The sequence below is a fragment of the Miscanthus floridulus genome, chromosome 17 (assembly GCF_019320115.1).
Source record: "Miscanthus floridulus cultivar M001 chromosome 17, ASM1932011v1, whole genome shotgun sequence".
Classification (NCBI taxonomy): Eukaryota; Viridiplantae; Streptophyta; class Magnoliopsida; order Poales; family Poaceae; genus Miscanthus; species Miscanthus floridulus.
Window position 1 is genome coordinate 96,998,260 of NC_089596.1, and position 72,089 is coordinate 97,070,348.

A 72,089-nucleotide genomic window follows, 5' to 3' on the forward strand; every position below is an offset into this window, starting at 1 on the left:
CATTTGTCAATCGAACTGTCAAAGTGGTCAACTGGTCATCGAGCTGCAGAAACCTGACGAAAATGCATGCAGGTATTATTCTGTCTATTTGATGACATGGGGCTTGCAATGCGAACCAGTATGCAGTCAGGACTTGAGCAATAATGCAGGTGCACACCCTGACACCAGCTCCAAATCCGCGGACATCCCGACACGACCAGGTTAGAGGCTTGCGGCGTCGCCCTCCAAACCAAACGCTAGCCTAACCACCATGCACGCACGTCGCCGTTGCCGTGAAGCTACTCATCGTGCGCGCCGGGCGAGCGAGCGCTCTCGCCCTCGCAAGCAAGCAACTGCCTTTTTTACACCGGACCGGGATCGGACGTGTGTCTGCCGATCTCCTCCTCACGTCACCCGGCGCCGATCCACCTCGCCGGCCCTACGTGCCCCCCGCATCCTGGAAAATACACGCCCCCTTTCCGCTCGCTTTTCTCTTTACGGAGGCGAGGAACACGCAACGAACGAGAGCGCCGGCCCGGCCGTCCCCCAGGCCCCAGGCGGCTTACTGTGACCCTGAAGAAAACGCTGGCCTGTTGCACGGCCAACGTCGCCTTTAATTCCCTAGATAGAGTCGCTGGGATCCACTTCGAAATTTGGCTGTAGTTCCAGTATTTTTTGCGCCCGAAACTAGAAAAATCTTTAGTTCTAGTTGGTAGCTCCAACCAGGACTAAAGATCCCTACCCAATGGCTACTGTACCAGGCTTTTGCTGGTTAGTCCCGGTTGGATCTATCAACCGGGACTAAAGGTTCACTTTTACTTTCGGTTTGTCCCTCCAACCGGAAGTAAAAGTCTATTTTTGGCTGTAGGATCCGTCTGAAACTAGAAAGGGACCTTTAGTCCCGGTTTCTGTCTACAACCGGGACTAAAGGTCCCCTCTTATATACCCCTTGTTTCTCTCCGAGCCCGAGTCACTTCGAGTTCAGTGTTCTTGCTTCATCGTCGGCCTCTCTTCTTTCTCATCACCGGTGATCACAAGATTTCTTCAATTCCTCCATCGATTCTTCGGTTCTAAAGGTTACCAACTTTATACTCTCATGTTTCATCAGTAGCTTATTTCATTTTGTGGACTAGATATATGTGGGTTTTTTATGGTAGATTTTTTTTATTTGTAAGCCATTTAAGCTCAAAATCACTTTAAAGTTTGCATATTTGGATGAAGGTTAAAGTAGTTATTCAAAACTAGTATTGAGCTTTCATTTCTAACATGTATAGCACACTTCATGCTTTAGAGATATAGAGAATTTTAGAGTTTTTTTAATTTTATTTGTTTATAAAATGAGAAATTTATATTATATTAAAAATGAGTGTAGAGAGTAGATGGCAACTGCTTCCGGGTCCTCGGTCTCTCATCGGGTTACAAAGCGACTGAGGCCGGACCTCCCTCTCATTGCATACAGCAAGTGTGAGGAGAAGATTGTGATGGAGTACCGGTTGAGGAAGGAGTGTCCCAACAAGGGCCGTATCTTCTATAAGTGTCCGGATCGCAATGTGAGTTATTTTGTCGCATTTGATGATTATGGTTAATTTATACTTATTTTCATGATGATTGTGATTAAAGTTCTAATTTTTTGTTTTAATTTCAGTGGGATGGCACTGGATGTTCAGGCTGGTACTGGGAGGAAGAGTATGTTGAACACGTGCAAAACTCTCTTACAAAGGCGGTTACGGCGGCTGATGAGACAGTGATCCTGCGGAAGAAGTATATAGATGTTGAACAAACGTATGATCTGTCTGTTTTAGTTGAAATTGGTCGCGAAATCCTTATGCTGTTGAAGTGCATTTTAGCTTTAGTTTTTTAGGACGCGTTTGGAGGAGCTCCGGGCGGCTCCGGCTCCTCACCTCGGGTACTGTAGCAACACTGTAGCAGGAGCCGTTTCAGAAATCGAGGCGTAAAATGAACTGAAAAGAAGCCGAAAAGAGGAGGAGCCGGCGAAGCCACGATTTTGAGCTCCGCCGGCTCCGTGCTACAGTGCATGAACAGTAGCGGAGCCGGAGCCCGCCGGAGCTCCTCCAAACGCGTCCTTAGTGGTAGTTGGGATTGTCTACATTGTAGCGAGACTTTCATAAATTAATACCTTGTGTGGTGGCATGCATGTCGTATAATTAACTAATTATATTCTAGATTTTAATATGGTATGTATGTCATGTAATGCAGATGAGACAGCATTGGATGTACAATGCTGATCGTCGCTCCTAAGAGTTCATTGAGGGCGTGCATTCTTTCTTACGTGTGGCCGAGATAAACAAACGCGATGGTTTCATGTGCTGCCCATGTGCCATATGTAAGAATTTGAAGGAATATGCTAGCTCAAGAAGTCTTCATTCACACTTGTTGAAGTCAGGTTTTATGCCAAACTATACTTGTTGGATGAAGCACGGAGGAACCGGGGTTGTAATGGAAGAAGGTGAAGAAGAACAATGAGGCGATGATGACATTATTGCTGAATATGGGACCTTCAATGATACTGCAATGGAGGAAGCTGAAGAACAGGTAGGGACAGAAGATGAGCCCGCTGATGATCTTGGCTAGGCCATTCGTGACGCACAAAGAGAATATGAAAGTGAAAAGAAGAAGATCAAGTTCGAGCGCATGCTAAAGGATCACAAGAAATTGCTATACCCAACTTGTGATGCGGGGCAGAAAAAATTGGGTACCACACTGGAATTGCTACAATGGAAGGCAAAGAATGGTGTATCTGACAAGGAATTTGGAGAGTTACTAAAAATCCAAAAGAAGATGCTTTCGAAGGATAACGAATTGCCCGCCACTACGTACGAAACAAAACAGGTAGTCTGCCCTTTGGAATTAAAAATCCAGAAGATACATGCATGTCCTAATGACTGCATCCTCTACCATGGCGAGGAGTACGAGAAGTTAGATGCATGCCCGGTATATCATGCATCGCGGTATAAGATCAGGCGAGATGACCCTAGTGATGTTGAGGGCAAACGTCCCACGAAGAAAATCCCCGCCAAGATTATGTGGTATGCTCCTATAATACCACGCTTGAAACATCTGTTCAGAAATAAAGACCATACAAAGTTATTGCGATGGCACAAAGAAGACTGTAAGGTAGACAATATGTTGAGACACCCTGCTGATGGGTCTCAGTAGAGAGTAATCGATAGAGAATTCTCAGAGTTTGTAAATGACGCAAGAAACTTAAGGTTTGCTTTAAGTACGGATGGTATGAATCCTTTCGAGGAGCAGAGCAGTAGTCATAGCACTTGGCCTGTTACTCTATGTATCTATAACCTTCCTCCCTGGTTATGCATGAAGCGTAAGTTTATTATGATGCCAGTGCTCATCCAAGGCCTAAGACAACCTGGCAACGACATCGATGTGTACCTGAGGCCACTAGTTGAAGAACTTCTACTTTTGTGAAATAGACCAGGTGTACGTGTATGGGATGAGCATAAACAGGAACACTTTGATCTGTGAGTATTGTTGTTTGTAACAATCAATGATTGGCCTGTTCTAAGTAATCTTTCAGGACAATCAAACAAGGGATATAATGCATGCACGCACTGTTTCGATGACATTAAAGGTATATTCTTGAAAAATGTCGAAAGGTAGTGTACCTTGGCCATCGTCGATTTCTTTCTGCGAATCACCCCCTAAGAAAGAAAGGCAAGCATTTTAAAGGTAAGGCAGACCACCAGACCAAGCCGGGCAACCGAACTGGTGATGATGTACTCAATATGGTCAAGGATGTGAAAGTAGTATTTGGAAAGGCATATGACAACGAACCTGTTTCGAACGACGCCGACGATCACGCACCCATGTGGAAGAAGAAGTCCATATTTTGGGAGCTACCCTATTGGTAAGTCCTAGAGGTCCGTAGCGCGATCGACGTGATGCACCTGACGAAGAATCTTTATGTGAACCTGCTAGTCTTCATGGGTGTGTATGGGAAGCCTAAGGACACACTTGAAGCACGACAGGACCTGCGGTGTTTGAAAGAACAAGACAACCTGCATCCAGAGAAGAAGATAATGGACGCCATTACTTAAGTCCTGCCAGCTACACTCTTAGCAAAGAAGAGAAGGAAAGCATGTTTGAATGCCTAGCAAGCATCAAGGTACCATCTGGATTCTCCTCAAATATAAAGGGTATAATAAATGTGCTAGAGAAGAAATTCCTAAACTTAAAGTCCTATGACTGTCACGTGCTTATGACACAATTGCTTTCTATTGCATTAAGAGGAATTCTACCTCCAAATATACGTCTGGCCACCGTGAAGCTATATGCATTCCTCAATGCAATTTCTCAGAAGGCAATCGATCCAATAGATCTAGCTAAACTACAGAATGATGTGGTTCAATGTCTTATCAGCTTTGAGTTGGTGTTCCCTCCTTCCTTCTTTAATATCATGACACACCTCCTAGTTCACCTGGTCAAGGAGATTAGCATTCTCGGTCCTATGTTCCTGCACAACATGTTCCCCTTTGAGAGGTTTATGGAAGTCCTAAAGAAATATGTTCATAACCGTGCTCGACCAGAAGGAAGCATCGCCAAGGGCTACGGAACAGAGGAGGTCATTGAGTTTTGTGTTGACTTTATTCCCGACCTTGACCCGATTGGTGTTTCTGAATCGCGACACGAGGGGAGACTAAGTGGAAAGGGGACACTAGGGAAGAAACCATATATTGGTATACAGGATAATTATTTTAATAAAGCACACTACATAGTTCTGCAAAACTCCTCTTTGGTGGACCCGTATATCGAGACACATAAAGAGTTGCTCTAATCCGAGTTTTAAGGAAAGTCTGAAGCTTGGATTATGTGTCAGCATATGGAAACTTTCAGCGACTGGTTGCGAAAAAAATGTCAGGGTGATGAGAGTATTGATGAGCAACTTTATTTGTTGGCTAGGCAGCCATCGTGGCATATCCTCACATACAAAGGGTACGAGATAAATGAGAATACATTTTACACACTAGCCCAAGATAAAAGGAGCACCAATCAAAATAGTGATGTCCACATAGATGCCACCGACCCTAATAAAAATAAGCAAACATATTATGGCTGCATAGAGGAGATATGAGAACTAAACTATGCACCTACTTTTAAGGTACCTTTGTTCAAGTGCCAATGGGTAAAGGCGACTGGAGGTGGGGTAGCAGTCGACAACCAGTATGGAATGACAACTGTGGACCTCAACAATATTGGGTACAAAGATGAACCGTTCGTCCTTGCTAAGGATGTGAATCAGGTGTTCTATGTCAAGGACATGTCTACAAAACCAAAGAGAGAGAAAAACAATAACGATCCAATCAATGAGCCAAAGCGCCACATAGTTCTTTTAGGGAGAAGAAACATAGTCGGAATTGAAGACAAATCAGACATATCAGAAGATTATGAAAAGGATGACCGAATTCCACCATTCACAGTGAACAAAGACCTAAGCATCTAGCTAAATGATGAGGACACTTCATGGTTATGGCGTGATCATAACCAAGGGATATATGTTAAGAAGAAGTTCACTACTGTGCCCGCTTGATATATATAGTGATGTATTGGACCTATTATGTAATAATTGTGACTTCAGATTTTTTTATCATGTTTTCATATTTTCTACGGTTTAAATGAATTTTCTGCTAGACGGTGGATTTCCCGTAGAGAATGTGTGATGAAAAACTAAATGATGAACGTTAATAAGATGTGAAAACTAATTTCCTATCGAAAAACAATAGTTTTAATGATTTTAATTAAGTAGTATATTTTTGCATGGTGTAAATTATAATTATTATTTATACTATGTCAAATATTTATACAGTAAAACAAATGAGTTTAGTTTACATATTTTGTTGTCTATAATAATGCAAAACCAAGTCCAAGAATTTTTTTTATAATTTTTTTGGATAATATTTTATTTATTAGGCAATTAATAACTCTCTGCATATTTATATAAAAGAAATATATAAAAAGGAAAAAACTTATGGTAATTGGAGAAAGCCAACTGTAGCTCCCCCTTTACTCCCGGGTGGATCAACCACCCGGGACTAAAGGTGGAGCTTTAGTTCCGGGTATAGCCACGACCCGGGAGTAAAGGGCATTTTGGCAGGCCGCAAAAACTGCAGCTCCCCCTTTACTCCTAGGTGGATCAACCACCCGAGACTAAAGGTGGAGCTGCAGTTTTCGCGGTCCGCCCCAAATACCCTTTACTCCCGGGTCGTGGGTACACCCGGGACTAAAGCTCAGACCTTTAGTCCCGGTTCTAACCATAGCCCAGGACTAAAGGTCTTCCTTTATAAACCACACCCTAGTTCTCTTCCTCTCTGTCTCCGCCACGCCGTCGCCTCATCTTCTCCACCAGATCGATCCAGCAGCGCCGCCACTCCTAGGCGACCACCCTAGCCTCGCCTCATCACGCGCGCACGCTGTCACTGACCCCACACGCATGCGCGCTTCTTCTTCGGCCGACCAGCGTGCCTCGCTCGTCCTCGCTAGAGGGCGCGCCGTCCTCATCCCCGGCCCCCCACCTCGCTCGTGTTCACCGGAGCACGCCGAGCCTTTCCTGCGCTACCTCACCGGAGCACGGCCAAGCCTTCCCCGTGCACGTGCCTCACCGGAGCGCGACCGAGCCTTCCCCGCGCTGTCTCACCGAAGCACGGCCTGAGCCTTCCCCGCACGCGCTGCCTCACCGGAGCGTGGCCGAGCCTTTTCTTGTATGTGCTTCCTTCATTCGGACGTGTTGTATACCGAACCAAGGAAAGATTTTATGTTGTAATTAGTTTCTCTTGTATGTGCCTGTCAGTAGCATTTTATGTTTGAGTTTCTGTAACACTTGAAAACGCGACACGTGGGACGGTGGAGAACTCGTCCTACCGACTCCACGCGGCTGCGGTGCGGTGCGGCTTGTTTCCATCAGGAGCACCAGGCAGGCGTCAGTCGTTGTTCAGCTCGACTCTGTGCACGTCCATTTGGAATTCTACTCTGTCTGTCATGGTTTTGCGGTTGCGTTGCTCTCTCTGTGCACTTTGCTCGTAGAATCGGAGCCCGAACAGCCAGCCTGATAGATTTCGTTGCGTTGCTGCGGTTTCGTTCTCTTTTGACGATACGTCTGAACAGCCGGCCTGATAGATTTGGTGGTTGAACGGGTCGACCATCGCCGTGCGACTATACGACAAAGAACGGCATCGATCGACCATAGTATTTTATTGTCCGAAGTCCGGTCCGGGGTGCAATGCAACGCAATGACAATTGATAATGCATTGCTAGGTTAAAATATGGTCGTTTCTATGGACTCCGCGACTAAACATTTTATTTTAGCTTTTTATGAAATAAAAAACTTAGAAAATAGTTAGAAAATTAAAGAAAATCCATACTAGTTGAACTTACGGATCGTGTTCAGCTCGGCGAGCATATTCTTTGCCGAGCGGTAATGGACGTCAAGGAGGAGCTTTGATTCTACGAGGGAGAGTGGCAACGGTCGTGGAAGACTGTGTTCCCTTCCTCGTAGAATCGGAGCTCTTCCTTGGCCAAGTACGGTGCCATCCGGTGGAGAAATGCTCGTCGAGATGATCACATAAGCAAGGTCAACAGTACGGATGGTTATTTATTAAAATATGTTTTTGAGCTATAATTTGATGGATATTTGATAACTTCAGACCTATAAATATCATCTACAAATGTTACTATCATCGGCAACCTAATCGCCCATGAGCTCACCAATATCGAGTAGGTCACTTAGAATTATTTTTTCCATGAAATGAAATACTTAGAAATCATGTCTTTTATTTTTTAGAATTAATTTTTCCATGAAATGAAAAACTTAGAAAATAGTTAGAAAATTATAGTAAATACGTACTAGTTGAACTTGCGGACCGTGTTCATCTCGACGAGCATGTTCTCTGCCGAGCGGTAACGGACGTCAAGGAGGAGCTTTGATTCTACGAGGGAGAGCGGCAACGGTCGTGGAAGACCATGTTCCCTTCCTCGTAGAATCGGAGCTCTTCCTTGATCAAGTACGGTGTCGTCTGGTGGAGAAATGCTCGCCGAGATGATCACGTAAGCAAGGTCAACTAGTACGGATGGTTATTTATTGAAACATGTTTTTGAGCTATAATTTGATGGATATTTAATAACTTTAGACCTATAAATGTCATCTACAAATGTTACTATCCTCGGCAACCTAAACGCCCGCGAGCTCGCCGATATCGAGCAGGTCACTTAGAATTATTTTTTCCATGAAATGAAATACTTAGAAATCATGCCTTTTATTTTTTAGAATTAATTTTTCCATGAAATGAAAAACTTAGAAAATAATTAGAAAATTGTAGAAAATTCGTATTAGTTGAATTTGCAGATCGTGTTCATCTCGACGAGCATGTTCTCTGCTGAGTGGTAACGGACGTCAAGGAGGAGCTTTGATTCTACGAGGGAGAGCGGCAACGGTTATGGAAGACCATGTTTCCTTCCTCGTAGAATCGGAGCTCTTCCTTGGCCAAGTACGGTGTCGTTCGGTGGAGAAATGCTCGTCGAGATGATCACATAAGCAAGGTCAACTAGTACGGATGGTTATTTATTAAAATATATTTTATTTTTTATAGATATATCTAGTGGAGTAAAAGCTAGATGGCTGTCCCGAAAGACAATATGGATAAAGAAATGATGAATATTATCAACACCGGCACTCAATTTGCCGATGGTGACCAGTAGGATGTAGATGACAGGAGTCAATACCTGGCTCTTGAAGATAACCAAGAAAATATTGTGCAAGAAAATACTGGTGAGGTATATATATTTATATATATATTTGAATATTGTAAATATATATATATTTGAATATCTATCATCTATATGTGTACACATGATATTTATTTATTCTTTTTTTATATGTAGCCCTCCGGATCGATGACCACAACGGCGAAAAGCAAAAATATTCGAGGCCCAAAAAAGCCATTGGAGGGACGCTACATACTATCGGAATTCAATATCAAGACAGGCGAACCACTTGGTCCACATGTAAAGAAATTCGTGCAACGCTGTGGGTACCTTGTAAGGGATAGACTTCCGATCAGTGCCCGTAAATGGAAGCAAAAGATCAACGAGCCTCATATTAGTTTTGTCTCTGATCTTGATAAGAATTTAATTTGGGATGATATCCTTCAACATTTTACGTTGCAAGCGGATGATTATGATGATATCAACGATGATGAATTGAAGGAGCTAATTCGAAAGTGGGCTATGAAGAAGATGGCCACACAATTCTAGACTTGGAAGAAATCCCTATACATGAAATACGTCAAGAAAAACCTAACACCCAATTTAAATACTAGGGGCCCGCTAGCAAAGTTGAGGCCCTACTGAAATGATTTTATACAGTACATGACATCAGAAGAGGGTGAGGGACGGGTGAGAAGGAACCAAGACAATGCCCGACATAAGGTATACCACCATGGCATGGGATCTGGTGGCTACGCGACTGCCATTCCCAAGTAGGAAAAAATGGAAGCGAACATTCTTGCCAAGGGTACCACACCAGAATCACTCAATTGACCCAAACGCACGAAGAATTGGTTTTTCGCTCATAGGGGAAGACTGGACCTAGAGACTAGGAAGCTGGTTCATGGCCTAAAACTCGAAAGAGCAACATAAAGATTATTTTATGCTCTACAAGCTAAAGCTATTGGTGCGTTCAGACCCAATAGAGAGAAGGATGAACTGACGTATGCCATCGAGACTGTTGAACACAGTGGCCGAACGAGAGGTTTAGGACGGAACATTTCTTGGGAGCATGGTTTCTCTAACGACAGAGATACCTACAGAAGCCGACAGAGAAGGAAGGATAAGGAAGCAGCGTGGATCAGCAGGTTGGAGGAATATATTCGTGAGTCACAGGAGGCGTTGCTTCAAGCACAAAAGCACGAAAAAAACATGCAAGCTAGAATGCAGGACAAAATCATAAAGCAAGTGTAAATAGCAATGAGTGTCTAAAGGCAGGCATCAGATCTAGGAATCAATATTAATATTAGCCCCCCTAATTAGTTAAAAAGCAGCTGCGTTTCCACGGAGTTGCCAAATTAAGATGACACAATGCTACGTTTCCCTGTGGATGACATCACTGCACCGTTTACATCATGTGAGCTACATATTCCAAAAGAGAATGCCACAATCATAGTGGCTCTCGGTGTTTTTTCTTCTTCAGATCCTACCAAGACACCAAGAATATATGAGGCAATAATACCACCTAGATATGTTAGCGTCTCAGTAGATAGAGTTAACAAAGACTTTAGTGATCTGGCTCTTGACATTCCAGGAGGTGATGGGAAGAAGACTCTAGGAGAAGCAGAGAAGACATTCATACTATGCCACAAGCGCTACATCATTATTCCCGAGGTCTCTAGTCCACTGCCGCTTCCTCAATTGCCAGACAATAGGTGCAGATAAAAGTGAACGAAATTTTTTTCACTAATTTTCTATTGGCATGCATGATTAAAAATTACAATTTCTTATACCTAATTATTCTTTTTGTACTCACACAGCAGGGTCTTCGCCAACCTAAATCCAATTATCCAATCTTCAGATCATCATAGTGCTCCGGGAAATTAGGTGGCAACGCCGCCACCGCCACCACCTCCAAGGAGGTCTCCAACGCCTCCAAGAAGGTCTCCAACGGCTTTCCCACCTCCCTTGATGACTAAGAAAAAGCCAGCTCCTAAGAGGTCCGCCCCACAAACGAAGTCGTTGGCCCACCAGCCGGCAAAGAAGAAAGCCTCATCTAATCCAGTTATTCTCTAAAAACTGTCTTACGAGAAAAGTAAAAAAAAATTAAATGCTGCAGTACAAAAAGATATGGACAGTTTCTTCGAAAAAGTGAAAAAGCAATGGGAAGCGAGGGAGAACCCGGAGAAACCATACTTCTACCTACCTCCAGATCTTCTAAGAAAGAAGGTGGACCAGAAAAAGCGGGAATCTCAAAAGACCCTGCCAAAATCGGACTACGACCGCTCTCTTACCAAGTCATTTGAGGCGGCGCAGAAAAAGACTAGACCAGGGAAAGGTGTTATACAACTCAGACAATAATCGTAACAATCAGTCCCCCATCTTGTCGTTCGTAATGAATATGGTTCAAACTTAGACTTAGACATCAATTTTGAGGAGCTGGCTCGGTTTTACGAGGAAAACTGGTTTGGACCTTGCCCAAGTGTTCGCTGAAGGACCATCTGCTCTGAAAGTGGATCCTTGGAAGAAATTTGAACATGAAAAGAGTCTATACAACCCTGAGGCCTTAGGTGAACTGGGTATGCAAATGTACCTACTAAACAAGTGGTACATGGCGGCGTGTGAATAGGGAGAGGCCTTTGTTCCTGTCAGAGTTAGAAACCAACATTACTTCCATGGCGATGACGTTATATATGTCGAGTTTGTAGAATTACACCAACTATGCCAGCTGGACTCTCTCGACAAAAGTCTCAATAGCTGTTATTGTCTGTAAGTGTGATTATTTTCTACTATTAAAGTGCATATATATAAAGCTACATGTATATATATAAATTATATATCCTCATACTATATTTTTATATATGCAGATATGAGATGATAGAACTCAGAAAGAGAAAGGATAATGATGTTGGTTTCGTTGATCCAAATGTCGTATTTAAACACCCTAACCCCTCGCCTCAATGGAAAGTTGAACTCGAGAAAAATCTCATGAGGTTCTTAGTGAACCAACAAAACAAGAACATACTTTTCCCCTACAACTTCAAGTGAGTGTTAAATAATTAATGTTGATCATATGGACATTTATTCAATTATTTACTTACTAGCTAAGCTATCTCCCATATATATATATGCTGATTCTAGTTAATGTCGATAATATTTGTGTATAAAAACATATGCAGCAATCACTGGATATTGATGGTCATCGATATGGCCAATAGTCTGTTGAACATATTAGACTCGTTAAGAAAAGAGCAAACAGAGTACCAAGACATGATAGATATTATCCAAGGGTAATTTGGTCTCTCTAGCAACTATATATACCCCAATCTCTTAACTGCAATAATTATTAAAGGCTAAATTAATTTTTTATTTTATTAGGCATAGTATTTGGAAAAGTTTCATTGAGGAACACCACATGAAACATTGCAAAGCACCACATGATGTAATCGCACACAAAGTAAGTACTAGCTATATATATATATAATTCAATTAACACCATACATGCTTTCAATTCACCGGATCTTTTTTCTCATAAAAATGGGTTCTGAGGCAAGAACAGAGAAACAACTACTGCGGATACTATGTTTGCGAGTTTATCATGGCGTACGCAAAAAGAACTCCTGAAGAGATCCTCAAAGTACGTTATATAAATATATTCATATATTCATAATTTCTTTTGTTGATCATATATATAAGTAATCACGTGACCAACACACACATATATATATATATATATTAATAATTTTCCATCAACTTTTATTGAAGACTCTATGGTTGAAGGAAAAAGTCATACGACGTGACCAACTAAAAGCAATTCAAGAGACCATAGCATGATTTTTTAATGACGAGGTCCTCAACCCCGCCGATGAGTTCTATAATGACGTTAACGAAACATGAAAGCCAAACCAAATGAAATAAATTTGTTATCCCAAGGACATGATAGAATATACAATGCAAGCTTTATTTGTAATGTGTGTATATATATATACATATTATATGTACATAAAATAACATACAATATATGTATATGCATGTAATATATACGTTAGTTTCATACTTTAGTTTGTACAAAATGTTTGAACATTATAAATGTGTAGAATACGTATATTACTAGCAGCGTAGAGTGCGTATTTGAAAACCTATTCGAAAACCAAAATGAATCATCAATTGAAAATAAAAACAAAAAAAGAAACCTTTACCGGGACTAAAGGGCCGCCCCACGTGGCCAGATCGGGAGACCTCTTTAGTCCCGGTTGGTCTTATCAACCGGAACTAAAGATGCACATTTAGTCCCGGACGAGAAACCGGGATTAAAGAAGGGACCCTTTAGTCCTGGATACGTGCTCCCGGTTAGAAAACCGGGACTGAAGAGGTTCCCAACCAGAAGTAAAAGCTCGTTTCTGTACCAGTGAGTGACAGGAACCTCACGGCGGCGCGCATGGCCCAGGCGCGGCAGCGGCTGGGCATCAACGCCTTCCTCCCTCCCGCGCGTCGCCGTGGGCGCCGTGCGTCCGGGGAGCACAGGTGTGCGCCCGTAGAAATCGCGAAAAGGAGGTGACGGCCATGGCCCGTCGCTTTCCTGGAACGCGCAAGCTACAAGCTACAACGATGCCATTGACGTCGAGGGGACGGGTACGGGAAGTGGAAGGCGCCAAGGCGGGGGCGTCTTTTTCGCGCTGCAGGGACGAGCAAAGGGACATTGGAGACTGGACATCCCCCGCCTGGTGGTGCCTGCATCCAGCATCCTTCTTTACCCTTACCTGGCCCACGCACTGTGTCGAATGAGCACGAGAAAACATGGGTGGTGGTGGACACAGTGATGACACCGCAGACAGTTGTGACGAAGAAGCAAGAGAGACAACGTGTGGTATTATCTCTCAATGTTGCACGCTCACATTGCATTGCCTCGTTCCATTTTTTTCTCAAGTGAACTCTAGTGCCTCAAGACGGATCGACCATGCACTCGGCTCGGCAGTGGCAGTAGTTTCTCACCAATCAGTTACCATGCTCTTTTGAGAGAGGGAGATGATTGATGGATGCTCCAGCTGAGTGAGATTCCTGAACCTCCCCATCTCCTCGTAACCTCATCAGTTGACGCACGTAGGCGGCAGGCCGTACCGTGACGAAGATTCAGCACTAACGCACACTCTTAGCCTGTTCGTTTGGCTGTAGCTCGTCGTAAATGATCGTAAATTTCCAGCCAGAATAATATTTTTCTCTCACACAAACCAACCAGCAGTACTTCTTCACGAACCATGATACGAATCAGCCAACTGAACAGACCGACAGACGACAGAAAAAGATCGGCTGCTTTCAGTTGGTTTGGTTGCGACGTGATCGATCGATGGATCCCGTACGATGTCCTGGTCCTGCCGTTGGCGTTCAATTATCCTCGGCTAATCACGCTTAGCTTGCCAATTAAGCCAGCGCGACGCACGGCGGCCCTGACCACGATTTGCAAACCGATGCGTCATCTCATGATCATCCGTTTTCCTGGCCGTGGTGGTCCATCGACCTAGACAAAACCGGAGGGGCGCGAGCATCATCATTCCGGAGGGAGAAATCAAAGGGATCGCTGATTCGCTGCCTGTGCCTGGCCTGCACCTGCATTGCGTCGCCCGTCGTGCTGCCAGACGGTCCAAACGGGTCGGTCAGTTTGCTGTTCTCCGATTCCCCCAGCACAGGCCCTTGGCCGTGGGCGTTGGCCCCAGGGCGTGTGCGGTGTGCGGTGTGCCATCGGCAGATGGATAGATGCGCCCATGAACATCCCGTGCCTGTTGCTGATGGATTGCCGCCGAGTTCCTTCTCAATTTCTCGTCTCATCATCATCACCCAATCGAAACGCGACAATCTGTCGACGGAGCTGGTGACAAACAATCCATCGGCGGCGAGCGCGAGGATTACAGCTGACGAGCACACAAATAAAGGCACAAAGGCGTGGCACAATTTCCACGCTTTCGATTCCCCCGGGCCCGTCACCTTTCGTGCGCCCATGCAAAGTTTCAACCCCCTTTTCCCCCTTCCTAGCTACCAGGGTCCTGCCGGGGACAACCATATCGGCATCCTGTCAATCACAGTACGTTTGACGAATTGCCCAGCAGGTGCAGGCCCGAGTGACGTGCACGGGTTCCCTGCGGTGTCGCGCACGGCCGGCGACGTCTGCCTGCGCGGTACGATGAACCGGGCACGGGCAGGCTCCATGGCGCGTCGGAGGCACGAGATCGACGCGGTCCATTCCGGGAGACGTACTCATTTCAGTTTCAGCAGAGGCAGAGGAGGAGGTGAAGATGGCCAAGACTGAAGAGCTCAGCTCACTGCAGCACAAGTGCAGCTCGGAGTAGCTAGCTGCCGACACTTCACCTGGTCAATCCTCCCGAATGCGCCACTTGGGCCCCGCCACCGCGCCGGGCATCGTCAAAAAAAGCAGGGCGGGACGCAGAAGCTTCCGGCCTGGGCCTGCCTGGCGTATCTATCGGACGAGCCATGGATGGACCCGATCGTCCTCGTCCCCCATGTAGGAAAGCAACGTGTGATCATTTCTCGCCCCTCCCTGGCTGTAGCTGCTCATGATCACTTGGTCAGGAATTCAGGACGCGTGTGTGCGTAGTAGAACAGAACGGAGCTGCCCGTGGCTGGCGCAGTCAGTGGCAGTGGCAGTGCCCTGACATCGCGCGGCCGGCACGATCGACAGCGCACGCCCGAGGCGCCATGTCCATACACGCAGACAGGGCGGGCATCTGGGGCATGACTGCATGACCAGCAGCAGCAGGACGGACAAACGGATGTCTGTGCGCGTGCGTGCGTGCCAAGGCCCCTGCACTGCAGCAGAGTCTATCCACTCTGCAGGGTCTGCAGGGAGGACAACTGCACACTGCAGCGGCACGATGCCCTGTTCATTTAACTGATAAGCCCTGACTAAAAATACTGTCGGTCGACTAATTTATGGTCTATAAGTCAAGCGATCACCGGCAAATTGGCAGCTGCATGGCCTCCCTCGAGTCGACGCCCAACTCCTGTGCCTGACGCAACGGCCGACAACTGCTACTGATGACTGACGCACTGGCGCTCCGTTTCTGCGTTGCTGAGTCACCAGGCCTCGGTACTTAGGCCCTGTTTAGATTCCATCCAAAATCCAAAATTTTTCAAGATTCCGTGTCACATCAAATTTTGCGGTACATGTATGGAGCATTAAATGTAGGTAAAAAGAATAACTAATTGCACAGTTTGCCCGTAATTGACGAGACGAATCTTTTAAGCCTAAATAGTCCATAATTGAACAATTTTTGCCAAATACAAACGAAAGCGCTACAGTAACCAAAAGGCCAAAAATTTTCACATCTAAACGGGGCCTTAATTGCGTTTAATTTGCAGCTCTGGAAAAAAAAAACCCTACAGCGACAGCAACGGCTGCGATCAGATCAGACAGGTTCTCTCCTCCTCCCCCCATGAACTGATGACGAACGAAGCGGCGGTCCCCATCAGGGAAAGATTTCATGGGAAGCAACCGGCATGCATGCAACGCAACTACGCAAGGCTCCCTCGCCGTGCACCTCACAGCGTTCCCTTAGAAAATTGGTTGCGCGCGCAAAGTGTGTGGCTGATGGGATAACATGATCTGGGCGAGATTGTTTGAGGTGGTTGCGCCTTTTTCATTGGGGAGTAATAATGCCACCGATGGAGCCTGACGTGACGGCGTCCGGCCGACGACTCGGACTTGATCGAGGTGGCATCCTTTGATCGATCGCCACAGCGAAAATATCGTCGATCGCTTGGGGAAGGAAGAACACTGTGCAAGGAAACGTAGCTCCATCCACGCTCGATCGACAACGGGCCGGCCGGCCGGGCTCCGAAGAAAAGAACCGTGTTGTGCTGCTCATCTTCTTTTCCACTTTTTTTTCCCGATAATAATGATACAATTAAGACCGTCCGGACAGATGGACGTCTCGCACCTCTCACTTCCATACGCCGCTCGTCTTGCAACCCTATCCACTCGTTTCGTCCGCGCACCCCAATGCTCACTGGGTCGTTTCCTCCCTACGTCATTGTGCCCTTCCGCCCCGCGCCAGTCCCCACGCTACAAAAAATACATTTATACATGATGATTTACTTTTGTCACATACAAGCGAAAATGCGTCATTGTTAACTCACAATGACGATCACGAAAAACGTCATGTATCCTGCATCATACATTTGTTGGACCGAATTGAGCCGTCACAAATTAGCATTTGTGTCCGTCATGAATTAGTTGTCCATCTCCTATAACCAGCCCAGATCCAAACCATAGTGACGAAAAAGAACATCACAAATTAGTGCCAAATCATCACAGCATTAACGATACAATCAACATTAACCTTGTCACACGTTAAGACACTCATGAAACACATAAAGTGGATCAAAGCTCATAATTGACAAAACATTGCTCATCATTTTCATTGAAACCATCAATATCTGTACTTGTATAATTTTTCACAGAAAATACTAAGGCAATAACCAAGCTACACTCAAATACCTAAGAACTAAGATGTTGGCTTGTACAGCACACAACTCGTATGATTTGCTCGCACAACAAAATCTTTCGTCACTAACGAAAATAGCCACCATATGAGCACCTAGATCCTCTTGCCGGAATTCAGAGATAGCATCATCAAACGCCTGCAAAGAAAACACAGTTAGTCTTTTAGGTACAGGACAAACATAATGCATAGTGTTGCATCAGAAAACATAGCTGAACTTAGCGGATCAGTTCGTTAACAGAATAGAAGTACAATCAGCAGTATTGTACATTGCAAATTCAAGTGATGATGTTCAAATTGGAGAGCACAAGTAAATGCTCAAGTGAAAGTGATACAGTTAGACCGTGAAGATACAGGAAGTCCAATGACAAAGGTTATGCAATTGCATTTTCCAAAAAGGGAATATACATAAGAAAACAAAATCAACACAGACTAATATTTCTTAAAAGCAAATGAGAGATTCATCTAACAAAATATGCAGCATCATGAGCTTTGGTGCCTGAGTAGTGAGTACCGGTATCTACGGTGTATTTGACTTCAGTCACAATCAGGCAAGCAGCTACTATGTGTGTGTGTATATATATATATATATATATATATATATATAGGGAGAGTATACTCTGTAGCCAGCTGTACAATAGCTTATTCTGTAGCCAGGCCAAACCGACCGCACCAACCTAGCCAAATCCAGCCACGGTGCTTATGCGCTGGATGCAGCGGCAACAGCGCTAATCAATTACTACAATTTATGAGCCGGTCATCGGGGCATTATTTCACGGCATTAGAGTCAGATCACCGGAAGATGCTTACATGCTTCCGGACTGCAGACGTCAGCGTTACGTTCTACAAGGCTTGCATGTCGTAACTATTAGGCCTACATGCATTGCATGTCGTACTCACATGCAAGCATGGTAACATGAGAATCGAAGTTGTACGTACATGCATGCAACTATAGTAATCATGCATTATTTACCACAATGATAATATTGGTGAGTTACCATAATTTGGTGGCACACTATTTCAACGAAACGTTTACTAAAACTGTATCAGATTAGTTTTACCATGATTGAGTAGTTACGATAATCCGTATGATTCACAATACCATAATCCTGTTATTTTAAAATGATTTACTAGAATATGCCTCGGATTAGAAGTGACCATAATGTGGCTAGTGATTTACCAAAAAGCGAGCAATATTAACGAGCAAATGAAGTAACAAAAAACGTAACGGGACAATAATGATTTACGATAATCCACATTATCATTTACCATAGTAATGGCACATTCGGTTTACTACATGGAGAATGATTAACGGTAATCCATATCGACGACACCTTCTACTCCGGTGCCGGCGCAACGCCAGGGAGAAGAATGGTGGGTGATCGGCGGCCCGGAACGTCGACCGCGGTCAGCAAAGATGGGGCCACCGGCGGCGGCGACTCCCTCGGCTCCTCTGGGAGGTTCGCGCGCGCAGGGGAGCATGAACCTGTCGGCGACGTATGACAGCAGGACGAACGACGTGGAGAGCTCGGTGGTGGCCAGAGACGACCTGTGGCGCGCGGAGGCGTCGCACGGCAGCAACAACAAGGAGCGTCACATAGCAGCTCGATGGCAGCAAGGGCATGGAGCGTCGCACAACAGCATGGAGACAGCAGCAACAGCATGGAGCGTTGCACAGCAGTTCGGTGGCGACAACACCATGGATCATGGCCAGGGACGACGCGCTCCGTGTAGGCCGGGCCATGGTGCCACCGAGGTGCGCCATCCACCGAGGAAGTGAGCGCCGCCGCCGTTGGAGGAGACATATATACGCGCGCGGGCTGGGTCGTCGCCGCCGAGGTGTGCCATCCGCGTAGACCAGGCCGCACCGCCGCCGAGCCTTGCCTAACGGATCCCCGTGGCAAATCGGCGTCGGGAGCAAGGTGACACTGCCGAAGGGCATCATCTGCCCGCCGCGGGCTGCGCAACCGCCGGGGCTGCGATCCACGCGGGGCGGGCCACGTCACCGCCGAGGGTCGCCGTGGGCGCGGACGCGAGCCGCATCGCCGCCAGGGGCATCCGCGCGATGGGCTGCGCTGTCGCCCATCCATGAGCAGAAAGGCGCGCCGTCACCGCCGTGCCAACTGCAGACATGGTTGGTCTGGAGTCACTGTGGCCATCGCCATCCAGCTGCAACAGGTGAGGCTGCTGCCGCGAAGAGGAAGGTGTCGCTGACAGGACGCAGCCGCCGCGCCTCCGATATGTTTCTTTTTGCGAGTTTTTCTGTGCCATATGGTTTATGCGGGTGCAAAAGGAAACCAGCGACTAATTAGCAGAATTAATTGCTGGCTTAATTGGATGGGACCAGAGACGCTAGCGCCAAGGGGAATTAGCCGGATCCTGTTGGGTGGAGCGCTGGACGCACGGTGATGGTGCGGACGGATATACGACCTGGCTACAGAGTAAAATTATTTTGTAGCTAGCCATGGTATAGTAGCCTTTCATAGTACTTGCTAAACAGTACACTTTATGTGGGCGCAATAAGATGAGTGTTTGCTGACAGATCACTATTAATTATATCTTGCGAACGTTATGTGTGGCCTATTCTTCTGAGATAGTTGAAGAATTTCATATTTCATATGTATTTGAAAAATACAGCAGAGAAAATAGCATGAAACAAATAATGCCAGACAACCAGAATGTGAGCAAATTGAAATACAGGAAATCAGTGTGATGAATACAATACCTCAATTGCTTGATCAGATGATTCGAAGGAGTCATTGCTCACAAAACCAAAGCTTCTAGAATTGATCTCACATTATCTTTGACAAAAGAAAAATAAGATCAATAAATTACTGCAGGTGACAACTATGCTAAAATCACAAAATAACAGACATTGCATATAGATGAGGTGTTACCCCTAAAACCATCAATTTTATAATAGATACATGACATCTTACAAGACGACTGATTAGATGAGTTTATCTTAGGGATATACACACATGTAGTTGTGCCCAGAACACCCAAAAAGATCGATGAGCAATATAAAACAGGATAATGGTTACCATGATTTTAGTTCATCTAATCAAAGCCAAATCCCTAGATTTGCTCGTCCTTCCCTTCTCTGAAGCAAGCACCTGGAGCCATCTTGAAATCCCTGGCACCAAATCATCCCTAGATCTGCTCCTCCCCTTCTCCACTGGATCTATAGCATGGAGATCGAAATCAAAGCCAAATCCACTGCATCTGCAGCATTGGAGATCGAAATCAAAGCCAAATCGATGGATTTGGGAGGGAGGGAGGGAAACCTACTCATAGGCCTATAGCTTCGAGGCCGGATGCGCAGCCGCTAGGGGCCGGGGGTCGTGCCGCTGCTCGGGGTGCACGCTGCCACACGGGATGGTGCGCGCCGCCGCCTTGGTCCGTGCCATCGCCTCGGGGCCGCGCTGCCGCCCAGGCTGCGCGTCGTCGCCTCGAAATCAAGAAGGGAAGTAAATGGACGGGGTGAATCCATCTGCGTGAGGGATGTGTTGGGGGCGCCAGCAACAATGGAGGCCGGAGGGCTGGTGGGGACGCCGCGCCGCGCTGGTCAAGGGAGGGTGCGGCGCGAGGGAGGCGAGCGCGATTGCGCGAGTGCGAGAGGACGATGCTGACACGGAGGGCTCGAGTCGTGCAGCTCTAGGGTTGTGCATCAGGGGATTTAGGGATAATAAGGTTGAGGAATTTTTTTTTCTTTTTTCAGTCGGGCTTCTTGTGCTCCGCCGAGGGGTCTGCAGTCTGCACGCGGGCTTTTTTGGACTTCTATCTCGCTCAGGTGGGAGATATCCGCGGGCTGATTTTATTCCCATAATTTCTCTATGTGTAATAAAATCTAACAAAAAAATTATCTTACCGATAGAATAAACGAATTTCCTTGTCGGTATCTATATGTTTATATAAAGTAACTCCTCTAAATTGAATTGTCCATAGCTCCAGTTAAATTAAAAAATATATAAAATTATATTTTGGCTCACATATTTCACTCTAGCCCATATCTTGGAGTTAGACAGAAAAATCATTTATTATCTAGGGAACACTCTGGATCTTGCTTTGTTTATGAGGGAATAAGATCTGTCACGTCCAACCGTGATGACAACTAAACCATTAGTCATAGATGTATCACCTCAAGAATCAACCGTCACAGACAATAGAATTCTACGATGCTTTCTTAGAACGTCACCAGTAAACCGTTATGTAAAGCCTTATTTCTTGTATTTCCAGCAGCGTCGCGCCCCATCCCCTGCAGCCTCCTTCGCGCCACATTCCCCACCAGGCCCATTCTGCCTCGCCCGCCTCCACCGTGTTGCCTCCTCGCCGTGGCCGGCACGCTCGCCGCGACAGCCTCCACCGAGCTGGCAAGCCGCGGCTGCCTCCACCGAGCCAGCGAGCCTCCACGATGGATGCTCCACCAAGCAGGCGAGGGGGACGAGATTCGTGTGACGCCGCGCCCGCCGGCGAGTTGCCCGTGCCGCCGCTGCACAGTGAGGTCGACCCCCGCGCCGGAGTGCCTCTATTCGTCCAAACAAAGCCCATGTTGCAAGAGTATGTTTCAAATGTCTTATCTAGATGTTGCAAGGGCTTCATCTTGATGTTGCAAAAGGAGATCAGAATGTTGCACATGTTGTAGTGGCTATACACGTATGTTTAAGTGTTTGTTCCAAATGTTTTATCTCATTTTCCAGACGTATGTTTGCAAGTATTTCATTTGGATGTTGCATATGTTTTCACACACATGAAGTGTTTTCAAAGTGTTTTTTGCAAGTGTTTCGTACGCATGTTTCGGGTGTTTCACCTGTTTCGTACGTATGTTCTAAGTGTTTCATCTGGATATTTCAAAATAAATCTAGTGTTGCAGCCAGTGTTTCAGATGCATGTTTCATGTGTTTCATCTGCCTTCAAATGTATGTTGCAAGTGTTGCATCCAGATGTTTTAAAAGTAGATCGGATGTTGCATCTCTGTCTCCACTTTTCTGCTGCCTCACCTTCACCTCGGTGTCTCCTCCTCCTCCTCCCAATGCTGGCAGGGCATCCGCCGCCCTCTCCCCTCTTCTAGATGCTGGTGTAGCCACATGCTGTAGTCACCTGCAGTTTGCGTGCATGCGCGTGAGATGCGGAGGGGGCACAAGTCGGGATTTCCCACGTGCAGTTGGGCGGGTCAGGTGACGCTAGCCCCACATAAGGCGGCGGACATCCGGACGCGGGGATGTCCTGGCGCCGGCACTCACTACCGGACTCTTTGAGTTTGCCGAGTGCCCGAAACACTCGGCAAAAGACATAAAACACTCGGCAAATGGTTCGCCGAGTGTAACACTCGGCGAACAGCACTCGCCAAAAAAAGTGACGGCAAAGCCAACTTTGCCGAGTGTTTTTTATCGGGCACTCGGCAAAGCCTTTGCCGAGTGCCCGACACTCGGCAAAGTTGAAACTGAAAAAAACCCGAAAAAATGAGAATTTTTACCAAAAAAAATGGAATTTTTTTTTTATCGATGGAGGCCCCCACCGGCTAGCGCCCACCCATCTACGATATTTTTCGCGTGAATTTCATGGCTACATGGCCGACGCGATTCGAACCCGAGACCTCTCACTGTGCACGTACCTCCTCTACCACTACACCACAATCTCACTTGTGTCTGGATTCCGTTTTAGTTCCCAATATATTATACTAAATCTAGTGTAAATTGCATGTTTGAGGCCCTAAACGAATTTAAATAAAAAAGTTGTAAACTACAAAGTTTCATAACTTTTCGAGATCTACACTTTTAGTTTAGGAAGTTTTTCCATCCGAGGTCGTTTACAAAATTTGAATTTTAAAATTTTGAAATTCAAACATAGTTTTGCATGACAAGATGTTTTCAAATCAAAAAGTTGTAAACTACAAAGTTTCATAACTTTTCAAGATCTACACTTTTAGTTTAGGAAGTTTTTCCATCCGAGGTCGTTTACAAAATTTGAATTTTAAAATTTTAAAATTCAAACACAGTTTTGCATGACAAGATGTTTTCAAATCAAAAAGTTGTCAACTACAATGTTTCATAACTTTTCGAGATCTACACTTTTAGTTTAGGAAGTTTTTCCATCCGAGGTCGTTTACAAAATTTGAATTTTAAAATTTTGAAATTCAAACACAGTTTTGCATGACAAGATGTTTTCAAATCAAAAAGTTGTCAACTACAATGTTTCATAACTTTTCGAGATCTACAGAGTTTATTTTGGTTGTTTTTTTTCATCTGAGGTCGTTTGAAAAGTTCGAATTTTAAAATTTTGAAATTCAAACGCAGTTTTGCATGACAAGATGTTTTCAAATCAAAAAGTTGCCAATTACAAAGTTTCATAACTTTTCGAGATCTACAAAGTTTATTTTGGTTGTTTGATCATCTATTCATCCGACATAATCGTTCTAACATTGTTCACAAATTTTATATATCTCTCTTGTAGTTTCATAAACTACAAGAGAGATATGTTAGATTTGTGAACAAATTTATTTTCACTTTGTCGTATGAAGAAAAGACTAAAACAAACATTGTACATCTTGATGAGTTATACAACTTTGTAGTTGAAAACTTTTTTATTTGAATTAATTTACTGCTTCAAAATGTGCTTTGAAATTTTCTTTGCCGAGTGTCAAAAAAAAAATAACACTCGGCAAAGAAGGTCTTTGCCGAGTGTAAAAAAAAAAACTCGGCAAAGAGACTCTTTGCCGAGTGTTAAAAAAAACACTCGGCAAATAGCCTCTTTGCCGAGTGTAAAAAAAAAAACACTCGGCAAAGACGTCTTTGCCGAATGCCCGAAAAAGAACACTCGGCAAAGCACCTGACACTCGGCAACTTAGGCGTTTCCGGTAGTGGCTGCCGTATTTTTTTTCCCAAACACACTGCGATTCTTCCTTCTCCGTTAGTTGTTGGAGAGGAAAAAAAAAAGAATCTCCGCCATGCATATATCGTGATTGCTTGCAGTTTACACTAGGTCATTAGCTATGCCTATAGGGTCATCTGTACTAATTAAGTTATGCCCAGCTGTACTGTCAGCGAACTAGTGGCGCAGTATGAAAATCTGCTCTGGTGCTGTTGTACAGATATTCCCATACAATCGTCAAGATTCTGAGAACAGGAGCTTCAATAGTTGGGCAAATCAATCGACTGAATGATTTGTCGGTAAGGTCGATTCGATCATATATCGCCTGAATTGATTCCCCTTCTAGATTGACTGCCTATATGGAATAAAATAGAGACTTTTCTCTGTGTGCCCTTATAAAAGATCGTAATCCTCTGTGTGCCCCTGAAAAAATTCAGCGGTCTTCAGCGCCACTACTCCAACTTTTTCGTGTCATCCATGCCACTTCCGTCAGTTTGGGCTCTAACGCCGTTAAACTGCAGGTGTGAAAAGACGAAAATGCCCTTAAGTTCAAATATGTTATTAATTTTTTTGAGCATCTTAACGACTTCAAATGAAAAAACTCAAAACTAGAAAGTTGTAGATCTCGTCGAGATCTATAATTTTCATATAAATATTTTTTCATTTAATTTCGCAAAAAAAAAATGATTTTTCTAAGATATATTAATCATATCAAATCATATTTTTTTTGCGAAATTAAATGAAAAAAAATTTATATGAAAATTATAGATCTCGACGAGATCTACAACTTTCTAGTTTTGAGTTTTTTCATTTGAAGTCGTTAAGATGCTCAAAAAAAATTAATAACATATTTGAACTTAAGGGCATTTTCGTCTTTTCACACCTGCAGTTTAACGGCGTTAGAGCCCAAACTGACGGAAGTGGCATGGATGACACGAAAAAGTTGGAGTAGTGGCGCTGAAGACCGCTGAATTTTTTCAGAGGCACACAGGGGATTACGATCTTTTATAAGGGCACACAGGGAAAAGTCTCAATAAAATACGGTCTATCTGACAAGCCAAAAGTAGCTGCTGCTACCCCCATCGCTGAAAAGGATTGTGCAGGCCAAATAGTAATTCTGAACCCAAAAAAAAAAAAAACAATCAGAGTGTATAGTATATATACACATCATTTCTTTTTTTTTGAAATATATACACATCATTTCTTAGGTTAGTACGTTCCACAGTAACTAATTGTAATTGTGTATTTTAGAAATAAAAAATAAAAAAAACGGACATTGTCGTTTGCCGTACCTTGGCTGAAACAAGAATATTGAAGCGTGATTTTTATCTTCAAAGAAAAAAAAATCTAGGCATAGTTCTAGCCCTTGTAGGAAAAGGGCAGGCTAATTAAATTAGGTGGGCTAGAGGTTCATTAGTGCACGGTTTGGTTTTGCATGGCTTGAACGAACGCTACCCGGCCGGCCATTGTACCGAACGGCTTAATCATGCAGGTTACTCACGCAAGGCAAGTGCACATCACGCTATCTGTTGTGATGGCAACGGCATGGCACTGCGCACCAACCTCCGTCGCCATGGACTCATAAACAAGCAACATGTGGCTGCTCATATTTATAGTTTTATATCATTGTGAATTTGATATATGTACTTCCTATATACTATTATATATGCAAATGCAACCCCAAGTGTGTGTGCGTATATACATGGTGGTGTCTATTAGTTTGCATAACTTCAAAGAGGAGCCAACATGATGCATGCTGCCGCTCCCTTTTTATGCTTTCCTTTTCACCTTCTCCCTTTCCTTTCTAGGAGGAGGCCAGTCAAGATCAGGGCCTCGAGTAAGATTTAGCCGGATCTTTTTGTCCACAATAGGGACATGCACTTGTAGACACTAATCGAGTGGCAATTCTACGTGTTCCCGTAGATTCGGCATACGACGTAGTCTAGTCATTATAATAACATTATCACATATATGCGGTGGTGTTGCTCTTTATCTTTTACGTACTTTCTCCAATCGAAAATAAAGTCCATTTCAGAACATTGACATGGTCAGCACTAATTCAATTCGACTAGCAATATTTACATATAAATACATTATATTTTATAAATGAAAATAGTTACTCTTTAAATTTATGTCCTTTATATACGACATTAAATTGTTCAATTTTGAACTAACTAACATCAATATAACCAAGGGTGCGTATATATTACTATAATAATGTTTTAATGATTAATCTATAGTATGCTAATCTTATATTATTGTCAAACTACATAAAACTTTATACACACATAGTCAAATAAGTTCGACTTCGAACAAATATATATAGAGACTTAAGTTTTCGATGGGAGGAAGGACTTGTGTAACAACTTGTGTTGTCTTTAGATAGGGTACACATAAATAAAGAACGTCGCAAACTGTGCTACATATATTGATTGTGCCATGACATGGTGTGTATTAGTATACACTACGTACACATGCGAACAAACATATGCTACTACTACCAAGCACATGATGGAGTTTCCTTGAAGAAATGAAGAGAGCAAAAGGTACACACACTCGAGTCATCAGTCAAACAGATTATCATATAGGACTATAGGAGTGCTACACTTGTGAAGAAGTTGTAACAGGATGAGAAGCGTAATGATTATCGTTGAATACAGTTGGTGTACTGAGAAATATATAGGGTGACAGTGCAAAGTACGTACTAACCGGTGATAGTTTAGGTCGTGAATTAATTCCGAATCATTTGCACGATTAGTAGGTCGCGCACTCTAGTGCGGAGTCATTTGTCCATGAGTAGAAGCACTCACCGGTCAGTAACCGACAGCTTACACGTTTGGGCGAGATGATTAGTATACGAGCTTTTTAATTAAAGCAGCAGTGGCGACCCCTGTTCTCCCCGCCGTACTGCCTAGCTTTTTTTTTTTGTTTGTTTGGTTTGAAAATCCTGCACACACTGTACGGTGTGGTATTGTGCGTAGCCGCTGCACAGCTTGGTGGGACAACGAAAGCCCGCCTACGTACCTTGGTGTGTGAACTGTGAAGTACTAGCTTCAAGCTTTGCCAAAGGAGCAGGACAAGCTGCAAACGCATGCAAGCCTATACATGGATGCATCATGCATATGCATTGCATTGCATTGTCCCAAAGATATCGGATCGATCGGATGGGCTAGTATAATGGAGTGCATATGCCACACCAACAACTGAAACAAACCGCTGCCACGCATATATACATTATATTCCTGATCTATATATTCTGTTTGCAGCTGCAATTTGTGCCGAAATTAAAGGGAACCAATTAAGCAGGTGATGACGATGAGCAAAGTGGTGGCTGAGGCCTGTCATCAGCATTATATTGTCGCTAGCCTCTCTCGATCGATCTCGCATTACCCTGCAGAGAGGCTGATCGAGAGCCCGCCTGGCATGGCATGGATTTCCTCGTACGGATGATCCGGGGAGACCGATATGCATCACATGCACGCGTCGGTTTCGCACGAACATGAAGCGAGCGCGCGAGCGAGAGAGTAGCAGTGGCCCAAACGCGAGCAGAGCAGCAAGCAGGGCAGCAGGTGGCAATACCAACAACGAAGCGAGGCCGACGCGCGGCGGGCGTGCGTCTACGTATAAAAACCAACCAACGGCAACGGGCGCCGCGCTCACCAGCTAGCCACGTACGCATGCATACCAAAACCACCGTCCCCATAAGTCCATTCAGCCCCATGTTCGTCCGTTGCTGTTGTTGCAGTAGTAGTCCAGCAGCAATTAACAGGTGCCAGTCAGGCAGTCACCATGCAGACCTAGCCTCCTAGGTACATACTCCTAGCTAGCTAGCTACGGTTACGGCATATACTCCGTATCCCTGACGAGTGACGATCAACCGCGGCCCGCTGGCCGGAACAGCTAGCAGCGCTGTCATACCTCGATCGTACGTACGTACCTGATCGATCGTCCAAGTCTTGGACCATGCTGGAAGCAACAAAGCGATCGACCATGCATGCCCTTGATTGGCCTCTATCTCGCGTACCACGACGGCACGAGGACGACCGCGCACGAGCGAGCGGCCGTATCGTACGTACGTGTCCGGCCGGCCGGCGGGCGCTCGCGCGCGCGTGAGGCGTGTGGCACGCCCGCCGAGCGGCGAACGCACGGCGCAGAGAGCGTGCCCCTGCTGGCCGGCTAGGCTCGATTTCTCCAACTCACGCTTCCTCCCCTCCCCCTTGTAGTGGTCGTGGGCTTTGTGGCGTTCGCAAGTCACCTCGCTCGACCGTTGGCCTCGCAAGCTAGCTCTCTGTCTTGGACAAGCACTCGGATCGCCTAGTAGTACGTGCTAGTGGTAGCCAGCAGGCGCTATCATTCGCCGGTTGCTCCGCAAGCTACGTACGTACCTGCTGCACCATGGCAGAGGCATCTAGTAGTGGCAGCACGTACGTACATACTACGCGCGCGCTAGCTAGTACTCCGTACACACACAAGTTGCGCGATCGATCGATCACCACGCACTGTGCCAGGCTACTAGCTATAGCGTGGGATCTCTCGATTAGTTCGTTGCGAGATGTACAGCAACGGGCATGTTTTCTTCCAAAATTTGGATGGCTCCGATCCGTACACGGGACGGTCTGCAACGAGAAAACGGTTGTTTGTTGCCACCAAGAACGCGGCCGGTGGACCTACCGCGCTGGAACCCCAGCAAAACATGTGCTAACGTAATAACCACCCGTGCCAAAACAAAAACTTCAACGCCATCTTCTGATGCGCTGGACGACGGCAGCAGCCTTTTGACCTGCATGCTGCTACGCCGCTGCCGTTTTCCTGGACGATTTTGGCGAATCGACCGGTGGATCCATCGTTCGCGCGCGGCTGGTGGGCGGAGCAAGCTTAGCTAGCACACGGCCACACACCCGCGGTGCCGTACAGTGCAGGCGACTCGTGCGCGCCGTGCTGCTGCTTTTTCTTGCTCGCTTGGGTGTCTTTTTGCTGCTGTGGCTGTGCGCCTGTGATCGTATGTATCCAACATCCATGTACTCACTCCTGCCTGTGTGATCACGCACAACTGTCGTCTGTGCAACATCTGTACGACGACTGTACGCACGCGCACAGGCCTCCTTTTCCCTTCAAGTACAAGGATCAGATCGATGCCTGTTGCCCTCGCATCTGATGGGGACCTCCGGAGACCGTGCTGCCCTGTTGTCTCTTGTTCTTGTCTGCGCCACATGATGGCTCCGCTCAACTCGAACCCTCACGTTCAGCACTCGGTAACTTTCAGGCTTCAGCTTTTCTTGCTTCGATTTCTTATCTCGAGCTACCTGGTGACAGCAGACAACCACTCCTGGCCTGTTCTTTTTCGGACATTTTAGTATTGAAGCCTTGAAGGACCAGCTATTGGTCTAGTGGACACGAGTTCCACGTAGTACGTACTTACCGAGTATTCTTTCACGCACTAAGGTCCTTTTCTGAATATATATTGAGGCAGCACTAATGTCAACACCCTGACGCATGCTTATTGCACTGTTCACTGTTGTCGACGCCGCTTCTTTCCCCGACACTGAAAATCTGAAATGATTGGGCGAGCGATTCGTCACAGCCATCCTTCAGAAGTTACCACCAGCTTAGTACGCGCATTTCCTGTCAGTTTTCTTTCCTTCTTTCCATCTCAACTACATCGAGATCATTAACGAGAATGACGTCTGTTGGTACTTTTGCTTGAGTACATCTAACAATACACTGGTAACCGAAAGCGAATCCACCAGCAACAATCCTCAGCCACGCTTGGTCGTAAACGATAGTAAATTTTCAGTCAGAACAGTATTTTTCTCTCACACCAAACCAGCTAGCAGTAATAATCTACGATCGTATACGATCGTTTCAGCCCCAGCCGAACAGGCTGCCCGCTCATGCATATGTACTCTCTGCATAGGAGTACTCCTATACTCCTGTGTGTGTTACTGTCAGAACAGATCAGATCCACCGCAGATGGGCGATCATCGAGAAGGCGAGATGTTAAATCCGCTGTCATCACTCCCTCGAGCCGTAAAACGACTGACACTACAGTGAAGCGCATCAGTGCAGCGAACTGAGGCTGCGGTGAGTGAGTCACTGACGAGTCACGACCCCCAATTTCTTCCGGGACGACAGGGCAACCCCAACCGTCGGCGGCGGCCGCTATCGGCGGATTGACGGGGCAGACACCGGCGATCACCCGTTCTATATAAATATATATAAAAATTACCACATCGGAATCTGATGGCCAAAATCTATGCTCCGTAGACGAGGCCACGAATCAGTAGGCTGTAGACGAGGCCACGAGGGCAGGGCATACATGTTCGTGCTGCAGGGTGACGTACGGACGGGATGGGACGCGGAGGTCGCCAGGCAGGCCATGGCCATTTATTTACTAGTACACGCGACGTGATTGGTGAGGCCGATCGAGATTAGCGACGTGATTAGCTAGTTAGCCCAAGAGTGACCGGGCACTCGGGCCGGGCGCGCGGCTGGCTTTGGCTAGCCGCCGGCTCCGTGTCGCTCCGCTCCGTTTCCATGGCTGTTAGTAGGTATTTCCAAAATGTCTTAGATGCCCTTTGTACCCTTGCTCGTGACCTCATATGCATCAGATCTGTGGACACACATTCAAAGATAACAAGTGCTTCGGGCAGATTTCACCATTACTTTGAGGTACATAAAAATTGCTAATCAATGTTTCGAATTTACTTTAGGTGTCATACTCATCTAATTTTTTTAAAAAATTATTTTCGTAGCGATGCATAGGAGCCTTGGATGGTACACATATACCGGCATGTGTACCTTTCCATATGCGTGGTCGGTTTAGGGGTAAAAAATCAATTACCACCCAAAATATGCTAGCAGCAGTTGATTTTGACATAAGATTCATATATGTTCTTGCTGGATGGGAGGACTCAGCCCATGATTCTTATGTGCTTCAAGATGCTCTATCACGTCCTAATGGGCTTAAAATACCAGAAGGTAGGAATACCCCATTATGTCCTAACAATTTGAATCTAAAACTTCACCTGTATTCTTAGCTAATTAATCTATAAAAAACAATGATGTAGGCAAATATTTCCTAGCTGATGCTGATATGCAGCAAGGCCTGGTGTATTACCCCCTACCGTGGTACCCGATATCACCTAAAAGAGTATAAGGGGGCTAGGGAGCCTGAGAGCCCCAAGGAATTATTCAACATTCGCCATTCCTCACTTAGAACAACTATTGAACGAGCATTTGGTACCCTTAAGAATCGTTTCAAAATCTTCGCAAGTCAGCCATTCTTCCCTTTGAAAACACAAGTCAAACGTCCTGTTCACTTGGCTGATAAGTCATGGCTGAAAGTATTGTTGGCTGATTTGTTGTGAAAGAAAAATATTATTCGTTAGCTGAAAAAGTACGGCTTATAAGCCAAGCAAATAGGGCGAAAATTGTGATGGTTTGTTGTGCACTTCATAATTGGATCTTACAGGACGGTCCTGATGATTATGTTTATGATGATGCTACTTGGTACACAACCTTGCCTCGAAGTGTAAGAAATCGTAGTGATATACACCGGGAAAATGTGGCATGGGCTAATAAAAGAGATGGGATGGCTCAAAGGATGTGGGAAGATAGAGTAGGAGCAGCTGTAGATTAGGTTCAAGAAATTATGTAACCAATGCTGCTATCTTTACATATTTCTTCCTGTACCTTTCTTGTTGATTTGCTTGTATGTATGAAACATACATATATAAGTGCGATGCTTTCTATTATCTTCACTGGTTCATTTGCTTCTATATGTATTTGCTTCTATTATTTTGTTGAGTTTGTTTAAATAAATTATGCATGTACACAGTTGCTTAAATAAGTTGTCACTGTCATTTATTTTAGCATGACTCATTTATTTGTCACAGCCATGCTGTAAATAAATTATACCTGTACACAGTTTGCTTAAATATTTTGTACCAGTACACTGTATGATTTTAATTAAATGTCTCTTTACTAGTAGTGTCATTTGTAGGCTGCTGTTTGGAAGGGAGTACTAGTACAATCACTTGTATGATTTTAATTATCTCTTGTATGTGAAACAGCCATGGCCAAGGGAAAGGCTAAAGCTGATGCTTTTGCATCCTCTCGTGAGAGGTCCGTGAACTGGTACGAGGATCAGTCGAAGTACATGCTAGAGTGGTGTATGGAGTATTTGAAAAAACAACATGCAGGATTTAAGTTCAAGAAGCCACATCTCATATTGTGTGCCAATGATTTAAACAAGAAGTTTGCTATGGGGGTGACGGTTGATCAAGTGGACCGTCACTATAGGTACCATAGAGAAAATTGGAAGTACATTGCAACAACATTGAGCAATAGTGGCAATACATTTGATGAAAAAAGATGCATGGTGAATATTTCAGAATCTGAAAAAGAAAAATTATGTGTAAGTTGTTTGTACTGAATATATTCTATTTTACAATCTAAAATCAACTCACTTGTTCGCATGAATATAAACTGAATTTCACTTTTCACATGAATGCAGGACAGAGCTAGACGCCTGCTTGCATAGCCCATCAAGTTCTTCAATGAGATGAGAGAACTATTCATAGGATCCAATGCTGATGGTTCTTCGGCTCTGGACCAGAACACACGCATGGATGTTGCTGATGGCTCAGATAGTGATGACTCAAGAGAACTATTTGACCTCAATACCTACACATAGCCTGAAGATCTAGAATGTGAGGATTAAGACACTTTGCCAACTCCAACTAGACATGCAATGATTAACAACACATCTTCCAGCACTAGTCAAGCTAGCAAGAAGCGTCCAAAAGCCAAGAACTCACCAACTAAGAAGCCAAAAAAGAGCCGTTTTGCAGATTCCACTGATGAAATTAGTGCTACAATGAAGTCACTTCGGGAAACACTTGCTGCCACTGCCCCTCCCCCAATGCCAATTCCAATGACACCACATCAGAGGGTTCTTGTTGGTGAATATTTGTGTACCAAGGAGAATAAAGGTAAGCGTGGCTGGTTGTGTAATGCAAGTGCTGATACTCTGCATGCTTTGGGTGTTCAAGTTCTTATGTGAGAAGGAAGGCATTGACATATGAAGCTTAGCTTCTGAGGGCGTCTGTTCATATTTTGTGGCGTGCCCAGGAACTTGGTTGTGTGATTATTTTGGTTGTGGTGATGACTAATGGCTTAGGATGTAATATAGTTGGATGTGTGCTCATTTTGGCTGATGCATGCATGGTTGGCTGCTGCTTTTGTAATTAATCTAAACCTCCTAGAATGTATTTATGAAGATGGTATTTCGTGCTTGTAATATTATTGAAACATATACTGGTTGTTACTTTTTATTATTGCTGGAATATATATTGTTGTATGGAAAATGTGTGTCTTACCACTATAGCATTGAGGTATATGTGGCTGCAAACTAAACATATGCCACAATATTTTGCTAAGTTTTTGTGGCAGAAATCAAAACAATAGCCACACTTATTTCGCCAAACCTTAGTCATAAACCAAACGACTTGTTTTTACCATAGATTATGGCAAACCACACATGTGGCTGGTGTCTAATATTAGTCATGGCAAATTGTGGCTGGGAACCGGACATCCCCGACGTAACTCGCGAGTCCACGGCCGCATTCATGGCTGGCTTTCCACAGTTGCCATAAGCAGTGTGTTTAGTCACTCGTAACAGGATGGCAAGAAATTAGAGGGGAAAATGTACTAATGCAAAGGTCATGTCGCCAACTAACGCCGTGTTAATGTTAAGGAGAGGGAGAAAGAGACAACCGGAGAAGTTATCTCTTTCCTCTTTCTCTCGCCATTGCCGTTGCGAGCCAGGAAAGCTCTCTCTCTCTCGCTCATCTCTCGTCCAGCACGGCGCACTATTTTAGGCCGCCACGGCGCCCACCATCTCTCTCAGAAACGGGAGGGAGTCGAGGTATCTTAAGCTCCAATTCATTGGCGCGCGCGAGCCCGGCCGGGCGCACTGCACCTTTGCTTAGAACCCACTTGATCGCTGCCTCACCTTGTTCGTCTCTCACCTCACGTCACACCAGAGAGAGTTGAGTCTTGAGTGTGTCTGTGTCTGTGTGCAGGCCTGCGGGCAACTAGTTCTTGGTACGCACGCTTCCCCATATATACCCCCCGCCCATACATAGAGGCATAGAGCTAGCCACAAGCAGCCACCGATCGCTATTGCAAGTGGCAGCGGTCGATCACCGACGTTGCCCTTGCCCCGTCTCTTAATTTGTCGCCGTCGTCGTCGGAGCAGAGACAGAGAGCGCGGGAGGGGAGAATGGGACGGCTCTCCTGCGGCGGCGGCGGCGTGCAGCCCAAGCTCCGCAAGGGGCTCTGGTCGCCCGAGGAAGACGAGAAGCTGTACAATCACATCATCCGACACGGCGTCGGCTGCTGGAGCTCTGTCCCCAAGCTCGCAGGCAAGCAACACGAGCCTTACACACTCTCACTGTTGTATCCATCAGTCTGTCGTCGTCGTCTTCCTTGTACACTGCCATCCATGGCGCGCCTTGCCTGAATTGCCTTCTCGCTCGTTGTGGTGCCGTGCGTGCAGGGCTGCAGCGCTGCGGCAAGAGCTGCCGCCTGCGGTGGATCAACTACCTCCGCCCCGACCTCAAGCGCGGCAGCTTCTCGCAGCAGGAGGAGGACCTCATCGTCGCGCTCCATGAGATCCTGGGCAACAGGTCGGTAGCAGCTAGCCGTCGCAATGCATTCATCCATTCCAGCCTCTCCCGCGTGTCCGCAATGTGGCGGAGGAAGATAGCTAGCATTATCAAATTGGCAACTATGTTCATGGTCATGGCCAGGCTGATGGACTATGCGAATTGTTCATACAGGTGGTCGCAGATCGCGTCGCACTTGCAGGGGCGGACGGACAACGAGATCAAGAACTTCTGGAACAGCGGCCTCAAGAAGAAGCTCCGGCAGCGCGGCATCGACCCTGCCACGCACAAGCCCATCGCCGCCGGCGCCGCCGCGGAGGCGGGCGCAGCGTTGGCGGACGCTCGGGACCACGACCGCAAGCCCGGAGGAGCCGCCGACGCCGCCGCCGAGGCGGACGGCCTCGCCCAGAACAAGCAGCAGCAGCCGGCGGCGGCCGTGTTCGACCCGTTCCCGGTGACCGACTTCGGCTTCGACCTGGGCGTGGCGGCATTTTACGCCGGTCCCTACGACGCCGACGGCAAGGCGTCGTCGGACGCCGGGTTCGTGGCCGACTACAGCAGCGTGCTGGACGTGTCGGAGAACCTGGGCTACGGGGAGAGCTCCAGCAACAGCAGCAACTGGAACTGCGGCGCGGAGATGAGCAATGCCGTGCTCGACAGCGAGGTGCTGCACTGGGCCCCCGGCGGCGCCGCGGCCAAGCCGGAGCCCTACACAGAGCTGGAGCAGCAGCAGCACAGCGGAGGCTACGGCGGCGGGGGCCAGGCGGTGGACGACGACGACGACGCGCTGGAGCACAAGTTCTTGCTGCCCTGCGGCCAGGAGCAGAGCCTGGCGCATTTCGACTTCAACTTGGAATACTTCTGAATTCTGATCCTTTTTTTCTTTTTCTTTTTGGCCCTTCATTCATCTTTGCCTGCCTTTCCTCCCTGAATTATCCATCCATTCCCCTACGTTTTTACAGACAAGAGGAAGAAGAAGAAGACGCATTTGGACGATTAGGGATTGTACGTAGTAACCAATATGTTAATTTTGTCTAGCCCATGATACACACTCTGTTTTTTCTTTTACTCTTTTTCTGTATACTCTGCTCCTGCTTGGTCAGAGGAACAGAAGACATTGGTACATACGAGATTATTGTGTACTACACTATATACAAAGGTGTTTCTTTTTGTAAAGAATAAATTAATTAAACCTGCAGTTTTTTCACAGAAAGCACCTGTACTTTTTTCCTGAATTTTTGACTCCTCTTGACGGCCTTACTGATATTTTCTTACTCCTCTGATATCTCTCTCTCTCTCTCTCTCTCTCTCTCTCTCTCTCTCTCTCTCTCTCTCTCTCTCTCTCTCTCTCTCTCTCCCGGTGCTGGAGTACGTGAAGGAGTTCGCCAGGCTTGCTGAACGGTTCTTGCTTGTTTACGTTACACCGGTTGCTGTGGCGCTTGATTTGTGTCTCACGAAACCAGAGTGGAATGGAAGGTGGTAGCAGCAGCAGTGGAGTTTGTGACAGCAGTGCTCTCCTCTCCTGCAAGGCAGGGAGATGAAAAAAATTCAAACCAAAAATATAATGCCAATGCAATGTGGTTTGGTTTGGTTTATTATCTCGGCCAGGAGACGGCATTGGCTTGTGAGCGAATCCTCCCCGGCAGCGTCCCTTTCGGCAAGGTCATCACGTCAGTCCTAGGATCGGAGGGGGGGCTCCGCTCCTTCACGGTGCTCGCTGGCGTCGCTCGGATAGGATCGACAAGGACAAATTGGATGGCTGCACTGTTGTTGTTGACTAATGGCCACAGTTACGCGACGGTCGCGCGCGGCTACGATCCGTCTCCATTTCCACGGGCTACTACTAGTAAGCTGGAAGCTAGCTGCTGCAGGGATGGACGGACGTGTCGGTAGAGGGGATGAATGGGCGCACGTTAGTTTTGTCACTCGCCATGGCAATGGCATCACCAGATCACGTCGTCGTGCAGCTGCAGGCTGCAGCGGACGTCGGGAGGGAGAGCTGAGCTGTAAGCCTGATGTAGAGGGGAGAGCGTTGGGGACAGACGATCTGGGCCGCCTTTGGGAGGCGAAGGCCTACTTTTGCGGGCATCATTTTTGGGCCAGCTCAGCCTCATGTGCGGGCAATTACGTGGCGGATAAACACCCCCGGGGCAGCCTCATGTGCGCGCTAATCGTGGGGTATTTATGAGACGACGAGGAGACACAAGTATGGACATGATGGAGCTTAGCTGGGGTGTAACCGTGTAAGCAAGTATAGAGCAAGCCCTCCAGCTTGGCACCGCTCCTTGCACTGCCACCTGTCGCGCAGGCTTCACTCGTCGCGAGGCCCCTGCCGTCCGCTGATCTGCCTGTGCCGTGCCGTTCTCGGTTCACCCCTCGCATTCACAGGCTCGCCGCAGCTACCAGCGGCACGGGCGACGGGTCGAGCAGAGCAGCAGCATGCGTTCTTGAGGCTGCCAGAAGATGAGGCCGCTGCAAGCATGCGCCGCGCGGCGTGCCGCACCAATCTGATCAGACTAAAAAGGTGCAGAACGGCGAGGACATCAGCGAATCAGAGTGAAATCTGAAATGACACAAAGACACTTGGCGAATAAAAGTATACAGATACAATGCTACTATCCAGAAAGGATAACGCAGCATTATACCTGGTTATAATCAGCGGCGGATCCAAAGGGGGGGCTGGGGGGGCTCCAGCCCCCCCTAATGGTTTGATTTCAAGCCTAATCACTGTAGCAAAAGCTTGATTTCACCATTAAATCTTCATGCAAATCAACATCTCAATTGTTTTAGCCCCCCTTGTCCCGCATCGTGCATCCGCCACTGGTTATAATATAATGCTGCATCAAGCGCAGTTCACAGCTTCATGTTAAAAGCTCACATCTTCTACAGAAAATTAGTACAAGGGTACTGTAGGCCGGATTTGCATCTTCCGAATGCTACCGTTAGCAAGCAAACAAACAAAGGAGAAAGCCACCAAAAAAAAAAATCACCAAATCCCTTGTTACACGGTGGTCCATAGGCTTCAGTGTGACGGAGTAGTTTGTTGATTTGTGTTCGTTTCAACGCGCAGACTGTTTTCACGACGGTACATAGACTTTGCGCCCTGAATTTGCACAGAAACTGTTAGTTAAGTACTAAACCCACTGGGCCGGAGGCAAGGTGCCATATAAAACATTAATCCAAGGTTCATGACCCTCGAGCCTCGAGCTCTTTTTGGTCGCAGCAAAAATAGATGGAGCAGCAGAAAACACAAACAAAAACTTACTTGGAATATAGTTCCGAGCTTTTTCAACGCTTTGGCTCGCAACTTCAAGACATCTTTGGAGACCGTGTTATCTCTCAGAACCTGAAATATCAAAGATCATAATTTCTAATTTAATATGCATAGCGGCATGTACGTGCAATCTTTGATCCAAGAACTCTAGGGGCACTCAGGACTTACCGCTTGGCAGACGTGTGAAAGTGTCGACTCAATATCAACCACATTAATTTTCCAAAGTGAGCTAAGCACGGCATCTTTTTTCTCCTCAAAACTCTTCATAAGTTGCTCTTCACTGTTCTCACTTCCCTCCATCTTTTTCATCCCTTCTTGAAGTTGTATTAGAGAGATAGCACCTACAACGGAAACTCGTTACCAGCGATGAGACCACAACATGGATTCAACAAAGCACTTAAGGGTGTCCTTGGAAGTACCTGAAGCAGCGTTAACCTGCGATTTAATGTGGTGTCCTTTGTCTCTAACCCACTCAGCTATAAACGGTACACCCATATAAATTCTACTTTTCCCAAGTTCTCTTGCTGCTTGTCGCACATAAATATACCCAATAGTGTGAAGCATAGCCTCGCCAAATGCTGAAATTTTTGTTTGAGACAAGTTAAAAACTTGGAAAGCCAATACTGAAATATCATATGTTCAAGGAATAAAATATAGACATCTGAGGACCACCATCACTGCTTGCTACACATAAAAAGATATTCTTTTCCACACCGGTAAAACCAAATTTCATTACCATGGCAACAAAAATACAGATAGTATCAGTTTAGTAACCACGAAAACATCACCAACACCATAAAATGTATCCATGCAAATGATCACAGAGGGAACATAAGCATGGACAGAAGCTACCACTACTACCAAAAAACTAAGCGAGAAAACGTCTGCCCAAAAAAGATCCTGCAAAGCTTAATCAGGTTCCAAACTACACATAAAAAGATATAATCTATTCAAACGAAAGTAAATCTACTGTGTCTACCAGATGGTGAATAAAATCGAAATGAAGTATTTGCAAGACGCAGATGATGCCCTTGAAAAAAATCACACCTTGGTAGTTGTGCACAATAAATACATAATAGCATGATGTACCTGCTTCGGATAAACGCCTAGCTTCAGCACTTGCATAGCTGACAAATTCATCCTTTCTCCCATCTACATATGGTTGAAGTCGGTCCTTCAGGCTCTGAGTAAGCTTTCGTTCTCTTTCTCTTTGTAACTCCTGCACCATAGTAAAGTTAATTAAGTTCAACTTATAATCGGCAATGTGAATACTAAATCGAACAATACCCCGGATGCAATTGATTTAGAAAAACAGCAGAAAGAGCATACTTTTATCTTTTCTTGAACCTTTGCTCTTGCCTCTTGACTGTTTGAGTTTTCCTCAACCTCCACTGAAGCTATAGATGCTAGAGCAAGCTGGCCAACATAATCTTCAAAATAGTCACTTCCAAAAAGCATCCCAAAGACAGCAGCAGGATCCACCATGTTATCCCTGAATGAATTGTAAAATAACTAAGAAAGTAAGAAAACGATTACAGAACAGGCACAAGTAACTGTCAGTAGTTAGCCTATTGTTCATGTTTTCCAGTTACCTACTATAGCTATTTACTATTCACTGTCATGTTTTTTTTCCCAGGTTCCTTGGCAACCAAGTTGATCATGGTGCCTTGGCAACCAAGTAGGAATCATAGCATCTGCTTTATGCAGTTAGAATATACTAAGGAGTAGGTACACCACTTGCTTATATATGCAGTGGTTAGCATCTTTTGTATCTAAGTTGTTATTGCAATTCAATACAATCCAAGCGGCCTGTTGGCCAAGCTGCCCTCTGGCAGCCCCAGTTCTACTTGTGCCGAATTACCTGTGATCTGGTGATCAACGCCAACAATTGGTACCAGAGCTCCAGGTTGAGAGAAAGGGAGAGGCATGGCCACCTCCGCAGAGAGAGCAGCAGCAGCCGTCGCCGCCGCCGAGCAGCGTGCGCAGCGTCTGGCCGCGGCAGAGGCCGCAGCCGCGCAGGCGCAGCAGGCCGCGGAGGCCGTAGCAGCAGCAGCTCGGAACGCGGCCGCCACGGCCGCGGCTCTGCGTCGAGAGTTGGTGGAGGAGGATCCGCCGCGCGATCGCCGCCCGCTTCCGCGGAGGAGCCCGGAGCGCGAGCGCAGGCAGACGTGGTCGCCCGATCGGGATCAGGATCACCGTCGCGGATGGGCCAGGGGCCACTCGCCAGTGATCCAGACCGTATACAAGGATTCTGGCTCGAGCTCCACCTGGCCGATGTTCACCAAGTCAAATTACCATGAGTGGGCCTCGATCATGAAGCTGAAGCTCCAGGCGCGGCAACTCTGGGACGCGATCGAGTACCAGGACCTACCATACCATGAGGACAGGCGCACGGTGGAGGCGATCATCGCCGCCGTGCCGCAGGAGATGCAGATGCCGCTGTCCGAGAAGGGATCGGCCAAGGAGGCCTGGGACTCCATCGCCGCCGCGCGGATCGGCGTCGATCGGGTGCGCCGCGCCACGCTCCAGCGACTCCGCAGCGACTGGGAGAAGCTCGCCTTCCGTCCGGGTGAGCAGATCGAGGACTTCACCCATCGCTTGATGGCCCTGAAGCAGCAGCTTCTTCTCCACGGCGACAACGACATCGATGAAGAGCGCGCGGTGGAGAGGTTCCTGCGCGCCGTGCCGCCGAAGTACGCCCAGCTCCGGATCGCCATCGAGACGCTTCTCGACTTCCAGGACCTCACCATCAAGGAGGTGTCTGGGCGTTTGAAGACGGTGGACGACATGGAGGTGCTGGCCGCGGAACCGGCCGCCATCGGTGGTCTGCTGCTGACAAGGGAGCAGTGGCGTGCCAAGGAGAAGGAGGAGGCTGCCGCTTCCACGTCAGGCAAGGAACCGCGACGTCGTCCACGCGGCGGCAAGAAGCAGCGCGGGAAGGGCAATCGCGGCGGAGGAGACAGAGGCGGTGGCGACGATCACGGGGCGGACGACGACACCTACCTCAACTGTGGTGATCGCGGCCACTGGGCGCGCGACTGCCGCCAGCCGCGCCGTGGTGGTGGTGACCGCGGCAGCGGCGGTGGCAACCAACGCGGAGGAGGCAACCGCGTTGGAGGTGATCGAGGTGCACGGCGCGGTGGTGGGCGTGGCGGTGCTGCGCACGTCGTAGAGGCGGAGGACGATGATGGTGCTCTGTTTTCCTCGCCCACGGCTTCCTCGAGCTCGACGAGAAGGCTGAAGTCGTCTGCTCCAAGGCCACGGCTTCCCTCGACATCAACGAGCCGCGCGCGCATCTTCCTCAACACCAGCCCCAACGAGGAGGCGCTCGACGGCTGGTACCTCGACAGCGGGGCCACGCATCACATGACCGGCCGCCGGGAGCTCTTCGCCGAGCTCGACACCACGGCGCGCGGCACGGTGTGTTTCGGCGACTCGTCTTGAGTGGAGATCAAGGGGACCGGCTCCATCGTCTTCCAGGCCAAGAACGGGGAGCAGCGCGTCCTCCATGGCGTCTTCTACATTCCAGCGCTCCAGAACTCGATTATGAGTTTGGGGCAGCTCGACGAAGGAGGCTCCAGGGTGGAGATTGAACATGGAGTGCTCCGTATCTAGGACCGGCGTGGTCGTCTTCTCGCCAAGGTACATCGCGGGCCCAGTCGGCTATACATCCTGCATTTGGAGGCCGCGCAGCCGGTGTGTCTTGCCGCCAGGAAGGAGGACGAGTCATGGAGGTGGCATGAGCGCTACGGGCATCTCAGCTTCGAGGCGCTGCACCAGCACGGCAAGCAGGAGATGGTGAGGGGGATGCCGGTGATCAAGCATGCGGAGCAAGTCTGCGACACCTGCGTCACCACCAAGCTCCGCCGCAAGCCGTTTCCGCCGCAGGCGCAGTACCGCGCGCAGGCGCCCCTGGACCTTGTCCACGGCGACTTGTGCGGGCCGGTGACGCCGGCGACGCCAGGAGGGCGCCGCTACTTCTTGCTGATGGTGGACGACGCCACCCGCTTCATGTGGGCGGTGCTTCTGCCGACCAAGGCTGCTGCTGCGGATGCCGTGAAGCGAGTGAAGGCCGAAGCAGAGAAGGAGACCGGCCGTGAGCTCAAGGTGCTGAGGACCGACAATGGAGGAGAGTTCACCGTTGGCGAGCTGGCGCAGTACTTCGCCGCTGAAGGAGTCAAGCGGCACTACTCTGCACCACACTCACCGCAGCAGAACGGTGTGGTGGAGCGGCGCAATCAGACGGTCGTGGCGACCGCATGCGCGGTCCTGAAGCAGAGGTCCATGCCGGCCAAATTCTGGGGGGAGGCGGTGATGACGGCGGTGCATCTGCTCAACCGCGCGCCGACAAGAAGCTTGCAAGGCAAGACCCCCTATGAGGCCTGGCACGGACGAGCGCCGGCGGTGAGCTATCTGCGTACATTCGGCTGTGTCGCCTACACAAGGGAGCTCGGGCAGCTGCGCAAGCTCGACGACCGCGGCAAGGCTGGGGTCTTCATCGGCTACGCAGAGGGCGCCAAGGCCTACCGGGTCCTCGATCCGACGACAGGACGCGTCAAGGTGAGCCGCGACGTGGTGTTTGATGAAGGGCGCGGCTGGGATTGGTCCAATTCGGCCGCCGGGACGTCTGCTTCGCCTCCAGCGACTTCGACATCGAGTTTTGGGGAGTCGACACAGACGGAGCTCCGCCGCGCACGCCGTCACCAGCTCCAGGGGAGCACGATCCACCGGCCTCCTCTGCTTCACCAGCAGCGGAGACCGAGCAGGCGGACCCAGTTGAGTTCGCGTCACCGCTCGAGGACGACGACGATCGCCTTGACGCTTTCTACGACGGCGAGCAGCTGCGGTACCGTACCATGCCCAACATCGTCGGGGACGCGCCCACACCGCCGCCGGCTTCACGTCTCTTCGCCGAGCTTCACCTCATGCACGTCGGCGAGCCGGCCAACTTCGCGGAGGCTGAAGGCGATCCTACCTGGCAGGCCGCCATGGAGCAGGAGATCAAGGCGGTTGAGCAGAACCGCACGTGGGAGCTTGTGGAGCTTCCTCCCGGTCACCGGCCCATCACTCTGAAGTGGGTCTACAAGCTCAAGAAGGACGAGCGGGGCGCGGTGACCAAGTACAAGGCGCGCTTGGTGGCGCGGGGTTTCGTCCAGCAGGAAGGGATCGACTTCGACGACGCGTTTGCTCCCGTGGCGCGCATGGAATCCGTCCGAGTCCTCCTCGCGCTGGCGGCCCAAGAAGGATGGCGCGTCCACCACATGGACGTCAAATCGGCCTTCCTCAACGGCGACCTAAAGGAGGAGGTGTACGTGAAGCAGCCGCCTGGCTTCACCGTCGCCGGGAAGGAGAAGTTGGTGTACCGTCTGCGCAAGGCTTTGTATGGCCTACGGCAGGCTCCGCGAGCTTGGAACGCCAAGCTAGACGCCACCCTCAAGGAGATGGGTTTCCAGCAAAGCGACCATGAAGCTGCGATGTACAAGCGAGGAACAGGGGAGGAGCTGCTGCTGATCGGCGTCTATGTTGACGACTTGATCATCACCGGTGCCAGCGCTCAAGCCATAGAAGGTTTCAAGGCTCAGATGAAGAAGGTTTTCGACATGAGCGACCTCGGCCTCCTGTCCTTCTACCTAGGGGTCGAAGTACACCAAGATCCAGCTGGGATCACTCTGAGGCAAACCCATTATGCCAAGAGGATCCTTGAGCTAGGAGGTATGGATGCCTGCAACCCTGCCCATACACCAATGGAGGAGCGGCTGAGGTTGAGCAGGCAGAGCACGGCTGCAGAAGTTGATCCCACCCAATACAGAAGATTGGTGGGCAGCTTGCGCTACTTGGTCCACACAAGACCTGACTTAGCCTTCTCAGCAGGCTTTGTCAGTCGATTCATGGAGAGGCCGACTGCAGAACACCAAGCTGCCATCAAGCGCATCCTGAGATATGTGGCTGGTACTCTGGAGTTTGGCCTGCACTACACTAAGGCTCCAGGGAGAGCAAGGTTTGTTGGGTACTACGACAGTGACTTGGCTAGGGACATTGACACCAGCAAGAGCACTAGTGGCACCCTGTTCTTTCTGGGAAGCAATCTTGTGTGCTGGCAGTCAGTGAAGCAGAAGGTGGTCGCTCTATCTAGTTGTGAAGCTGAGTACATTGCCACTACCACAGCTGCAACTCAAGCTATTTGGCTATCCAGGTTGCTGGCAGACCTCCTTGGAAGGAATGTGGAAGTGGTTGAACTGAAAGTTGATAGCAAGTCTGCACTTACTCTAGCCAAGAATCCAGTCTTTCATGAGCGCAGTAAGCACATCAGAATCAAGTATCACTTCATCAGAAACTGCTTGGAAGATGGAAGTATCAGGGCTGATCACATATCCACCACTGATCAGTTGGCTGACATTCTAACCAAGTCTCTTGGAAGATCAAAATTTGAAGAGATGAGGGGAAAAATTGGGCTCAAGCAGATCACTTCCAAGGACCACAAGGCTAAAAGGGAGAATTGTCAGTAGTTAGCCTAGTGTTCATGTTTTCCAGTTACCTACTATAGCTATTTACTATTCACTGTCATATTTTTTTTCCCCAGGTTCCTTGGCAACCAAGTTGATCATGGTGCCTTGGCAACCAAGTAGGAATCATAGCATCTGCTTTATGCAGTTAGAATATGCTAAGGAGTAGGTACACCACTTGCTTATATATGTAGTGGTTAGCATATTTTGTATCTAAGTTGTTATTGCAATTCAATACAATCCAAGCGGCCTGTTGGCCAAGCTGCCCAAGATTATGTTTCAAAAAGAGTGTTAAGATTGCAACTGAGCTTTTGAACAGCATCCGGTTGTCCGTCCTCCCTAAAACAGGCATTCTTTTATAGCTCGCACATTGTGATGCTATCTGCCCTGTTCGCTTGAACTACTTCAGCAGTACTTTTCAGCCAACGAACAGTGTTTTCCTCTCATAACAAATCAGCATAAGCCAAACCAGATAAATCACTTCAATCTGAATACTCATGAGCAGACTGCCTTTTTACAGAAAACATATACCTAATATTTATCAAATATCAGAAATGACGCATGACTTACTGGGGAATACCCTCCTTTCCGTACTTATCATAAGCCTCCTTTTTCCCAGGATCACTTAGGACTTGATAGGCCTCTCCAAGTTCCTGTTAAGATTAAGTGATTTAGTTAAATACTTTTTAGCAGTCAAACCATACAGAGGTGATACTGATTCGTCCCGCAGATTATGCATGTACAATACCAGTCAATAGTTTGGGTATTTAAATCGGGGAAAGATCAAAATCAAACTAGTAAAAAGCAACATCCTATCACATTCAGAAAATGAAGCACTGTGAATATAACAGATGCTAATAACCAAACTCTGTCACATGGGAAACTAAGAATAAATGCTACCCTGCAAAGCTATGGTACCCCTAGAAAAAATCGAAGCAAGCTTTAGAACACGGAACCTTGTCTCCGGTTTGCTTCTATAGTCAAACGGCCTCAATGTTCGCTGGTTTCAAAGAATTTTATCTTCCGATGGACACATGGCGTTCGAGGGCAGTCAATGGTTATATATACTACATAAATAACGGATCGAACACGGAAAACCTACCTGGAACTTAAGTGCCGCGTCAGGGTTCCCGGGATTCTTGTCCGGATGCACCAGCTTCGCCTGAAGAAAACAGGCACCCAAACAATTGATTGAGAAAGGCGAGTTCACTAGATACCTATCCGCGTCACAACACGCAACGGAAAACAAGAACAACCGAAGAGGGGCGCGCCGAGGCGCGAGGAGAGAGTGGGGGTCACCTTGATGTAATACGCCTTCTTGATCTCGGCGGGGGAGGCGTCGACGCTGACCCCCAGGACATCGTAGTAGGCGCTGTCCTTCACCATGGCAGGCAGCTCCTGGATCTCACCGCCGGCAGCTCTCGAAGCTACATGCACCAAGAGACGGGTATTAATGCCAGCGGCAATGGAGGAAGCCGGCGCTAATCGACGGGGAAGAAGGGCCGGATCTTTCCGCCACGAAAGAGAGGGAGAGGTCGATACCGGGGTCGCTAGGGCCTTCTGGAAGCCTCTGGAAGGTTCCCGGGGAAGTGGAGAACCAGAATGGAATAGCCGGATTTGGGGAAATCTATCAAATCTTCTGGGAAGCCAGAGGCAGAGTGGGGGGAGCGGGGAGGGCGGAGGACGGAGAAGTCGTCGGGGTGACGCGCTGTGTGTCCGATGTGGTCGCGCTGCGGAGAACACAGGACAGGTTCGTGAGCTGGGGCCACGCGTCAGTGTCGTCACGTCACGCGGTGGCCACGCGGACATCGGGGAGGGGCATGGACGAACGTCGCGAGGATGCGAGCTGTCGGCCGCGGGCCAGGTGATTTCTGGTTTCGGTGATGTGAATCCTGTGCAGGTGAGTACTGGACGAGATGCACAGGTGGCTTCGTCTGGAACACAATGATGTTTAAGAAATAATACTGTACGTACTAGAGTACTTTTTTTTAAGCCTCTACTCTGGGTACAGCTGTAGAATCTGTTCATGTACGAACACACACCCACACACACCACACACACCACGCGTACACAATCAGATCTACAACTACACGCAGATATGAAGACCGTGTCCTTCTTGAGATCACCAGAACCATCCACGGCTCCGTAGGCGACGGGCGCGTCGTAATCTCTTTGTAGTTTCACGCGATAGAGGCTGTAAAATTATTTTGGGAATAAATCCCGGTGAGAGACGTGAGTTATTCGAAACCACGCCGGCAGCGAGGGCACCTGACTCAGCTAGCCAACCGAAACTAGTTCGATTCTCGTACTAGAGTACTATAATAGAATAGAATTTTTCCCACATCTTAAAAAAAAAAGTATTTCATTTCCATCCCGGAAGTCCGGAACCCACTAGACGATGGCACCTGAATTAACGATGACCGATATCTTTCGTGATCACCTTTGATTTTATTTTTTTATTTTTTGCGATTGATCACCTTTGAATTTTGATACCGCGTCTGCGATCATCCTAAGTTATTGATTGATGAACAAACAGGCGGAGTCAGTGCAAGTGCCATCTACCGGTGGGGGATGACGAACATCATAAGGGAATCCATCAGCAAGAGTGGTGGAAGATGTGTATGCCGAAGGGTAAGGATGGCATGGGTTTTAGAGATCTATGGCAATGCTAGCAAAGCAGGTTTGCAGGCTTTTAAGTGATCCAGATTTATTATGTGCTAGAGTGCTTAGAGCTCGGTACTATCCGGATGGTAAATTATTGAATGCCAGGATAAAGAGTGGGAGTTTATACACTTGGCAGAGCATACTAGCTGGGCTCCAATGTTTCAAGCAAGGATATATTTGGAGAGTAGGTGATGGTAAGCAGATAAAGATCTGGGAAGATAACTGGATCCCGGGAAGTCATAATTTGGAAATTCAAACGGCTAGGGGAAACAACTTGGTGTCCACGGTTGATGAATTGATTAACCCTATAAATTCAACATGGGACGAGGACTTGTTGAAGGCTATCTCTTGGGCGACTGATGTTTATCGAATTTTGCAGATCCCTATCCGCTCTGGTAAGGATGACTTGGTGGCTTGGCATTATAATAGAAGTGGTTTGTTCTCGGTGAAATCAGCCTACCATTGTTAATGGGAAAAAGCAAGTTTGGGGTGAGAAGTAATCAAGTGCAGGCCAACACTGCATCAAGGAGTTGGCTTTGGAAGAGCTTATGGAAATTAAAAGTACCAACAAAGATTAGGATCTTCGGGTGGCGGGCACTCAAGGGCTCTTGCCATGCCGTGCCATTCTTGCGAACCGACATGTTGGGGATGAAAGCGGTTGTCCAGTATGTCAGAATGGAGCTGAGGATATTAAACACACGATCTTCACATGTGACCGAGCGAAACAAGTTTGGCGTTCGTTGGGTGTTGAGGAGAACATATAGCGCCTACTGATGACTGACCGTTCGAGCTCGGTAATTCTTGAGGAAATCTTTACAAGGGATGATCAAGTTCATACTCTTGAGGTGGGTTTAGTGGAGTTAGTCATCACAGCCGGCTGGTATATATGGTGGGAGCGTCGACAATTGGTCCATGGAGAGACCGTCCAGTGACTGTCAAGGTCTGCCATGGCTATTGTGGCACTTACCAAGAATTATAAGTTGGCAACGAAGAAAGCTTCAGTTTTAAGGCAGGGGTGGAAAAAACCTCCAGAGGGTAAGGTCGTGGTGAATGTTGATGCAGCTTTCGATAAAAATGGTGGCTACGGTAGTGTTGACTCTATTATAAGAGATTGTTTTGGAGGTGTCTTAGCAACAGCCCACAGCTTCGTACCACATCTTGTTGATGCACCGATGGCGGAGGCTTATGCGCTGAAGGAGGGATTGATGTTAGCACATCACATAGGGGGCAGCGGATTAATCATTCAATCGGATTGCATGGAAGTGGTACAAATTATGAAGGGTGGAAGCTTCTCAGCGAATTCAACAGCTGCGATATATGATGATTTCAATATCATATGGAGTGGTTTTCAAGATATATCTATTGAACATTGTAGTAAGGAGGCAAATCAGGTGGCTCACAATCTAGCTAGAAGATGTGGGGGGTACGACCCTAGATACTCACGGTAGACCACATGGGCTGCACCCCCAGGGACGGCCCAGCCCACAAGACGAAGCTTTATGGGGCATGACTCTGCTCGGCGCCTTCTGCAAGACACCGGAAATATATCCTGAAGATACTATGAGATCTGTTAGGATACGTATGATCCTGAGATTCCTGTAATATATTATTACTTTCCGGTTATCTCTTAGATCTAACCGACTTGTAACCCTGTCGCCCCGGACTATATAAGGCGGGCAGGGACCCCCTCCAAACTCACGCAATATCATATGATAGTTAATACAAACCAACAGGCCACAGGAGTAGGGTATTACGTCATACTGACGGCCTGAACCTGTCTAACTCGTGTGTCTCTGTTGCCTTCTTGTTCTTGATCACACGCTTCTCTGTCGATCAATCTATCTTCGTGGGATACCCCTCAGAGGATTACTGATGATATTCTGTCGATAGTTGGCACGCCAGGTAGGGGTGTGCGTGCTGTTTCCTTGTTGAACAAGATGACTTTTTCGTAGGCTCTTCGTCCCTCCTGCAGCTCAGCCAGATCTTCACGATCGGATCCATCTCGTGGATCATCAATGCTGATGGAGTCAGAGAGCTCCTCGAGCCGGTGTAGATCAATTCTATGCCGATCACCCCTGCACCTGCGACTACAGATCCGATCTCGGAACCACCTCTGAGGTCGCCTTCATCGACGACTCACCACCCGCTTCCTCGCTACCAGAGGAGGTAGATCAACAATGACGATCTGATCGCATCCATCTATCGGGTTGGTCTGAAGCTCACCGATTGCCTCTCCATCGCCGAATCGGCTCTGGACACTCTAGTTCAGCGTCGACCACCCTCCGATCCAGATCTATCGGAGGCTGCTCGAGAAACTCTAGGGGTTATGGCCCTATCCTTCGGGTTCACCAACACCGCCGCCACTTACCAAGATGCCCTAAGGGGTCGGTTCACCGACCAGGTTGGAGATGTCCATCCTCTCATTGACCAGCCTTCGCCGGCCATCAACATGCTCCACATCGATCGATGCTCCAGAGCATCCCTCTAGACCATCCCGAAGGAGAAGCCAAACTCAAAGTCCCAGGGCTCTACGGAGACCGTTGCCAAAACGACCACCAAACTACTTCATCCCCCTCCGTTTCGTGGCGGCGCAATCTTCAATGTCAGCGTCGACAGCCACCCTCGGAACGGCGAAACTGAGGAGGAACGCACTGCTCATGAGAACCGGAATGTCAACTGCACGTAGCGCCGAGCAAACGAGATTGTCCTTGCGAGGGTCAAGCAGCAGCTTGACTCGTAAGGAAGATCACTCCAACACAACCTCGACGATGAGTTTGTCTGTGTTGACGGCCACGACGTCTATAAGACCCCAAGCGCATACCTGGCCGTGGCTGCCAACGAGCTCGCCTGGCTCTCGCAGACACCGGAGGTCGCTAAGGTCGCTGCAATGCTTAAAGCGACGCATTGCTAGGTCAATGAGATCCGCCAGGATCAGAGACCTTCTTACTTCACAACCTTGATTCGTCGATCAGTCGCCATAAGATCCGATCACCACCCAAGTCGCTTCACCGACTAGCACCGCGATGATAGGCAACCCCTCTAGGGCGGAGCTAGGGGCAACCGCTTTGAACATCACCACCAACCCGACTAGGAGGTTGACCAAGACGTCCGAGTGCACCTCAACAATCTTTGAGATGCACAACGACATATCGACGAACGCCGTTTCGGTCACCATGAAGAAGTACGCCGCCGCTAGGAGTATGAGCAAGAGTACGGTAACCTAAACTCATCTCTCAAGCCGCTCGCCACCAGCAACGCCGAAGGGCCCCCAGCATTCACGAGGGCATCGACAACCCCGAAGGGCCCCCAGCATTCATGAGGGCTCTCCGAATACTTCAGTGGCCCTGTGGTTTTAAAATCACCGGGGTCAAGCCTATGAAGGAAGGATGAATCCAATACAGTGGCTATAGGCTTGCACCACTATTGTTCGTACCGCCGGAGGAGACACCAGTGTCATGGCGAACTATCTTCTTGTCATGCTCACGCTAGCCGCCATGAGCTGGTTTACAAGCCTTGCCTCGGACTCCATTGAATCCTAGAAGAGCTAAAAAAAGTCTTCACCGATAATTACATGGCTATGTGTACTTGGCCGGGCACCAAGCATGATCTAAACCGCATCAACTAGAAGTCGGCCGAGCTCCTCTGTAGCTACATCCAACGCTTTTCCAAGATAAGGAATTATATTCCCAACATCATGGAAGCTGAGGTCATCACCGCCTTCATCCGAGGACTCCACCACCATGAGCTTCACTCCAAGTTCAACCGTAAGCCACCCATAGGGATTGGCGAGATGATCACGACCGCCAACCAGTACGCTGATGCTGAGGAAGCCGAGGCGCGCTTCAACGAGGATGCGGGCACTCATCGCCCAACACGCCGGTACGACGACCGCCCCTATGACCGATGCTACAATGACCACCGCTACGATGACCGTAGTTACCATCGTGATAGCGGCTGTGATCGGCCAGAAGGACCTAAGTCTGGCAAAAATCATCGCCGCTAGCCAGACCACTTCGTCGCTGCCATCAATGAACCTCGCGCCAAGCATAACTACGATGAGCAATACAAGAAGATTCTCGACGGCTCATGCCCTCTCCATAAGAACGCCAGACATAAGATGAAGGATTGCCTTGGTTTGGCTAAGGAGTTCTAGGACAAAAAGCTAGACGACGACACCAACAACGGAGCTAAAGGCCGCTGACCACCTAGGGGTAATAACAATGCCTTCTAGGACCATGACAAGGTGGTCGCCACCATCTTTGAGGGCCTTGCCTCCACCGAGAGCAGAAGAGAACGGAAGCTCGCCGTCCAGCAGGTGCTCGCCGTCACTACAGAAGATGCCGCCGCCAACCCTAGCTATCGCCCATGGTCTGAGGTCCCCATCATCTTCAGCAGGGCCGACCAGTGGGTGGACATCCCCTGAATAGGGTATTTCCCCCTTGTCCTCGATGCAACCGTCTAGAAGGTGCTTTTCAGAAAAGTGCTCGTCGACGGTAGGAGCGTTCTGAATCTCCTCTTTGTCGGAGCCCTAAAGGAGTTGGGCCTCAGGATAACAGATCTCACACCCTTAGACTCTTCCTTCTGGGGTGTGGTACCTGGCAGGGCATCCAAACCACTTGGAGAGATCACCCTACCAGTACAGTTCGGCACGGCAAGCAACTACCGCGTCGAGCACATCAACTTCTACGTCGCCGACTTCAACACTGCCTACCATGACATACTTGGTCTGCCAGCTCTGGCCAAGTTCATGGCCATACCGCACTATGCATATTTGGTGTTGAAGATGCCTTCGCTTGTAGGAGTCCTGGCCTTATGGGCCAACCCCTTCATCGCCTACACCTGCGAGATAGAGAGTCTCACCCATGCTAAAGTAACTGACCTCTCCATCCAGATGGCTAGTGTGGTCACCGACACCAAGACGGTGCATGCCGATGACCTGGAGATCCTATCGCTGGAGCCTCCTCGTGCCTCCACCAAGTCCATGGAAACTAAGGAGGTCGGCCTTGGCCTCGACGACCCATCCAAGACCGTGAAGATTGGGGCTCACCTCGACCCCAAATAGGAAAGCGCGCTCGTCTCCTTCCTACATGCCAACGCCGATGTGTTTGCTTAGAAACCTGTAGACATGCCGGGGGTACCATGGGAGAAGATCGAGCACTCCTTGAATGTCTCGCCGACCGCCAAACTGATCAAGCAAAAACTCTGTTGATTCACGCTAGACAAGAAGGAGGCTATTAGGGTAGAAATAAAACGGCTCCTAGCTACCAGATTCATAAAAGAAGTGTATGAATTTGAGTGGTTAGCAAACTCTGTTCTCATTCAAAAAAAGAATAAAGAACGAAGAATGTGTGTTGATTACACTGATCTAAACAAACACTGCCCTAAAGACCCCTTCGGTCTGCCTCGGATAGATGAGGTTGTAGACTCCACCGCTGGCTGTGAACTGCTCTCCTTCCTCGATTGTTACTCTAGCTATCATTAGATCTCCCTCAAGGAAGAAGACCAGATCAAGACACCGTTCATCATGCCCTTCGGTGCGTACTGCTACACCACCATGTCCTTCAGACTCAAGAACATCAGGGCGACTTATCAAAGGGCTATCTAGATGTGCCTCGATCAACAGATCGGCCGCAATGTCGAAGCTTACATCGATGATGTGGTCGTCAAGTCCAAAACCGCCGATGATCTTATCGCTGACCTCGAAGAAACGTTCGCCAACCTTAAAAGGTACCGATGGAAGCTGAACCCTTCAAAGTGCATCTTTGGAGTTCCATCCGGTATACTACTAGGCTACATCGTCAGCGCACGAGGCATTGAGCCCAACCCTGACAAGGTTTTCGCCATCACCAACATGAAATGGCCAACATGCGTCAAGGATATATAGAAGCTTACAAGCTGCATGGCTGCTTTAAGCTGCTTCATATCGTGCCTCGATGAAAAAGGGCTATCGTTCTTCAGACTCCTCAAGGCCTCCGAGCGCTTTTCCTAGTCGGAGGAGGTAGACATAGCTTTCAAGCAGCTCAAGTTGTTCCTAACAAAGCCTCCGATCATGACGGTGCTATGGCCAGACAAAACTCTCCTAATCTACATCGCCGCTACTTCTTGCGTCATCAGCATGGCCATTGTGGTCGAACACGAGGAGGCCGAGCATGCCTATAAGGTGCAACGTCCAGTATACTTCATTGGCGAGGTTCTCAACGAACCCAAGACTCGTTATCCTCAGGTCCAAAAGTTGTTGTACGCCATCCTAATTACATCGTGCAAGATCCGCCACTACTTCAAGTATTACAAGATCGTCATGGTCACTGAGTTCCCTCTGGGAGACATTCTCTGCAACAAAGAGGCCAATGGTCGTATCATTAAGTGGGCTATCGAGCTCGGCACTTACTCCATTGAATTCAGAAGCAGGCCTACCATCAAGTCTTAGGCACTTACTGATTTCGTCGCTGAGTGGACTAAGATTCAAGAGCATATCATCGCTACTTGCCCCGAGCACTGGGTGATGTACTTTGATGGTGCTCTCAACATCAACGATGTTGGTGTGGGCATTCTGTTCATCACGCCGACCAAGGATAAGCTCTGATACGTTCTCTGAATACATTTTCCAGCCTCCAACAACACCGCTGAATATGAAACATGTCTCCATGGACTTGTATAGCCGTTGAGCTCGGCGTTAAATGCATCATGGTATACGGGGACTCCGCACTAGTCATCAACCAGCTCAATAAAGACTGGTCTTGCTCCAGTGAGAAGATGGATGCATATTATGTAGAAATCAGGAAGCTTGAAGGGAAATTCTACGGTATCGAGTACCACCACGTGGTACGCGATCAAAATCAGCTCACCGAATACTTATCCAAGTTAGGCTCCTCTCGCGCCGTGATTCCACCGGGGGTCTTCATTCAAGATCTTCTGGCACCATCCATTAAGGAAGATAAGAAAATTCAAGAAGTTCCCCCCGCTGAGCTGCTGGTACTTACGGTACCTTCGTCGGCCGCCGATTGGAGGGAACAGTTCATCAAGTACCTCTCCGGCACCGAAGTACCCGCCGATAAGACTGAAACTGAACACCTAATCCATCAAAGCAAGCATTACGTGTTGGTGGACGGTAACTTGATGAGGAAAAGTGCCAAGGAAGGTGTCAAGGGCGTCGATCCCTAGGGTAGCTGGCCCTTGGCTACAGAGTTCATAGCCACGGTCCGTCTTCTCCGGCGAGGTTTACCCCTCCACCGCAGGCTTGTTGGTTGAGAGGAAGAGGGAGGTTGGATGATAATAATCTTGCTTAATCCTTAATTGTTCTGAGTCCACCCAATATATGGCCAAAGGCCCAACATATGGAGCAACACACTCTTGAAATCAAGGAACTAAAAATAGAAACTCTCGATCGGCTTTCCTCCTAGCCACTCGCGGTGACCGCGCCCAGCACGTCGTCCTCACGCATGATCTCGACACGTTCCACACGTGCAGCATCGCAGCGCACGTCATGAGCCCGACGACGCCTAGTGTATGTGCGCTCGACCATGACAGAAGGGATACTGTAAAATGCATCACCTAAGAAAACGGAGTGAAGCTATTTCTCAAAATTCACTCTGGTTCCTACGGCAACCACGTGGCCTCGAGAACACTAGTCGGCAAAGCTTTTCGAGCTGGTTTTTACTGGTCCATGGCCATCTCCGATGCAGATGACCTCGTTCGATGTTGTGAAGGATGTCAATTTTTCGCCAAGCAAATACATGTGCCGACACAAGAGCTGCAGACCATCCCAGCTTCCTAGCCCTTCGCATGCTGGGGACTAGATATGATTGGGCATTTCAAGCTAGCGCCAAGTGGTTTCTGATACGTATATGTCACCATCGACAAGTTCTCCAAGTGGATCGAGTATAAATCGCTCGTCTCAGCTACTGCAAAGAGAGCAGTCGAGCTCTTCGAAGATATCATCTACAGATTCGGTCTCCCGAATAGCATCATCATCGACCTTGGAACTACGTTTACTGGCCATCACTTTTGGGACTTCTGCAAAGACCGATGCATCTCTGTCAAATACATCTCCGTTGCCCATCCTAGCGCCAATGGTGAAAGGTCCTAATGGCTAGAGGGGGGTGAATAGCCTATTAAAAAATTCTACAACAACACTTAACAAACCGGATAGATAATTATGAGGCGAAGCAAGTGTTGCGCTAGCCTACTAAAATAGCAAGCCACCTACCACAATTCTAGTTTATATAGTTTCTATCTACACAATAGCTATGACACTACACTAATTTAGTGTGCTCTCAAAAGCTAACTAAAGAGCCACACTAACCAAACTAACAAGCTCTCACAACTAGCTACACTAAAGAGCTTGATAACTAGTTTGCGGTAATATAAAGAGAATGAGCAAGAAAGTTATACCGCCGTGTCGAGGAAGGAGCCAATCAATCACAAGAAAGAATAATAATGAAAACCAATCACCTTGGAATCAAATGATGACACAACGATTTTTTTACCGAGGTTCACTTGCTTGCCGGCAAGCTAGTCTTCGTTGTGGCGATTCACTCACTTCGAGGTTCACGAGCTAATTGGCATCACACGCCAAACCCTCAATAGGGTGTCGCACAACCAACACAAGATGGGGATCACACAAGCCATAAGCAATTCACTAGAGTACCTTTTGGCTCTCCATCGGGGAAAGGTCAAGAACCCCTCACAATCACCATGATCGAAGCCAGAGACAATCACCACCCTCTGCTCAACGATCCTCGCTGCTCTAAGCCATCTAGGTGGTGGCAACCACCAAGAGTAACAAGTGAATCCTATAGCAAAACACAAACACCAAGTGCCTCTAGATGCAAATACTCAAGCAATGCACTTGGATTCTCTCCCAATCTCACAAAGATGATGAATCAATAATAGAGATGAGTGGGAGGGCTTTGGCTAAGCTCACAAGGTTGCTATGTCAATACAAATGGCCAAGAGAGTGAGCTTGAGCTGGCCATGGGGCTTAAATAGAAGCCTCCACGAAATAGAGTCGTTGTACCCCTTCACTGGGCACAACACGGGATGACCTGATGCTCCAGTCATATTGACCGGACGCTGGACCTCAGCGTCCGGTCATGCGATGCATACTACGTGTCCCCTCTCTTCAAATGTTGATCGCCCGATCTCAATGGTCAAGTGACGACCAGATGCAGCAGCTCAAAGTGACCGGACGCTAAACCACAGCGTTTGGTCGTTTCCAGTAAGCATCCAGAGATGACTTTTCACTACCGGACACATCCGGTCATGCTCGACCGAACACACCTAGCGTCTAGTCACTCAGCGACTCCTCTTTCCACTACCATGTCAGCAGGACCGGCGCACCCTATCAGCGTCTGGTCACTGAGTGACCCAGCGTCCAGTCAAAGACCGACGCTGCACGCCCTCTGCTGCCACTGACTAGACGCGCCAATCCTTTCGAGACCAGCATCCGATCACTTACAGTGACCTTCGTCTTTTCTATCTAGGGCATCGGTGGCACCATCGGACTATCCGCACTCTACGGGCGGACACCCCGCTGGTGAAGTTTCTAACCCTTACTCAATTGTGCCAACCACCAAGTGTATCACCTTGTGTACAAGTGTGTTAGCATATTTTCATAAACATTTTCAAGGGTGTTAGCACTCCACTAGATCCTAAATGCATATGCAATGAGTTAGAGCATCTAGTGGCACTTTGATAACCGTATTCCGATATGGGATTCACCCCTCTTAATAGTATGGCTATCGAACTTAAATGTGATCACACTCTCTAAGTGTCTTGATCACCAAAACAAAATAGCTCCTACTATTTATACCTTTGTCTTGAGCCTTTTATTTTTCTCTTTCTTCTTTTCAAGTCCAAGCTCTTGATCATCACCATGGCATCACCATCATCATGTCATGATCTTCATTTGCTTTATCACTTGGAATATGCTACCTATCTCATAATCACTTGATAAACTAGGTTAGCACTTAGGGTTTCATTAATTCACCAAAACCAAACTTGAGCTTTCAAACGGCTAGGTCGAACGGGTGAACGGCATGATCCATGATGCCCTCAAAAAAGGCTATATCAGAAAGAAGAAAAGCATTCAGGCAGATGGCTCAAAGAGCTACCAGCCGTGGTCTGGGGATTGCACACTCAAGCTAGTCACAGCACCGGTGTGTCTCTATATTTCATGGTCTACGGCTCAGAAGCCATACTACCAGCGGATATTGCCTTCCGAGCACCCATGGTGGAAAATTATGATGAAGAGCAAGCCATCGCTGTTCGGATAGAGGACGTCAATAGGGCCGAGGAGGAACACCTAATCACCTGTGTCTGCACAGCCAAATTTCTAGAAGGCTTGCGGAGATACTAGTATGCCCTAGAGATAATCATAGAGATGATTATATTGCCTTGTATCCATAATATATTATGAGTTCATTGAATTTCCATTAAAGACAACCTGTATCAATTAGCAATTATGTGAATTGTTTATGAAACTCTTTTACTTGTATGGTTATTCTAATGTTGTCCCTGGTCAGAGGTCGTAGGAGGACACACATGAATAATGGATCAACACATTATTAGTTGATGACTATGTTTCACAAGTCATAGACATGGAGATGTCAAACTAATAATGTGGGCACATGTATGACATGGGGCTGGACTGACCCAACGTGAGATGTTGTTATTATCTCTATTCACATCATGTACGTTATGTCCTTAGACCTGAGATTGTTGTATGTATTTAAGATGTGAAACGACCTACTCAGGGACTATCAAACGCTACTCCGTAACAGGATAGTTATAAAGGTGGTTTTCGGGTTTGTCGGGAAACATGCTATGAGACAGACAATCAAGAAGGAATTTGCCCCTCTCTATATGAGAGAGATATCACTGGATCACTCTAATGATTAGATCAAGAAATGCATGGCCGTGCTTGGGCTAAGTGTTAACCTATGAGTTGGACCAAATATCGTGAGGCAAGGGAATAATAAGTATGTGGTTTTGTGGTGGTTCGTTTGATATGATCTTTGCGTATGCATAGGAGTTGACATGCCTTGCTAGAGGCCGCTATCAACTAATGGTCGAGTAGGAGTACTCGGGCCATGTCTATGTGTGCGTGAATCCATAGGGTCGCATGCTTAAGGGGCTGGAAGCCTAATTCGGATTAGATCCGAGTTAGACAAGGCTTAGGGTTACTAATGGGCCTCCAACTCGGGAGCTCATTAGGGACGCCTATAAATAAGTGGGGTGGGCAACAGGGCTAGGGATCCACACCATTTTTGCAGCCGCCGCCACCCATCCTACGCCCACGCCTGCTGCTCCTCGTGGACCTAGCAGTCCGGAGGCGCGACGCTTCCTCCCTGTACGTGTGGATACCTCGGAGGTGCTGCATCTGGAGCACAAGGACGAACCGCACGAAGGGGACGGACGTACGGACGGCCTTTCAACTGCATGGCACTGCTACGATATGTACGACTACATCGAGTCGCTTCCACTGCACCTACGCATCTAGTGGTAATCACGTGATCTATAACTAGTAGTAGATCCTGGTTTATAAGGTCGAATTTTTGTTTTCCGGCTAGCGTAGCATCTTCATAACCCTACAGTGATATCAGAGCGGGTTACTATGTTGTTATAGGTTTAGATGAGTGCATATGGAGATATACGCGGTTGTAGATGAGTCTCTGATCATGGTTCGTGATTTTACCGTGTTGGTCTTGTAACGATCTACTCGTACCGGTCAGAATTCCGCCATCCGAGTTAAGTGATACATGTAAATTCAGTCATGGCAAGATGGAGATCAATCAAATTGATCGAATTGAACCTAGGTCAAGTGCTGAACGCATGTGATGCGCAACGGTGATAGATTGGATCTACTGCCGGGCGTCGGGGTGGAAGAAAAAGTGCTGTTTGGTAAAACAGCCATAACTTTTGCATACGACCTCGGATTGAGACAAACTCTAAACGAAAATTGTAGAGAAAAAAAATTACATCCGATTCTCACCGCCTTTGGCAGTTTTGCTGAAATTAGATTTGCGAAAACAGCCAGAAAGATGGTGTTTTTGGCGTTTTAAGATTAGACGTCGGAATCGGATAACTCTGTTTTGCAGGAATTTATGACTGGTATAGCCCTTATGTGTATGTGATGCATGTATGTAATTAATTCATGGCTTGCATGTCGTGAGTATGACAATATGGCTAGAGCCACAAAGATATTGTCAATTTGATGTAATGGCCTGCGTTCCAAACTGTATCCGCGACTATGTAATTTTCTTCACTGCCTTGCGTTAGTGATAGCTAGTCTTGGTGGACTCATCACTGAAGGATGGCATACATGGATCATGGAGATGGAGATCATCATGAGGAACAGTTCGATGGAGATGGAGATCCCCAAAGGAACAATGGGCTATACCATGTCATATCTGTGTTAATGCCGTTCTTACTATGTTCTACTTTCACGTGCGATAATGTTTTTGTCTACATGCGATAGTGAAGTAGAATGATCCCTCGGCAATGTTTAAGTTAAAATGCTTCCCCAAACCTTGCACTGTCATGTGTCTTGTACAATCGGTGCTGGGTCTATGAAATTAGGGTGCCACTGGTTTTCCTTGACTACACAGGTTCATATCGGATACTTACAGCAGAAGGGTTGGTTACTTGGTCAAGGTCATCCTAACGGTTAGGGACCTTGGAGCATGAGTAGTTGGGCACCAAAGCATAGAGATGCTACCCAACAACAAGAGTCATATGTGATATGATTAGCAAAGAGTTGCTTACCAATCTACCATGTCTTCTAGCGGTGATGCTAAAGCTCACAAGTAGACTTGTTAGTTGTGGGTCTTGAATCACTAAGTTTCAAGAGAGGGATATTGATTTTAGTGGGAGTAGATTCTATTAAAGGTTTAATATTGTTTACTCTATCTTGGATACATTGTCTTAGTATTTGCATTACTTTTGTTGTAGATAAATGGCGCCTAGCAGTCAACCATTTACTTTGTGTTTAATTCTTGAGAAAGATAAGTTGAATGGAACAAACTATACAGATTGGATCCGCAACCTGAGAATTGTTCTCAGGGCTGAGAAAAAGAAAGAAATTCTAGACACCCCATTACCAGAAGAGCCTGCTGATAATGCACCTGTTGTAGAGAAAAACGCTTACAAGAGAGCATGTGATGTTGATCTTAAAGTGAGTTGCCTTATACTTGCTTGTATGGAACTAGATTTGCAGTTGTAGTTTGACAATAACCATGTAGCGCATGATATGATCGTGGTGCTCAATGATATGTTCTAGACTCAAGCCAGGACTAAAAGGTTCAATGTCTCAAAGGCTTTTGCTGAAACCAAGCTACCAGAGGGCGCAACAGTTGGGCCACATGTGATCAAAATGGTTGGTTACACTCATAGGTTGGAGAAGCTGGGCTTCCCAATTGGCCCTGAATTAGCTACTGATTTTATTCTCGTGTCTCTTCCGCCTAGCTATGGAAATTTTGTCGTGAACTACCATATGCATGGGGCGGAGAAGGGCTTGAATGAATTATGTGGCATGCTTAAAACAATAGAGGCTGATATCAAGAAAGGTGCTGGCAGTAGCCATGTGATGGCGGTCTAAAACAAGCCTAAGTTTAAGAAGAAGGGCAATTCTTGGAAGAAGAAAAAGGGCAAGGCTAAAGATGAGATCTCTAAGCCAAACTCACCTGCGCCCAAGGCTGGACCACCTACTGATGCTGAATGCTTTCATTGTCATGGGAAAGGTCACTAGAAGAGGAATTGCAAGCTGTACCTAGAATCCATAAAGGATCGTGGTAGTAAAGGTACTCCCGCAGCTTGTACACTTGTTGTCTATGTTACGAACATTTTCCTTGCTAACTCTTATATTAATTCTTGGGTATTTGATACCAGATCGGTTGCTCATATTTGCAATACGATGCAAGAAATGATAAGAAGTAGAAGCGTGGAAAAGGGACAAGTTGATTTCCGCGTGGGCAATAATGCAAGAGTTGCTGCGTTGAACGTTGGGATGATGCAACTCCACCTCCCGTCAAGATTTATTATGGAGTTGAATAATTGTTATTTTGTTCTTAGTTTAAGTCGAAACATTGTGTCACCTTCATGTTTGATGAAGGATGGTTATTCATTTGCGAGTAAAGACAATGGTTGTGTGATCTCTAAAAATGGCATGTTTATGGCTTCTGTATCCATTGTGAATGGGTTATTTATTTTAAATCTTGAAGATGCTCATGTCTATAATATAAGTGCTAAAAAGCCCCGGCTTAATGAGTTAAGTCCTACCTATATGTGGCATTGTCGTTTAGGTCATATAAGTGAGAATCGCATGAAGAGGCTCCATTCTGATGGGCTTTTAACTTCGTTTGATTTTGAATCATACAAGACACGTGAGGCTTGCTTGCTGGGCAAGATGACCAAGACGCCTTTCACAGGTTTTCCTGAGAGGGCAGTAGACTTGCTAGAACTCATACATACTGATGTGTGCGGACCAATGAGTACGACAGCAAGAGGCGGATTCCAATACTTCACAACCTTCACTGATGACTTTAGTAGATATGGCTATGTCTACTTAATGAGACATAAGTCTGAGACATTTGAAAAGTTCAAGGAGTTTCAGAATGAAGTAGAGAATCAACATGGTAAGAAAATTAAGGCTTTGCGATCTGATTGTAGAGGCGAATATTTGAGCCACTAGTTTAGCAATCATCTAAAGAGTTGTGGAATTGTTCTACAGCTTACGTCACCTGGAATGCCTCAGAGAAATGACGTGTCCAAACGATGTAATCAAACTTTGTTGGACATGGTTCAGTCTATGATGAGCCAGTCAGACCTACCGTTATCATTTTGGGGATACGCTCCAGAAACAACTGCTTTCACATTGAATAGGGTATCGTCTAAGTCTGTAGTTAAGACACCACATGAGATGTGGACTGGTAAGAGTCCTAGTTTGTCTTTTCTAAAATTTTGGGGTTGTGAAGTTTATATCAAATGACTTATGACAGATAAATTAACACCCAAGTCAGACAAATGCTTTTTCGTGGGATATCCGAAGGAAACTTTAGGGTATTACTTCTACAACCGATCAGAGGGCAAAGTGTTTGTTGCTTGGAACAATGTTTTCTTAGAGAAAGAGTTTCTCAAAAGAGAGAAAAGTGGACATAAGGTGTATCTTGAAGAAGTTCAAGATGAGCCAGTTGGGAAGGACTCTATGAGTGATGCTAATGTAGCAGAATAAGTTGAGATACTCGTGGCAATAGAAACACCGCCACAACCACGAAGGTCAGCAAGAATACGTGAGTTGCATGGGGATTTGTTATTGTTAGACGATGACGAATCTGTGACTTATGCGGAAGCAATGATGGACCTAGATTCTGAGCAATGGCAAAGTGCCATGAGATCCGAGATAGATTCCATGGGAAACAATCAAGTTTGGAACTTGGTTGACCCGCCTGATGGGGTTAGACCCATAGAGTGCAAATGAATCTATAAAAAGAAAAAGGATATGGATGGAAACGTTCACATCTATAAAGCTCGACTTGTTGCAAAGGGTTTTCGGCAAGTTCAAGGAATTGACTACGATGAGACTTTCTCGCCAGTAGCGATGCTTAAATCTATCCAGATCATTCTAGCAATAGCTGCTTATTTTGATTATGAGATATGGCAGATGGATGTTAAAACAACCTTTCTAAATGGAAATTTGGATGAGGACATGTATATGATACAGCCTGAAGGTTTTGTTGATCCAAACAATGCTGGAAAAATTTGCAAGCTTCAGAAATCTATTTATGGGTTAAAGCAAGCATCTCGGAGTTGGAACATTCGTTTTGATGAAGTGGTCAAAGGGTTTGGCTTCCGTCAGAATGAAGAAGAACCTTGTGTTTACAAGAAGGAAAGTGGGAGCGCTTTTGTATTTCTGATCTTGTATGTGGACGACATATTATTGATTGGGAATGACATTCCTATGTTGCAATCCGTAAAGATTTCACTAAATAAAAATTTTTCTATGAAGGATTTAGGAGAAGCAGCATACATTTTGGGCATCAAGATCTATAGAGATAGATCAAAGAGGCTTATAGGATTAAGCCAAGATACGTACATTGACAAGGTGTTCAAATGATTCAACATGGAACAGTCCAAGAAAGGGTTCTTGCTTATGTCACATGGTATGCGCTTTAGCGATAAACAGTGTCCTTCGACAGCTGATGAGTGGAAGCACATGAGTAAGGTTCCATACGCCTCGGCAGTTGGTTCCATCATGTATGCCATGATATGTACTCGCCCAGATGTCTCATATGCTCTAAGTGTTGCGAGCAGGTACCAAGCTAATCTAGGAGAGAGTCACTGGACACTTGTTAAAAGCATTCTGAAGTACTTGAGAAGGACTAAAGATGTGTTCCTAATCTATGGAGGTGAGGAGGAGCTCATTGTAAATGGTTACACCGATGCTAGCTTCCAAACTGACATGGATGATTCACAATCTCAATCAGGTTTTGTGTTCACAATAAATGGTGGTGTTGTAAGTTGGAAAAGTTCCAAGCAGGAGACGGTGACCAATTCTACAGCAGAGGCCGAGTACATTGTAGCTTCTAGAGCTACGAAGGAAGGTGTTTGGATGAGGAGGTTCCTCATTGAACTTGGTGTGTTTCTGAATGCATCCAGCCCATTGAATCTACATTGTGACAACAATGGGGCAATTGCGTAGGCTAAGGAGCTATGGAATCACCAAAAGAACAAACATGTACTATGAAAATTTCACCTCATTTGAGAGTTCGATAGACGAGATGAGATCAAGATGTGCAAGATACACATAGATTTGAATGTTGTAGATCCTTTGACAAAGGCTCTTCCACAGCCTAAGCATGAGGCACACATGAGAGCTATGGGTATTAGATATCTTCGAGATTAACTCTAGTGCAAGTGGGAGATTGTTGGGAGTATGCCCTAGAGATAATCATAGAGATGATTATATTGCCTTGTATCCATGATATATTATGAGTTCATTGAATTTCCATTAAAGTCAACCTGTATCGATTAGCAATTATGTAAACTGTTTATGAAACTCTTTTACTTGTATGGTTATTCTAATGTTGTCCCTGGTCAGAGTTCGTGTGAGGACACACATGAATAATGGATCAGCACATTATTAGTTGATGACTATGTTTCACAAGTCATAGACATAGAGATGTCAAACTAATAATGTGGGCACATGTATGACATGGGGCTGGACTGACCCAACGTGAGATGTTGTTATTATCTCTATTCACATCATGTACGTTATGTCCTTAGACCTGAGATTGTTGTATATATTTAAGATGTGAAACGACCTACTCAGGGACTATCAAACGCTACTCCATAACAGGGTAGTTATAAAGGTGGGTTTTTGGGTTTATCGGGAAACATGATATGAGACATAGACAATCAAGAAGGAATTTGCCCCTCTCTATATGAGAGAGATATCACTGGATCACTCTAATGATTAGATCAAGAAATGTATGGCCGTGCTTGGGTTAAGTGTTAACCTATGAGTTGGACCAAATATCGTGAGGCAAGGGAATAACAAGTATGTGGTTTTGTGGTGGTTCGTCTGATATGATCTTTGCGTACGCATAGGAGTTGACATGCCTTGCTAGAGGCCGCTATCAACTAATGGCCGAGTAGGAGTACTCGAGCCATGTCTATGTGTGCGTGAACCCATAGGGTCGCACCCTTAAGGGGCTGGAAGCCTAATTCGGATTGGGTCCGAGTTAGACAAGGCTTAGGGTTACTAATGGGCCTCCAACTCGGGAGCTCATTAGGGACGCCTATAAATAAGTGGGGTGGGCAACAGGGCTAGGGATCCACGCTGTTTTGGTAGCCACCGCTGCCCATCCTACACCCGCGTCTACTGCTCCTCGTAGACCTAGCAGTCCGGAGGCACGACGCTTCCTCCCTGTACGTGTGGATACCTCGAAGGTGCTGCATCTGGAGCACAAGGATGAACCGCATGAAGGGGACAGACATACGAACGACCTTGCACCTGCACGGCACTGCTACGACACATACAACTACATCGAGTCGCTTCCGCTGCACCTGCGCGTCTAGTGGTAATCCCGTGATCTATAACTAGGAGTAGATCCTGGTTTATGAGGTCAAATTTTTGTTTTTCGGCTAGCGTAGCATCCTCATAACCCTACAATCGCAACATCAAAGGTCGTTCATTTGTTGTCAGCGACCTCTTTCTCCACAGAAAACAAATGGCCGAAGGGATGCATAAGCTCTCCTCCCCCTAGGAAGGGCCTTACATCATCAAAGAGGTTATCCGACTAGTGTCTTATCGCCTATGTGACTTAGACGGAATCAATGTCCCCAACTCATGGCACATCGAGCACCTTATACGTTTCTATCCTTGAAACGCTCTAGATATGTACTCTCCACTTTATGATGAATAATGTTTTGGTCTCCATAATTTGTCTCCATCTTTTCTCCATTACGGTTTAATCTCCACTTACGGTCGCCGAGCTCTAAGCTACTCCACAACGAACTCCAATATGGAATCGCCAGCGTATTTCTCCAAACGACTTTCTCCAAATCGCCGAACACTTTTCTCTAAATCTCTAAGATATTTTCGCCAACCACCGAGCAGCACATGTTTTGTTCTATTCTGTATGGAAAAGACCCAGTCTTTGATCTCTCCCTACACATGGTACGGGCTGCATGCTCTATGTTATGGGTGGTCGGCTATGGTTCCTTGATCACGCCTATTCCTCCTACACGTGCACGGGCTCTACGCTTGACGTTATGGTCTATGGGCTAGCCAAGGCCAAGAGTTCAGTAAAGAACTAACTGCTTGGACGCCACTTATACTATATTTATCTCCAAGTTATTTTGCTAACCACCGAGCAGCATGCATTCCGCTCTACGCTCTATGGAGAAGACCTAGTCTCCGTTCTCTCCCTACACGTGCTATGGGCTTCGCGCTCGATGTTGTGGACTATGGGCTAATGAGGCCAAAGAGTTCAGTAACGAACTAACTGCTCGGCAGTTACTTATACTATGTATAATTGCATTGGGTTATTACTACAACAATTTTTCACCACAAATACGAGCAAGTTGCATAAACATGCACTTTATAACATTTATACAAATACATAAATGTTTTCTACACTCTCGCGCTCTCTAACTACCTCTCCAAATGTTACGGATAATATTCTCCGAGTAGACCACCGAGCTCCGCCGTCGTTGTTTGTCTCGCCGAATAGGTCTATGTCATCGGCTAGCTTTTTCACTGCGTCCTCCACCTCATCCTCCAGCTGCCGAGTCTCTGCCCGCCCATCCCTTCAGCAAATCCAGCCCCTATTGCCTAAAGGTCAACAGATTGATAGTGGGACCGAACCACCGCAAGGGCATGAGTAATGGCAGTAACAACGACATCGCAGTTGAAGCTCTTGAAGCTCTCCCATGCCGCCTTGCACCTCTAGATGATAGTGTCTAAACACGGTGGTCTGCCATCGGGCTGAGGAGTCGCCTCCAGGTCGACACAGTCGAGCATCGGTTTAACTACGGCGACTACGACGTTGAATTTCTCCATTTGGGTCCTGGCCTCCTGCACCAGCACATCAAACTGTGCCTTGACCCTCCGATGGTAGTCTGCAAGCATTACAAGATTCCATCAAGCAAGGAAACTACTTCAATAGTAACTCTGACCAGGAAGTACTCACCTTTTAGCTCCCCGGCTAGTTTGTCTGCTTGCCCGGACTCCTTCGCCTTCTCCTCTTGGAGTTGCTCGACGGCCTGGCATAGCTGGCCGAGCTCTGCATCTTGCTATACAAGCACAACGGTCGTCAGTAATAATGATACTTTAGCAACGCCAAGCAATCTCACCGATCGAACATACCTTTCTTCTGCTCGGAGACTTTTCGTAGCTGCTCCAACTGCTCGGAAGCACCCCTTAGTTGTTCGGAGACAGTGGCCAGCTACTCAGACTTGCTCCAAAGCTACTGGACGTGGCTGCTAGCTGCTCAGATAGGATGCCTTTCTGGTATTCTAGATCATGCGCGTTGGACTCTATAAGGTCTCGCTCGCGCTGGGCCCTCTGGATGTTTCTCTCCATGAGGTTCATCGCCTCCTTAAGTTTTTTGTTCTCCTCGGCGAGGGGCTCCATCCTCTTTATCAGCTAGTGCCGCTGCTTGGTGGTCCGAGTTATCCCCTGCAAATGCACAATGATAATGACGACACCGATCTCCAACATCGAGGATAAGCTCACTAGATGTAGTACTGACCTCGATTTGTTTCATCACTCCGGCAAGGGTGGATTTTAGTCTCCTTATTTCCCTGGTGGTGTCCTCCTCCTCGACAACCACCACCTTGTCACCGTGCTTGCGAAGGATTCAGATAGATTGGGGTTGGGGTTCAGCATGCTCGATCTCTTCCACCTCGTCCTCCTCCGCCACAGCTAGAGGCACCACCCGAGGGCTCGGGCACTAGATAGCATGTCCGACCACGCCCTTTGACGCCTTAGGCAGCGCCGTCTGCTCCGCCGGCCCCTCTACTCCAACCGCTGGCGTAGCATCGGCGGCTCTAGCCTCTGCCCCCAAAGACCCGACGGATTCCATCGTCACCTCTAGCACCATCGCCGACCTATCAGCCATCGAAGCCAACCTCTCGTCGCCGCCAAGTTTGCCAGTAGCTGCGGTTGACTCCTCCACAGGCTGCAGGCCACCGAGCAACCGAGGACTCCGGGATGGGGTCTACCGGCACGTCTTCTACTCTAGGACCGGCCTTCGGTTGCTCAACAGTCTAGATGGGCAAGGTCAGATCCTCTGCACGCTTTGCACTACATCAGATCATCTCGTTAGTCGCCAAAAAAGCTAAGAAATGATAGCAAAGTAACTCTAAGGCAAGGATACTTATGGTTTGGTCTATCGGTACAATTTTTTTAACCGGCGATGCCTACTCGAGCCCCTAGGCACGGCTATGGGGTTGACTTCTATGCTCTGGGGTGGAGGTCCCGCCTCCTCCACCGTCGGTCTCTGCTCTGCCCGCCGCTCTAGGACTTCCTCCACCTGCTGCTCGGGGACTCCTATCACCTGCTGCTTGAGGGCTCCCGTTGTTTGCTGCGCGGGGACTCCCCTCGCCCACTGCTTAGGGACTTCTTCGCCTTTCTTTGATTGTTCCTCCACATGCGTGTTGCGCGGAGGTGCTCCAATGCTTGGTGGAGGAGCCACCAAAATTTTGTCATCATCCGACCACTCGAACACCGTGGTCCTTCACATTCGAGTGGTCTGGTCGCTACCAAGTGAGATGCCGCCTGGTTTGAGGGGAGCGGCGACCGCCGTCTTTCTCTTCTTTCGGGCCGGCTCGTTTGCCGCTGCCCTCTTCCCTCATATTTTCTTCGACATCGGGGATGGACTCTCCGATGAGATGCTGACGTTTTCCTCCTCAGGCTATGGTGGTGGCCGGTAATCTACTCCCTTCGGCCAATCGCTCCTCGGCATGCCCAAGAAGTACATTGCTCTTTCCTATGAATGGATCTTCGCATGAGTAAATCAGTTAACTGCTCAACAATGACAAAAGATAAAAAAGCATCAGGAATACACAACTAAGATATTTACCTGAGGAGGTAGATTTTTGCAGTGAAAGGGTTTTATCTGCCCTGGCAAGTTGAATGAGGCAAGTGGAGCAAATAGCTCTGCGGCCCGCTCCTACACAACATCCCTCAATAGCATCTCCGACCTCTCTCGGGTACCGTCGGTCTCCCCTTTGAACTTAAAGGCGGGGTGAGCCCTCTCCTTGCAGGGCTGGATATGGCACACTATAAAGCTTGCCGCCACTAATCCACCGTTGGTCTTCACGCCCTTTATTAAGCCAAGGAGCTCCCTCACTTGCTCCATATCAACATTGCTTGGCGTCTTCGACCAGCTCCTTTGGCTCTCTGGTATGTGGTCGGCATTGTAGTGGACTGCATGGTGGCTCTGCTTCATGTAGAACCACCTAGTGTTCCACCCCTTCAGCGAGTGCTTAGCGGAACAGTAAGGTATTCCCCCGCCATCCCATCACGCAGCTGAAGATATACTCCACCGAACACATTGGAACCACCGCCGCCTCTCTTCTTCAGCCAGAACAGGTGACGGAAGAGATTGAAGTGTGGAAGGATTCCAAGATACGCCTCACAGAAATAGATGAAGATAGATATGTGCAATATGATATTTGGGTGGAGGTTGCACAGACTAACCACCCAGAGCTCCAATAGATCTCTCAAGAATGGATGAACAGGAAATCCCAACCCACGCTAGAAATAATCCTCAAATACCACCACTTCGTCGGTATGAGGCATGGGGAAGGGCTCACCGAGGGCCGGACACCATCTGGTGGTGACGCGATCATGCAGAACGCCCGGCTCCACCAATCTGTTGAGCTCTACCTCTCCCATCCACGATGGCACCCACTCTTTGTCATGCCACATTTCGGTGCTCGCCTTCTAGGGGTTCGTCTTCTTCGGTTTCGCACCTCCCTTCTTCGACGCCATCTCTCAGATCTGGCTAGGGTTTAGCGGTGGAAGCAGGAGTAGATCTAAATCTGAAAATGCGATGGTGGAGGAGGAAGATGAAATGGCAAAGGGGCAAAGGTATGAGTGCGGGGTGCGGCAGCGCTGTCATAAAGCACTCCCCCACCTCTTCGCATTCGAGGGTTTTTGGGAAACCGTTCCCACGATTTGTGTTTCTTCGAATTCCCCGCTACTGAAGGTGGGCCGTTACCTAGGCATTCATGCAGCCCTGGCCCATATCACTAATTTATCTCCACAATTTGTTACGACTCGCCGAATATTCACCGACATCTCCACCAATCGTTACGGCTCAGTAATCACTACTGTACAGCCATGGCTCCGGTGTTTTCTCTGTGATTTTGCTTTCTCCAAGTTGACTGATGTTTCTGACCCTGGCACCACGTGACTACGTCACATACTGTCAGGCTTAGGGACTAAGTGGGCACACTTTACCTCGCGGTGAATGTGCTTTTTTCTCATTTCGGGGCTACGCCCGGGGACTGGCTGCCTGCTCGGCTGGTCTTCTGCTTTTCTTTTACTTTGGACCCTGGCACCATATGACTATGTCATCTACTATCAGGCTCGAGGACTAAGTGGGCACACTTCACCTTACGGTGAATGTGTTTGCTTTATTCTAGAAGACTCCATGCCTCTTGAAGCTGAAGAAGACTATCTCCTTTTCTCGTGGGTGGACTCTATGTGGGCACACATGGTCCATTGCGAAGAAATTTTCAATTCTAAACTTGAGCTCCTTACACCCTAATGGTAAGCCATACTTGGGTTATACTGCTCAGCTACGGTTCACGCTGCTCGGCGATGATTCATATTGATCGACGTAATACACTACGTCCTGTGTCTTTGGTGTATTGTATTGAGATGTAGTCTAGCGACTAGGGGACCCCTGCCTCTCCTTATATACTCTGGAGGGGTAGGGTTACAAGGAAAGTAGCCTATTTGGCACTATACAATATCTTGCGGTGCAAGTCAACTAGTGTCGTGCATGCCTTAATCTTATGGGCTAGGCCACATATGATGGTGCAGCTCATGTCTTGTCTTATGGATACCAGGGGTCATACCCCCACAGCTAGTCCCCGAGCCTGACAGTAGGTGACGTGGTCATGTGGTGCTAGGGTCAGAAAGTAGAAGAAAGGCAGAAGACCAGCCGAGCAGGCAACCAGTCCATGGGCGGAGCCCCGAATCGAAAAGCGCACATTCACCGCAAGGTGAAGTGTGCTCACTTAGTCCCCGAGCCTGCTGGAAGATGAAAAATAAATCTTATAGCAGGGTTAAAGAAAAAGAAGTCTAAAAGCTTGCCGACGTCGTCTGACATGCGCGTATCAAGACCCTAGACGTGCTACCCAAGATCAGCACCCTGATACGAACAGCATAGAGCAGCTTGATAGCACACCGATGAGACGTAGCAAGATCCGACCACCAAGGGAGTCCTCGGCGTAGCTGACGATGTCCGAGCACCGATGAGTCCTCGGCGTAGCTGGCGATTTCTGAGCACCGAGGAGTCTCCGGCGTAGCTGGCGAAGTCTGAGCATCGAGGAGTCCCCAGCGTAGCTTGTGATGTGCGAGCACCGAGGAGTTCCCGATGTAGCTGGCGACGTCCGAGCACCGAGGAGTCCCCGGCATAGCTGGCGGTGTCCGAACACCGAGGAGCCCCCCGCGTAGCTGATGACGTCCGAGCATCGAGGAGTTCCCGACGTAGCTGGCGACATTCGAGCACCGAGGAGTCCTCGGCGTAGCTGGCGATGTCCGAGCACCAAAGTAGTTCCCGGCGTAGGTGGCGATGTCCGAGCGACGAGGAGTCTCCAGCGTAGTTGGCGATGTCCGAGCACCGAGGAGTCCTCGGCGTAGCTGGCGAGGTCCGAGCACTGAGGAGTCCCCGGCGTATCTAGCGACGTCCGAGCACCGAGGAGCCCTCAGCGTAGCTGGCGATGAAGCACGAGTGACGAACAGTCTGGTCAACTGGTCGGCGACGAAGTGAGCATTGAGTAGAAGCGGTCGGCGAACGGTTCGATCAACTAGTCGGCGATGAAGTCCATGAACCTAGCGGTCCGACCAGTTGATCGGTGGAGAAGTCCGAGCACCAGGTGGTCTGATCACCTGGACGATGATCCTGCAATACAAATATCTAGAACGGGTAGTACATGATGTAAAAATATATGAACTCCGGAGAAAAATCAGCAATGGCGATGAAATAGCGTATGTAGCTCGGCGATCACTTGGTGTGAAGATTATTTATATTTAATATAAATCGTCCAACCAGTAGCGTGTAGCTTGAGTCTCTAGCCCTAGCTAATCTGTTAACCATAACGCGGAGCGCGAAGCTCGTGTGCGTGTAGGAAGAATAAATCGTCA

The 72,089-nt window shown here is 47.5% G+C and overlaps 2 protein-coding genes and 2 pseudogenes across 2 annotated transcripts; 3 read left to right on the forward strand and 1 right to left on the reverse strand.

The window, feature by feature from the left end:
* Positions 1-30,629: 30,629 nt before the first annotated feature.
* LOC136516041 (protein ALP1-like) lies at positions 30,630-31,734 on the forward strand (annotated as a pseudogene).
* A 435-nt stretch (positions 31,735-32,169) lies between these two features.
* LOC136516632 (uncharacterized) lies at positions 32,170-33,181 on the forward strand (annotated as a pseudogene).
* A 722-nt stretch (positions 33,182-33,903) lies between these two features.
* LOC136515017 (myb-related protein Hv33-like) lies at positions 33,904-35,765 on the forward strand. The gene is made up of 3 exons (XM_066508713.1): positions 33,904-34,522; positions 34,657-34,786; positions 34,940-35,765. Exons 1-3 carry the CDS (start codon positions 34,381-34,383, stop codon positions 35,628-35,630), a joined length of 963 nt encoding a protein of 320 aa, XP_066364810.1. The 5' UTR covers positions 33,904-34,380; the 3' UTR covers positions 35,631-35,765.
* Positions 35,766-37,561: 1,796 nt separating this feature from the next.
* Positions 37,562-46,333, reverse strand: LOC136515016 (chaperone protein dnaJ 10-like). The gene is made up of 10 exons (XM_066508712.1): positions 46,085-46,333; positions 45,842-45,969; positions 45,645-45,704; positions 45,113-45,195; positions 39,369-39,531; positions 39,129-39,258; positions 38,459-38,617; positions 38,208-38,380; positions 38,031-38,111; positions 37,562-37,868 (listed from the first exon to the last, which is right to left on the reverse strand). Exons 2-10 carry the CDS (start codon positions 45,926-45,928, stop codon positions 37,788-37,790), a joined length of 1,017 nt encoding a protein of 338 aa, XP_066364809.1. The 5' UTR covers positions 45,929-45,969; positions 46,085-46,333; the 3' UTR covers positions 37,562-37,787.
* Between the last annotated feature and the right edge of the window lie 25,756 nt (positions 46,334-72,089).

Coding starts and splice junctions, on each gene's coding strand:
- LOC136515017 (XM_066508713.1), top strand. CDS start 34,381: ATGGGACGGCTCTCCTGCGGCGGCGGCGGCGTGCAGCCCAAGCTCCGC. Junction 34,523..34,656: donor CTCTGTCCCCAAGCTCGCAG/GCAAGCAACACG, acceptor CCGTGCGTGCAG/GGCTGCAGCGCTGCGGCAAG. Junction 34,787..34,939: donor CATGAGATCCTGGGCAACAG/GTCGGTAGCAGC, acceptor TTGTTCATACAG/GTGGTCGCAGATCGCGTCGC.
- LOC136515016 (XM_066508712.1), bottom strand. CDS start 45,928: ATGGTGAAGGACAGCGCCTACTACGATGTCCTGGGGGTCAGCGTCGAC. Junction 39,259..39,368: donor AGGTTCAAGAAAAGATAAAA/GTATGCTCTTTC, acceptor ACTATGGTGCAG/GAGTTACAAAGAGAAAGAGA. Junction 38,618..39,128: donor TAGGCGTTTATCCGAAGCAG/GTACATCATGCT, acceptor CAAAAATTTCAG/CATTTGGCGAGGCTATGCTT.